Source organism: Amblyraja radiata, chromosome 45 (genome assembly GCF_010909765.2).
Source record: "Amblyraja radiata isolate CabotCenter1 chromosome 45, sAmbRad1.1.pri, whole genome shotgun sequence".
Taxonomy (NCBI): Eukaryota; Metazoa; Chordata; class Chondrichthyes; order Rajiformes; family Rajidae; genus Amblyraja; species Amblyraja radiata.
Window position 1 is genome coordinate 3,447,449 of NC_046000.1, and position 72,089 is coordinate 3,519,537.

The 72,089-nt window shown below is 46.8% G+C and overlaps 2 long non-coding RNA genes and 1 other non-coding gene across 3 annotated transcripts; all 3 read left to right on the forward strand.

Annotated features, from left to right (window-relative positions):
* Positions 1–819: 819 nt before the first annotated feature.
* LOC116968662 lies at positions 820–1,011 on the forward strand. Its single transcript, XR_004410503.1, has one exon. It is a non-coding gene; the product is annotated as a U2 spliceosomal RNA (small nuclear RNA).
* A 23,031-nt stretch (positions 1,012–24,042) lies between these two features.
* LOC116968492 lies at positions 24,043–36,618 on the forward strand. The gene is made up of 3 exons (XR_004410472.1): positions 24,043–24,082; positions 27,285–27,358; positions 36,560–36,618. It is a non-coding gene; the product is annotated as an uncharacterized LOC116968492 (long non-coding RNA).
* A 5,317-nt stretch (positions 36,619–41,935) lies between these two features.
* On the forward strand, positions 41,936–44,712 carry LOC116968495. Its single transcript, XR_004410476.1, has 3 exons — positions 41,936–41,962; positions 43,123–43,185; positions 44,700–44,712. It is a non-coding gene; the product is annotated as an uncharacterized LOC116968495 (long non-coding RNA).
* The last annotated feature ends 27,377 nt before the right edge of the window (positions 44,713–72,089 follow it).

The following is a 72,089-nucleotide window of genomic DNA, read 5'->3' on the forward strand; positions in this document are numbered from 1 at the left end:
CCGACCTCATAAGCACAGATCCTGCTACCTGGCACTTACCAAACCCGTCCTAAAAAACTGGACGAAGTGTTCAAACTATTCGGCACAAGAGGGCAGAGTCTGGAATGAGCACCACACTAAACCAGACAGCAGTACCTCAACGTGTCCACCAGGGGCGTCTACCTCATGGTACTGGTGAAAGCTCGGGGCCTGCATGCCAAACCTGTAGAATTAGGCCACGGCCCAGAGCAGGCCCCAGGGGAAAATGTGCCACCCCCCAACAAACAACGTCCCTACAAGAACAAGGAACCAGAAACCGAAGAAAACAACAATGAAGACAGATAAGTATGGTTCCTACCATCACATAAAGGTTAAGGGTTGTACTAACAAGGGGTGGATGAATCACGCCTGGTTAGGAAGCTATCACTCTTGGTAGTTATATACCAAAAAATAAATACAAGGGGAATAGAATTAATATCTTGCCACCAATTCAGCAAGCACCCCAAGTGGTCTACCCTCCCACGATGGTGAATGTCGCACCATCGTTGATAAACCACTTGAGTATTTCACCAGGTATACCCATTCATGGGATTTGTAACTACTACCATGGATCCAAGGATACTTTATGGTAGACATCGCCCTTGAAGATGCACACTATTCAGTACCTTCTCATATAAGTTTCGGATATACCGCAATTACCTGGATGGAGTAACCATGATGAGCGTTGCGGCATTTAAGTCAAAGTTATCCAGAATCAACTAGCCCTGACACTTAGAAACATTCCGTCATGGCATGTCTATATATTAACGACAAACTATCCTTGGATACAGCTTTAGCTGCATCGCTTCTCGGCCTTTTGACTAAGATCAAGTGTAGTATCTGTTCTTATCAGTTTAATAATCTGATACGTCCCTTATCTAGGGACCATATATTAAATTGAATTTTGGAACAGGGAGATGGAATAGGGGCTTGCTCCGTCCACTCCACGCATCGACCCAGTATTGCAGTGCCTCTGGGAACGGTGCACAAAATATATATCCAGATATTTACGTTGACCAACCACAACGTTGTTATCTGGTATTCATTAAGACTATCAGTCATGGTGCATTAACCACCAATCAACTACGTGGCAAAGTAATTGGGATATAGCAGCATTACCAGCAACTGAACTTTGTACCTTTCCTATGAGCTGAGATACTAGTGTTCAAAACTATCTCCATACCTGTAATATGGGGGCAAATGGATTAATCTGTAGTGTTATCATGGAATTTATCGGCAGGAAGGATTATGGTTGTACACTTCCACCTGTTTTGAGTAACATCTTATGTGTCCTGATGTGTTACTGAGCTTGTAATACTTAATGCCAATATAAATTGACTTAAACATGATATATATTAACTTACTTAATTCTAGTGAAGCATTTGCTCAGTAATCCACCAAATTTGCATGTTCGTTTATAAGATAACAACATCAGTGGTGGCATATACCAAACCACTTGGGCGGAGAACATCGATATTAGGGGACAAATTATTAACAATTGGAAACCGTATGTCGTCAAACATGTTTGACCATCAGTAACTCACCTATCAGGTGAGCTAAATACTGTAAACATACATTTAAACCAAAAATATTTGCTGAAATCACTAAGCAATATGGACGCCAGATATCGATTCCTTATATCCAATTAAATCACCACGTACTAACTTACGTCACATGAAACCAATCTCAAGGCAGCGGCAATGGAGACATTCCCGCGTATTGAGGGGTGGGGGGAACCTAATATCTATGTTTTCCTTTCCTTCTACCTCTTCAATAGGTACTACGGCTTCATCAGTCGGGTACTACGCAAATTACAGTGGACCAAGTCCACAAGCATGGTTCCCAGTGATCCTCGACATGGTCATTAAAAGAATTGCAGAATTGGGAAGACCATTGCTGTGCTTGGATCAGGAGCACTATCAACCTGATGACAGCATTCCGTCGCATATCCTAGGGAACATACCTGAGGAGCATCAAGAAATGGTACACTGTTTCCAAAACAGGAATTACACATTCAACTATAACAAAAAAACTGTACTGGAGCTCCTGGCAGGTCTTCACCACAACGAAGGACATGTTCTGTTAGCCTACTCAACTTGGGTACCGCTCACTGGTGATCAGATACAGGAGAGGTATATCAATCCATTCCCCAGAAATAGGTACACCCAAATTGGGATGTCAGTGAAATCCTGACATACCTTAGGGGATGATCACCAGCCAGGTCACTCGCCCTGGAACACCCTACCCTGAAGATGGACATGCTGGTGGCCTTACATCAACACAAAGAGCCAGCTCTCCCATCTACTGCGATGGGACAACATGGTTATAACACCAGACAGTGTCACATGCCCATTCAAGGGTTGGCCAAACAGAACAGACCAGGAACATCAGGTCCAGTCATGAAATTCCGGGCATACCCACCTGAACCACGTTTTATGTGTCATGACCCACTTAGAGATCGACACAATAAGGAATACCGAGGGAGAGGAAAAAGCCTTATGGGTCAGGCACAGGAAACCTCATGGTCGGGTGACGAGCTAAACTATCTCTAGTGGCTCAAGCAGGTACTGGGAGTTGCTGGAGTAAATACTAACGTGTATTAAATCTTATTTCACCAGAACAGCTTCCACGTCAGTAACTAAGAGGATGGACGAGCCTATGGACCACATCCTGGCTACTGCAGGGTGGTCTAGGGAGTATACGTTCCAAACATTTATAACAAACCACTGACAGAACCTGTATCGTTTGCAGAAAAAGAATCAGCAAAAAATATATAATTTAAGCCCGGGGGAGCAATTGGTCTTGTTGTTGTTAATAACACCATTATTGTTTTTACAAACAGATTCATGGTTGATTACGATTACATATGTCCTCCCTCGAATAACTTCGGCAGCGAGTGAAGTATGAACTGTTACACGGTTTGAAATCACAGAGCTTTGAAGTCTTCACGTAGTCACTCACGTGACTCCGAAGTAAAATATTAAAAGATTAAACGAGAATTTACCAGTTTAAAGTTTGATCTGTATTTTATGAGGAGTTACGATGAGGGATTACGTGCCCTCCGCTCCCACCCTCATTATATGGATCAAACTAATAAATTGATGTCTCCTTATCTTTACTATGTTTACTTCAAATAACTGTGTCTTTCTGTGATTCCACACCGCTGCTTGGAAGTATGCCGCGCCTGCGCACTGAGCGGGTTCTTCACGTAATCCCTCATCGTAACTCCTCATAAAATACAGATCAAACTTCAAACTGGTAAATTCTCGTTTAATCTTACAATTATATTTGGTTGGAGTGCAAGATTTTTTTTTTTGTTTATTTTTAATTTTTCTTAGAAGTACCGTAAGTTACAATAATACACAACACATATGTCTTAATACATTTTTTGTACCGCTTCATTTTTTGAGCTTTAAAAAAAAGATAGTGGTAAAGGAAGTAAGGGAAGTGCGCAAGAGTCGGGAAGGTGCAGGAGAGTGTTGAGAAAAGAAAGCCCCTTAGAAAAGAAGTTAGAGAAGGAAGTAAAGAAAGAAAGAAAGTAGACCCTAGGAAAGAAAGAAAAGGAAGGAGAAACAATCGCTCTATTATAACATTAAACTCCGCAGAAAGCGGACTACCAAACAAGTCCGTTTTTGTTGGGGGGTTTTTACCCCCCCGTTGCCAGATCCTGGTACCCTTTATTTATTTATTTATTTATTTATGTATTTATTTATTTATTTGTTTATTACATTACTATTGCACCTTATGCTTGTAATAGTTCCAAAAACATAGACCACGTCTTTTGGAAGTGGTCTGCTTTGCCTGCTAAGAGGAATCTCATCTCTTCCCGATGTAGTGTTTCAAACATATTTGATATCCACATTTTTATTGTTGGTGTAGGCGCATTTTTCCAGAATTTAAGTATGAGCTTTTTTCCCATTATTAGCCCGTGATTGAGTAAATTCTTCTGAAACACGTTTAGTTCAGGGTTACCTTCCGATATTCCAAAAATGATCCATTCTGGTTTTGGTACCAGTTTTATTTTAATTAATTTTGTAAAGATGTCAAATATTTCATTCCAGAATGTTTGGATTTTTGTACAAAAAACAAAAGAATGCGCTATGGTAGCTTCTTGACACAGACATTTATCACATATGGGTGAGACATTAGGGAAGAGTTTATTTATTTTAGTTTTTGAATAATATAGTCTATGTAATGTTTTGAATTGGATGAGAGTATGTCGTACGTATGTCGTAAGTGATTATCCCAGCTCTCTTTGAAATTTTTATAGCTAATTCTTGTTCCCAGTCTCGTCTAATTCCATCAGTTGTGGGTATTTCTATGTTTAAGATGATGTTATATAAGTACGATATTAGATTCGTTGATTCCGCTTTTGTCTTCATTGCTTCATCCAGTAAGTCTGTAGGCATATTATGATAGTCTTTTGTATATTTTTTCAGATAATCACGAATTTGAAGATATTTAAACTATTGATTATTTTTCAAATTATATTTCAGTTGTAGTTGTTGAAATGATAGTAATTTTCCCAATTCATACAGATCTCCGATCGTTTTGATTCCCATTCTTTCCCATTGTATAAATGATTTGTCTATAATTGATGGTTTAAACGATGGATTATTAACTATTGGTATTAAAATAGATAGGTTTCTTAATTTTAGATTCTGTTTTATTTGTTTACATGTTCTAATTGTGCTATGTATAATTGGATTTTTATTATAATTTTTATTATTCAGGTGTATTGGTGAGAGGAGAGTCGCTCCTATATTACACGGAGAGCAGTCCTCTCTTTCCATTACAATCCAGGCCACCTGCTGGGCAGAATTGTCCAGCAGATGAATCATATTTTTAATATGTACTGCCCAATTATAATACATAAAGTTAGGGAGCGCTAGACCACCCAACTCTTTTCGTTTATTAAGGTGTGCTCTTTGTATTCTATGGGATTTATAATCCCATATGAAATTTGTAATGTCTGAGTCCAATTTTTTGAAAAACTTTTTTGGGAGATATATAGGTATTGATTGAAATAGGTATAGGATTTGTGGTAAAAATATCATTTTTATAGCGTTTATTCTGCCTATTAGGGACATCGGAAGTGTTTTCCAGAATTTAATCAAATTATTTAGTTTCTTAAATAAGGGATTATAATTGGCTTTAAACATATCATGGTAGTTTCTAGTAATTTCAATTCCCAAATATTTGAATTTTTCTGTGGCTATTTTAAAGGGGAATTTCCGGAGGTGTGTTGAGTCTTTTGGTTTTATCGACATAATTTCACTTTTGTTCCAGTTTATTCTATATCCTGAGAAGGATCCAAAGTCCTCAATTACATTTAATATGTTTGGTATACTAATTTGTGGTTGTGTGATGTACAATAGTACATCATCGGCGTATAAAGATATTATGTTATTTGAGTATTTTGTATTATAACTATAAATATCCGGGTGTGTTCAGCAAGGGGTTCAATTACCAAAGTAAATAACAGAGGTGATAGTGAACATCCGTGTCTATTGCCCCTTGATAATTCAAATTTCGTGGATAGTATATTATTAGTTAGTATTCTAGCTGTGGGTTTGTTATATAATAATTTTATCCATGCGATGAAGTTCTCTCCCATTTGGAATTTTTGCAATACTTTAATCATATAATCACATTCTACTTGATCAAACGCTTTTTCTGCGTCCAGTGAAATGATAGATAACTCTTGGTCATGCGTTTATGTGAGTGCATTATGTTAAGCAAGCGTCTCAGATTATTGAATGCGTGTCTCTTAGGTATAAATCCTGTTTGATCCTCATTTATCAATCTACTGACATACTTGCTTAGTCTTCTGGCTAGTGTTTCCGCTATTATTTTTTGATCCGTATTTAACAAAGCAATAGCTCTATATGATCCTGGATCTTCTATATTTTTATCTTTTTTAAGTATTAATGTGATCGTTGATTATGCTAATGTTTCAGGTAAGCTTTGCTCTTTAAAAGCATATGTATACATTTTCTGTAAGCGTGGAGTAACTATGTCGTAAAAGGATTTATAGAATTCATTACTGAATCCGTCTGGTCCTGGTGTTTTTCCGTTCTTAAGTGTGTCTTCTATCTCCTTAGAAGTAATTTGTGCTCCCAGTTCCTCTTGTTCCCTCAATTCTAATTGAGGGAGGTTACAATTATCCAGAAATTCTGAAACTTTATTATTGTCTATTGACGTTTTAGATGTGTATAGATTCTGGTAAAATTGAGCAAATCTTTTATTGATATCCTTGGGTAGTGTTAATAATGCCCCTCTATCTGATTTAATCTTCAGTATCGCATTCTCTTTTTCCCGTTTTTTCAATTGGCGTGCTAGAAGTTTGTGGGGTTTATCCCCGAATTCGAAATGTTCTTGTTTTGTTATTTGAAATAGTGTTATAACTTTCTCTGACAATAATTTGTTTAGCTTGAATTTCAAAAGTAGAATTGTATTATGTTTATCCATAGTTGGATCTTTAGCATTATCTGTATCTAATTGTTTTATTTGTTCTTCTAAATGTCTTTGTTCATTCTTATTATTTTTATTTTGAAAAGCTTGAAATGACATAATGACTCCTCCAATAAATGCTTTGAAGGATTCCCATAATAGCGTGGGTGATATATCTGGTGTATCATTTATCTAAAAAAATAGGTCCATCTGTTTTTTTAGATATATACTCCCTTGTGGGTCTTTTAAAATTTGCGAGTTAAACCTCCAGAACGATTTATTCATAGACATTCCTTCCAATTTAAAAACAAAAGTTAACGGAGAGTGGTCTGAGATCGCATTGATGTGGTATTTAGGGTTCATAGTATGCGGAATTAGTTTTGTATCCACTAGGAAATAGTCTATACGTGAGTATGTTTTGTGTACCGTTGAATAAAACGAATAATCCCTTCCCGTCGGGTTTGCAATCTTCCAAACGTCTGCTATATTTGTGTTTTTATATATGTATGTAAGAGTTCACTGGTTTTAGATTTCATATTACCTCTTTGTTTTTGCATCGATTTATCTAGATAAGGGTCTAAAACACAGTTGAAGCCTCCTCCAATTATAACATTTTGATAATTAAATTCTGCGATTATATTCAAAATGTTATTGAAAAATTGAGGATTATCAAAATTGGGCGCATAAATGTTTACCAGCGTAATTAGCGTAGTATTGATCTCTCCTGTTACTATAATGTATCTCCCTTCCTTATCTGATATAATATTATTTGATTTAAATGGTATTCCTTTACGAAGAATGATTGCAGTGCCTCTAGATTTGGAAGTGAATGAACAGTGAAATGTTTGGCCTATCCAGTTCGCCCTCAGTCTCGTCTGATCTTGATGTTTAAGATGCGTTTATTGTAGAAACGAAATGTCCGTGTTATATGATTTCAACTGAGCTAGTATCTTTCCCCTTTTAATAGGTTCATTAATACCTCTTATATTCCAGCTACATAGTGTGATTCCCCCCATTTTCTTTTGATTGTCGTCATGCATTTTTACCAATTTTAATGACCTTATTTATTGCGGTGCATCCATACCTCAGGACTCTGGTTATTTGGGGGGCGTTTATATTGTAGACTTCTTTGGTAGTTCCCTTCTGCGATTGTCCTTGAAAAAAACCCACATAGATGTGACATATTGTGATAAAGAAAAAAAATAGAACAAGTACATTTACAGTGTCTGAGTATTCGACACTGTAGTGAGTGTCCCACTCGTCTGTGGGATTCGACATCAATACCGCTTCCGGTGTAGATGTTATGAAGTTAGCCCCGCTGCCTTTATTACCCTAAACCTAGGGGTTCGGTACCATTTCCAAATCAGTTCTATTTCACCCAGTTGCACTATATATATATATGTTTCATTCCGACTTATCAAATCTAATCATATATTCAATTACATATATTCCTCACTCTTTATCTATGAACTATTTATAATTGGTTTTAGCTTTGTTAATAGTGAGCTGTTCGCTGAGAGGGTTAACCAGAGTCAGGCTCCTGGAATTATGCCAGGTGCCTGAGTCTCCTCCCCTCCCCACTCGGGCTACTATGTAAGGTGTCCTTGAGATTTTGTATGAAAGGCGCCCATTAAATATAAAATGTATTATTATTATTATTATTATGAGATCACATTGTTGTCTGCGTTATATAGCAGGCAACGCATTTTTACAATTTTTACCAATATATACCTCAAGTCAGTTTCCATTATTATTTCTATATTAGTATTGTTAGTTATTCATTATTATTAATTCTCTATATTTTGTGAAACTATGTAAGATCGTAAAGCGCCACTTGTCCTTGTAATGTTTTCCAATTTCAGCTCAGCTCAACAGATCGTCACTCCCATGTTTATCAGTCTTTCCTCGTTTGAACACAGAGTGTCCTTGAGTTGGATTCCACAATGACCGAGGGGAGATAATAATGTCTAGACACGTCTCGTGGAAAAGCTGTTGCATTTAATAATTTTTAGAGGTTGGTGTTATTTCCCTTTTCTTCTAATATTCTCGTTGGGGGAATAAGCAAATTAGTTTGTTCATAACGTCCTGGTGCCGTGATTAATCTTCTGTTACTACGCTGTGAGTTCTGCCACGATTTCATGAGCATATTTAAGAGATGTTACCGAATTAGTGAATGTTTTTGAAACTCCCTTGACAGTAATACGCATCCTGGCCGGATAATACATTCCGCATATGACATCCTTAACACCGTAAAGAGATTCTCTTGTCTGTGAGAACTTTCTTCTCTTTTGCACAATCTCGTAAGGATAGTCCCGTAGGAGTTTGATAGAATCATTTCTGTACATCATCTTCTCTCCGTGTTTAATTTTTTTCATCAGCTCTTCCACTGTTGAGATATCCCGAAGTTTGACTATGATCTGTCGTGGAAAGGCTTGGTCTCCTGGTGATCTTGGTTTAAATCTGGGTAGTCGATGTGCTACTTCAATTACAGGTGCCTCAGGTAGCTTGAGTACGTGTTTGATTAGATTGGCAGTGAACTCACAGGCATTGTCCCCCTCAGCTCCCTCTGTTACTCCACGTATTTGTATATTTTGGCGCCTTGAGCGAGCTTCGAGGTCAACACATTTATCAGAGACTTTTGTCAGTTGACTCTTGAGGCTGTCTAATTCTAACTTCATCGCCTGCATATCTCCGGTCATCTGTTCCACAACAACTTCCATATCTTTCACCGCAGTTACATTTGCAGAAACAGTTTCCTGCACAGCCTCAAACTTCTTTGTTGACTCTTCCTCCACCTTATTAATTCTCCCCATTAGTTCTTCGTGCACACCCTCAACTATTTTTTTGCAGAGCGCCAATGCCCTCAAGAATTTTTTGATTACCGGCATTAATAGTTTGCATGTTTTCCATCATTTTTAAGTTTCCAGCTTCAATGTCATTTCTCAAATCTCTTACCGAGTTCTTTATCTCCTCCATTTCGGTTTTCTCTTTTTTGGCCATCTCAGTCTTGGATCGTGTAGACATTCCAGAGACCACTCCTGTGGTCAGTTCTACAGTTTCTTGAGGTTTCTGAGTCTTCAGCAGGTGTTTTGTAACTCTCCTCTGTGGGCTCTGACCTGGAGACGTGTTTATCATTTAAAATGCCTTTCCCTCCGTTAAATTCATGGCGCTTACTCCTGACGTCATCAGCACAGCGACTCGGGGCTCCGGTAAGTTTTTAAAAACGGTCCCGACCTCCAGACCCGATTTTAACGCGAAAAATCGCGATTTTTTCAGCGGAGCTAAAAAATTAGCGACTTCTAGCAGAGCATGACGCCCCCGGTAAAAACGCGGTTTTTTTTCTTACCTTGTCCTGGATTATATTTGGTTGGAGTGCAAGATTTTGTTGAAGAATCGTTCCGACGGGCGTTCTGTCTATTTTACTTTTTTTTTAATATCCGACTCGTTCAGCGTTGGATTAATTTTAAAATCAGCTTCTAAAGCCGTCAACGGGGACGGATTTCATGTAGGTGACAGGTAAAAGAAAGCTGTTTTTTTTTTGTTTAAAAGTGGTCCTTAAGATAACTTTAGTTCACATTTTATGTTGTGAAACGGTGATTTAGTCCCCATACCAACCGGCATGCAGATATGGGGATCTAAATCACTGCAAACCGCAACGTTCCAAATGGTCGCGATCCAGAAAACCCCACAGGCAAGTTGATTTAAATGGGCATTAATTTACAGGTATTAAACATTAAATTCCTTCCATTTGGCCTATAAATCCATGACAATGAGATTTAAAAATTACGTTATATTGTGAATTCTTGTGTGAATGTTATTTGGACACTTAGGCTATTTAAAAATGTTAATCTATCCTTAAGAAATTGATAGATGTTTAGATCTAGTAATTGAATTTTGTAATTAGCTACAATTAGGTAACTAACTAATTATATCCTTTAATTTCAAGTCATCTATGTAAGATTGTTTCATATTTGTTTCAGAATGCTTCAATCTATAATAACTGACCATTTCTTTTAGTTCTCTTATTTTTTAAGAAAGTTATGGCCATTTGACTGTCCTGGATCACAGCTTTTGTGTTAAGTCAATGGAAAAGCAATAGAGAACACGATGCTAATTTCCGAGTATGAAAATGGCCATAACCCTTTCAATACTGAAGATATGAAAGTGAATTAGGTGACAAATTAATCTTCTTTTTATGCTTTATCTGATGGGATAAATTACAGGGTTGATTTTTTAAATCTCAAAATTTTGTAACATTGCTACTTTAAAGAGGCATTGTACAAGATGCGAATAATAGTCAGTATTTAAAGGATTAAGGTGTATTATCGCTGTGAGGATTTGATGCTTCTAATCTGGCACTTTAACTTTGGATCACTAGTTAACGTTTATTATTGTCAATATGATCCACCGCTGAGTTTGTGGATCATAGACTGCGTGTCCCGTTCAAGGAGAGGCCAACGGCTGCTCTTTTGGGAAACAAACAGTATGGGACCTTCACGCTATATTGAAGGTCCTGTGCTAATCCCGGGCTTTAGCCTCTGTCTACCTTCCTTTTGTATCTGTGTGTTAAGTGGTGCCGGTATCTCGGCCCTCCGTGGCCATGATGAATTGATGAATTTGCAGTGTCGTGGCCCTGAAGCTGTAGAGGTTTTCAAACCATATAAATCCTGTGCTACGGTCGGCGTCTTGCTGCAAACTTCGTTATCTCCGTTATCGGAGCAGGGAGGGAGAGGGGTTATGGAGGGAGGGAGGGACTGAGGGAGGGAGAGGTGATTGAGGGAGGAGAAGAGGGGAAAGAAGAGGGAAGGTGAAGATGCCTGGTGTGGGGACGAGCCCCAGGACTGTAGCCGAGCCTGGGATTTGGGCGCTGGGGAGCGGACACAGACAAGGACTGGGCCCTGAGTGCAGCTCTGGGCCCTGGGCTGGGGTTCGAGTTGGTGTGGGACTGGGAGCTGCTGCTCCGGGCCCGTGGGGTGGGAGAGGAGCAGGACATGGGGCAAGGACTAGGGCGCAGCCTCAGGCTCTCCCTCCCATGGCTCCAGACCTCGACACGTGACGCCTGTATGGTCGTGACCCCCCAGATCCTGTTGTACTTCCTCTTTTCCCAACTTGACACCATTTAGATAATAATCTGCCTTCCTGTTTTTGCTACTAAAGTGGATAACCTCGCATTTATCCACATTAAACTGCATCCGCCCACTGACCCAACCTGTCCAAGTCACCCTGCATTCTCATAGGATCCTCCTCATAGTTCACACTGCCCCAAGCTTTGTGTCTTCTGCAAATTTGCTAATGTTACGTATAATCCCTTCATCGAAATCATTAATATATATTGTAAATAGTTGCGGTCCCAGCACCAAGCCTTCCGGTACCCAACTAGTCACTGCCTGCCATTCTGAAAGGGACTCGTTAATCCCGACTCTTTGTTTCCTGTCTGCCAATCAATTTACTATCTATGTCAGCACACCATCCCCAATACCAGGGAGGGTGTGTAGGATGACAGCAATGTGTACCCCTCCCTCTCTGGGCCAGCGGGCAGGGTGCCAGTGCCAAGTGCAGGGTTGCCCCTCACACTGTCTTTCTCTTTGCTCACAGTTAGTGCGGAAGACTCGCAGTGCCGTGCTCGGGCTGAGGCTCGGGGTGGTGGTGCTACGGTGAGGATGAACCGCCGCAGTCCCCGTCTGGCCACCAACGGCTATTACCAGCACGACGACGACACCTCCAGCAGCAGCAGTGGCTCCGCCAAATCCGGCGCTCCCTCTTACAAGGAGACTCCTGTCAGGTACGTCTCTCTAACTCTCTCATGTCTTGTCCCCCCCCCTCTCGTTCTTTCCATTCGAAGCTATGCTCCTTTCTATGAGTAAAGATGCAGCCTCCACCCTAGTACCTCACTCGATGAGCTGTGTAGCACAACTACAACTCCCCCCCCCCCCCAGCGCCGCCGCCTAACTCCCAACCCCCCCCCCCCCCCACTGCATTCCCCCCACACCCCAACCGAACATTTCCCTGCAGCAAAAAGTTCTAGACAAAAACTCAAGGAAAGTTCCAACAGCCTCTTCTTTCCTGCTTGGAATCTCAGGTGGAGGATGATAGGATGTGTATATCTTCCATTTGCCCAGGGCAGGGTTGCCGTGTCAATAAGTTGTTGATGAAGCCATTCGGTTGATGGGCTCATGAGGGATGTTGGAGGGAACGTGAACAGGGGCTGCCTGACCCGTTGAGTTACTCCAGCACATTGTGACTTTTTTTATAAACCAGCATCCGTAGTTCCATGAGATGGGGAAGAGGGAGAGAGAGAAAGTGATGATATTCCTTCCCCCTGTGAAACTAACTCCCCCCCTCCCTTCCCAGCTCTGACAAGCGATTCTCTCCATCCCTCCCCTACCCAAGTCGCACCAGCTTCTCATTCTCACTTAGCAGACGGCTAGCAATGGCCTGTTTCCTTTATCTTGATTACTTTTTTGGCATAACTATCATTCATTTGTTCATTATTTCACTACATCACCGTCTCTATTTCTCATTTCCCTTTCCCCTGACCCTCAGTCTGAAGTCGGGTCTCGACCCGAATCATCACCTGTTCATTCTCTCCAGAGATGCTGCCTGCCCCGCTGAGTTACTGCTGCTTTTTGTGTTTGTCCAGTAGGAACCTGTATCTGCAGTTCTTACATACACCTACCTGTGAGGTTTCTGCTGCCATCTTTTAGTTTAGTTTGTTGGTCACGTGTACCGAGGTACAGTAAAAACACCGTTGTTGCGTGCTAACCAGTCTGCGGAAAGATTATATGTGAATACAATCGAGCCATTCATAGTGTACATGATAAGGTGAATAGCGTTTACTGCCAGATAAAGCCAGTAAAATCCGATCAAAGATAGTCCAATGGTCTCCAATGAGGTAGATAGTCATTCAGTACAGCTCTGTCCATTGGAGACCTGGTGTGACAGGTGCTTGAATGTGCTGGTGGCCTTGCCAAGGCAGCATGGGGTGTAGAGTTGTCTCGGCAAGGCCACCGCCATAATCAAGGACGAGTCACAACCTCTGTTTGTTATTTGGCCCAGGCAGCTGGTGTCAGTTTTAAGATGCCTGCTCTCGGCGGTTCATGGTGCAGTATTATGCTAATGGTGGGCAAGTGCAGCTGAATGCAAAAGCTGAAGCTGTTCAGTGCTGTAATCTCGCTTGGAAGCAGGTCGGGTAATCCTAAATCATGTACCTCATGTAGTTTCCTGTGCCATGTTATGTGTAGTGCTTCACTGGGCACTAAACTGGAACAGGGCCAATCACACACAACAGCAGTGTTTTGCTTATGACAGGCGTGAGGGATAAATGGGGCAGAAAAGCCAGCAGAGTTTAGAAAGTGTAGGAGAGAAATTAATGGTGACAATTACAATAAGCAAGGGGGGTTTGAAAATATTATAACCATATAACCATATAACAATTACAGCTCGGAAACAGGCCATCTCGGCCCTACAATCCGTGCCGAACAACGTTTTTCCCTTAGTCCCACCTGTCTGCACTCATACCATAACCCTCCATTCCCTTCTCATCCATATGCCTATCCAATTTATTTTTAAATGATACCAACGAACCTGCCTCCACCACTTCCACTGGTAGCTCATTCCACACCGCTACCACTCTCTGAGTAAAGCAGTTCCCCCTCATGTTACCCCTAAACTTCTGTCCCTTAATTCTGAAGTCATTTCCTCTTGTTTGAATCTTCCCTATTCTCAAAGGGAAAGGCTTGTCCACATCAACCCTGTCTATCCCTCTCATCATTTTAAAGACCTCTGTCAAGTCCCCCCTTAACCTTCTGCGCTCCAGAGAATAAAGACCTAACGTATATAATAACCATATAACCATATAACAATTACAGCACGGAAACAGGCCATCTCGACCCTTCTAGTCCGTGCCGAACACATAATCTCCCCTAGTCCCATATACCTGCGCTCAGACCATAACCCTCCATTCCTTTCCCATCCATATAACTATCCAATTTATTTTTAAATGATAAAAACGAACCTGCCTCCACCACCTTCACTGGAAGCTCATTCCACACAGCTACCACTCTCTGAGTAAAGAAGTTCCCCCTCATGTTACCCCTAAACTTCAGTCCCTTAATTCTCAAGTCATGTCCCCTTGTTTGAATCTTCCCTACTCTCAGTGGGAAAAGCTTTTCCACGTCAACTCTGTCTATCCCTCTCATCATTTTAAAAACCTCTATCAAGTCCCCCCTTAACCTTCTGCGCTCCAAAGAATAAAGCCCTAACTTGTTCAACCTTTCTCTGTAACTTAGTTGCTGAAACCCAGGCAACATTCTAGTAAATCTCCTCTGTACTCTCTCTATTTTGTTGACATCCTTCCTATAATTAGGCGACCAAAATTGTACACCATACTCCAGAATTGGCCTCACCAATGCCTTGTACAATTTTAACATTACATACCAACTTCTATACTCAATGCTCTGATTTATAAAGGCCAGCACACCAAAAGCTTTCTTTACCACCCTATCTACATGAGATTCCACTTTCAGGGAACTGTGCACAGTTATTCCCAGATCCCTCTGTTCACCTACATTCTTCAATTCCCTACCATTTACCATGTACGTCCTATTTTGATTTGTCCTGCCAAGATGTAGCACCTCACATTTATCAGCATTAAACTCCATCTGCCATCTTTCAGCCCATTCTTCCAAATGGCTTAAATCACTCTGAAGACTTTGGAAATCCTCTTCATTATCCACAACACCCCCTATCTTGGTATTATCTGCATACTTACTAATCAAATTTACCACACCTTCATCCAGATCATTGATGTACATGACATACAACAAAGGACCCAACACAGATCTCGGAGGCACCCCACTAGTCACCTGCCTCCAACCCGACAAACAACCATCCACCATTACCCTCTGGCTTCTCCCATTCAGCCACTGTTGAATCCATCTTGCTATTCCTGCATTTATACCCAACAGTTGAACCTTCTTAACCAACCTTCCATGAGGAACATTGTCAAAGGCCTTACTAAAGTCCATATAGACAACATCCACTGCTTTACCCTCGTCAATTTCCCTAGTAACCTCTTCAAAAAATTCAAGAAGATTAGTCAAACATGACCTTCCAGGCACAAATCCATGCTGACTGTTCCTAATCTCAGACCCTGTTTATCCAGATGCTTATATATATTATCTCTAAGTATATTTTCCATTAATTTGCCCACCACTGACGTCAAACTAACAGGTCTATAATTTCAAATTTGGCAAATAAAATCAAAATATATTTTATGTACGCGAATAGCAAGAGAATGATCATGAAACGAAAAGGGCCATTGGGGGGACCTTTAGACTTCAGAGATACAGCCCTTCGGCCCACCAAGTCCGCACTAACCAGTCATCACCCCATAAGCTAGCATTATCCTACACACACTAGGGACAATTTATAATTATCAGTAGCCAATTATCCTACAAACCTGAACATCTTTGGAGTGTGTGAGGAAACTGGAGCACCCGGAGAAAACCCATGCAGTCTCAGGGAGAAGGTACAAACTCCGTCGAGACAGCACCCGTAGTCAGGATTGAACCCAGGCACTGGTGCTGTGAGGCAGCAACGCTATCGCTGCGCCACTGTGCCGACCCAAAAGGTTGTCTGTGAGTGGCTATGTGTACGATGAATAAATATTTAGTGATGTGGTCACAATGGATGCGGGATGCTGCTGTGAAAGTTCAACACGCTTGGCTGTGTATTGCGGTGCGTGATCTGCAGGATGGCAGGCAGTCGGACTGGGTTGTTTTTGCTTGACTGGCACAGATGGGCTAAATGGCCTCTTGTGTCATCGATGTTTATATCTTCTTACATCCTGGCATCTGGAAACCTGAGCACTGCTCAACCACAGTGCCGGTAACCTCTACCCTGATCCAGCTAGTCTAAAGTGTAGGGAGTAACTGCGGAAGCTGGTTTACACCGCAGGTAGACACAAAATGCTGGAGGAACTCAGCGAGACAAGCAGCATCTCTGATAGAAGCAATGGGTGATGTTTCAGGGTGAGACCTTTCTTCCAAATCTCAGTCTGAAACATAGAATATCGGTGCTTATTTTTTTGTAACTGTCCTCTAAAAAATTTATGTTTCAATATATCCTCTCATCCTTCTATATACCAGTGAATACAAGTCCAGTCGACCCATTCTTTCATCATATTGTCAGTCTCACCATCCCTGGAATTAAACTGGTGAACCTACACTGCAATCCCTGAATAGCAATAATGTCACAACTCACTAATGTGAGATGTCATTGATGTCACAAGAGTTGTGGATTTGTGGAATTCTCTACCACAGAATGCAGTTGAGGCCGATTCACTGGATGCATTCAAAAGAGAGTTAGATGGAGCTCTTAGGGCTAGGGATATGGGGTGAAAGAAGGAACGGGGGTACTGATTGTGGATGATCAGCCATGATCATATTGAGTGAGGCCGTCCAACAGTTCAGTTAGCAGTCTGAGTAGCTACATCAGCAACATCAGCAACTCCTCCAAGCGCTCTCAGCACTCTCAGCACCTCGGCAGCAGCAGCGGCTGGCAGGAGCCCGTCGGTACGTGTCCGGGGAGGGCAGCGCGGGGGTTGGAAGCAGGGCACCGGCGCATTTATTTAGGCAGAGGGTGGTGAATCAGTAGAATTCATTGCCGCTGAAAGCTGTGGAGACCAAGTCAGTGGATAATTTTAAAGCAGAGACAGATAGATTCTTGATTAGGACAGAGGTTATGGGGAGAACACAGGAGAATAGGGTTAGGAGGGAGAGATAGTTCAGTCATGATGGAATGTCGGGGTAGACTTGATGGGCCGAATGGCCTGATTCTTCTCCTATCACTCATGACCTTTTGACAGCAGTGTTCTTAAAACGTTAACCCTTCCCTCCAACAGACTGGTTAAGGGCTTCTCCTTGTTTTAAAGTACCGCGATCATTGGTGCATGTCGGAGACTCGTGCAGTGTCTCGGTTTTAGTGGGAAACGAGCCCTTTGGCCCACCGAGTCCGCGCTGACGAGCGATCATCGCACAGCTGCAGTGAGACTTTGCCCATCCTGCTGTGTGTGGTAACACACACGGTTCAGTTACTGTGAGGAGCGCTGGGTCGGGGTCTGATGCCCCCTGGTGGTGGGAGGTGACCAACACCGAGCTGCAGTTACTGAGAGGCCAGCGATTATTCGTTACTTTATAAAAAGGAACTGCAGATGCCGGTTTACACTAAAGTTGGACACAAACTGCTCGAGTAACTCAGCAGGACAGGCAGCATAAGGTCATAAGTGATAGGACCAGAATTAGGAGCATTGGGGGTTCAGTATTCATGTGGATAGAGAACTGGCTGGCAAACATGAAGCAAAGAGTAGGAGTAAACGGGTCCTTTTCACAATGGCAGGCAGTGACTAGTGGGGTACCGCAAGGCTCAGTGCTGGGACCCCAGCTATTTACAATATATATTAATGATCTGGATGAGGGAATTGAAGGCAATATCTCCAAGTTTGCGGATGACACTAAGCTGGGGGGCAGTGTTAGCTGTGAGGAGGAAGCTAGGAGACTGCAAGGTGACTTGGATAGGCTGGGTGAGTGGGCAAATGTTTGGCAGATGCAGTATAATGTGGATAAATGTGAGGTTATCCATTTTGGTGGCAAAAACAGGAAAGCAGACTATTATCTAAATGGTGGCCGACTAGGAAAAGGGGAGATGCAGCGAGACCTGGGTGTCATGGTACACCAGTCATTGAAAGTGGGCATGCAGGTGCAGCAGGCAGTGAAGAAAGCGAATGGTATGTTAGCTTTCATAGCAAAAGGATTTGAGTATAGGAGCAGGGAGGTTCTACTGCAGTTGTACAGGGTCTTGGTGAGACCACACCTGGAGTATTGCGTACAGTTTTGGTCTCCAAATCTGAGGAATGACATTATTGCCATAGAGAGAGTGCAGAGAAGGTTCACCAGACTGATTCCTGGGATGTCAGGACTGTCTTATGAAGAAAGACTGGATAGACTTGGTTTATACTCTCTAGAATTTAGGAGATTGAGAGGGGATCTTATAGAAACTTACAAAATTCTTAAGGGGTTGGACAGGCTAGATGCAGGAAGTTTGCTCCCGATGTTGGGGAAGTCCAGGACAAGGGGTCACAGCTTAAGGATAAGGGGGAAATCGTTTAAAACCGAGATGAGAAGAACTTTTTTCACACAGAGAGTGGTGAATCTCTGGAACTCCCTGCCACAGAGGGTAGTCGAGGCCAGTTCATTGGCAATATTTAAGAGGGAGTTAGATGTGGCCCTTGTGGCTAAGGGGATCAGAGGGTATGGAGAGAAGGCAGGTACGGGATACTGAGTTGGATGATCAGCCATGATCATATTGAATGGCGGTGCAGGCTCGAAGGGCCGAATGGCCTACTCCTGCACCTAATTTCTATGTTTCTATGTTTCTAGTCCATGCAGAATACGTCCCATCAAGTCTACCCCGCCATTCAAACATCGCTATTCTATGTTTCCCTCCTAACCCCATTCTGCTGCCTCCTCCCCATAACCCCTGACACCCGTACTAAACAAGAATCTATCTATCTCAGCATTAAAAATATCCACTGACCTGGCCTCCATGGCCTTCTGTGGCAAAGAATGCCACAGATTCATCACCCTCTGACTAAACACATACCTCCTTATCTCCTTCCTAAAGGAGCGTTGTTTAATTTTGAGGCTATGAACTCTAGACCTCGACTCTTTCACAAGTGGAAACATCCTCTCCACATCCACTCTATCCAAACCTTTCACTTTTCGGTAAGTTTCAATGAGATCCCCCTTCATTCTTCTAAACTCCAGCGAGTACAGGCCCAGTGACGTCAAACACATTTCTGGAGAGAAGGAATGTGTGACGTTTCGGTCGAGATCCTTCTTCAGACTTAGTCAGGGTAGAGGGAGATTTGGAAGGGTGAAGTGCGAAAACATGAGATCAAAGAGGACGAAGGTCAAAGACAATGTAGAATAGATCATTGTTAGCTAGGGGAAGTTGACAACGAAGCAGCCAAAGATAAAATGTAATCAGGAGGACAGTTAAACTGGCCGGAGAGCTAGGATGGTGGAGGGATGGAGAGAGAGAGGGAAAACAAGGGTTACTTGAAGTTAGAGAGGTCAACATCATTGTGTTGGGTTGTAAGGTGTCCAAGCAAAATATGAGGTGCTGTGATATGTTCCTGTGATGACTTGCCTTGGTAACCTGTATCTCGCATCCAGCAGTCGGAGGGTCGCCCAGCTTTGAGGACAGCTACGAAGAGAAATTCAACAGAGCATCCGGTAGGATGGGGATACTGACAGCACCTTCCACTTCTTCCAACATCTACTTGTCGTCGACATCTGGCTACTCCTCCCAGAATGAGCTGCAGGGTAAGTGGGACGTTCATCATCTCACATCCCACGTCCCTCATCCTGAACAGCTAACGCACGGCACGTTGCGCGATCGGAGAGAGGACACGCTGGCTGGGACTGGAACAGAGGCTTTAGGGATTTAATATAGAATGAAGTTGGGCAGTGGGGCAGCTGAGCGGGCACTTACTGTGGTGAGTGGATGAGTGGGTGGCTGAGAGGAAGATGTTACAAGGGTGTGGACAGGGTGGGTGGGAGATGTTACTAGGGTGGATGGGAGATGTTACTAGGGCAGATGGATGGGGGCAGTTACTAGGGCATGGACACGGTGGGTTGGTGAGCAGAGGATGTAACCAGGGTGGGACAAGGTGGGTGGGTGGTAGATGTTGGGCCTGGGCAGTGGGTGAATTGGGGATGTTGCTAAGGTGTGGACAGGGTAGGTGAGCGGATGGTGGGGGGGGGGGGGTGTGGGTGAGTAGAGTGTGTTGTGGGTGTGGGGGGGGGAGGTTTGTAAGTGAGTGGAGGATGTTGGGGTGGTGGTGAACATCCCATTGCTGGGGAAGGGTGAGGTTGAGTGGGCTATAACAAGGCGCGGGTGTCGGGACATGGGGTGGGTACATGTGCTGTTATGGGGAACGGGGTGAGGGACTTGTAAGCGGGCTGACGGTGGGGAGGGTAAATGGCGCGGGTGGGGTGTAAGGGTCCGTTACTTGGGCATATGAGGGGCCTAGGGGATTTCCAGTCATCTCCACCCCCCCCCCCCCTCGGTCACTACTTCCTCCAATGACTGATCTACTTCCCCGGAAATTGCACTACTGCTACTGTATATACATATATATATTTACTGTTCCATTATTCTGTGTTCCCACTTCTGGGAGAGATGCCAACTCCACTTCGTCTCTGTACTTGTACACTTCACAATGGCAATAAAGTTTGTGAATCTTTGAATTTGAATCTGAAACATTGGGCCACGTGGCCCTTTGAACATTGTAAACCTTGAGAGAGAAGTTTGCTTTGTTGACAACTTGCTCTTCTTTTCCACCCCCCAGGTTTGGCCTACTCAGAGTCATTCTCTCCCCTTGCCAAGCTGTGGGGCTGGATGTCGCTGCTCTCTCCAGGTACCTGCATTACTAATCTTCCCTATTCTGTGCTTCATGGCCCCAAAACTCTGCTCCAGTCAACCAGTGCCCTGCCGATACTGGACCCAGTGGTGAGGTAGAGCCCGCTGCTCCTTCCTTAAACTCCCAGGGTTTGCACAAGGCCTGGTCCCCAGTGCTCTGTTGTTCGTGCAGCCTAGGACCACAGTCAGTGCGGGAGGAAGCCACCTTCCAGCTTGGTTCTCTAGTGTGTTCCCTCAGCCTGACTGGGTCACTCACTGAGATGAGTGGTGAGTTGCTGAGAGGACCATAGAGTCAAGAGACGACTGACTGTCAATGCTCGGTTACTCGATCCCGACCGAAGTCATGTTGTAACACCTAAGGGAGGCCTGGTTTGTGCTCTAGGGTCACTGGGGCGATGGAAGAATATGATCACCTTTAGATTTCCCGAGCTGTGTGGCACCGAGGATGCTTTTGAAATGTAGTGTAACATGGTGGACCGTGGCCAAGCTCGCTCACAGCATAGTGGTGATGAGCAGACGCCCATGTTTAATAAATATACATTTCTCTAACTTCCCTCCCTCTCCGTCCCTCGCCCTCCTGAGTCGTTGTACTAGTTTCACTGTCGTCCTGGTGAGTTTCATAGTCTGTATAATTCGTTAACACCGAGCCCACAGCCAACCAACAATGGACTGTTTCCTTGATCATCGTTACTTTTTTGCATACTGTTCATTCATTTGTTCCATATCTCTCTACATCACCGTCTATATCGCTTGGTTCCCTTTCCCCTGACATTAGTCCGAAGAAGGGTCTTGACCCGAAACGTCACCTATTGCTTTTCTCCACAGATGCTGTCTGTCCCGCTGACTTACTCCAGCTTTTTGTGTCTATCTTTGCCCATGTTTGTTGTGGGATAAGATTGACTGGGACGGAGGGGGCTGCTGTCCATTCACACCCCAGGCAATCTCTCTGTGCTGAAAGGTGATACTTCCTGCTCGGTGGAAGTGTCATTGACAATATCCCGTTTATTTAGTCTGGACATTTAAGGAGGCCATTCGGCCCGTCGTGGCCTCTGGAGTACCCCCATCAGTGCTGTTGTCCCGTTGATTTCCCTGCAACCTATTTTTTCTCGGGTGCCCTATAGCTCCCCTTGGTTCTCCTGCCACCATCTTGCGATGGACTTTCTATGGTGGTCCCTGCAGGGGAGAAGGTCTCTCAGCCTGACGTGGTACCACAGTATCAGTGGGTTCCGTGTGGGGGAGTCTGAGCTCTCTTCGTCTCCACTGATGGGAAGCAACGGGGACCAACGTTGTCTAATGTTGTGTTGCTGTCTCTTTCAGAAAAAGCTTTGCCCCTGGTGTACTGGTGGTTGGGCACAGCCTGGTACCAGTTAACAACGGCCATCTCCTTGATCGACGTATTTACTGTGTCCAGGTACGTGATCAGGGAATCCACAGACTCCCTTCCTCCACCTGGTCAACTGAAGCAGTCACCCATCCCCGCTGCCTCATCCATCTGCTCCTCACCTCATTACTGAACACACCCTCCCACAGGACACCCTGTCACACTGAACCCCCGATAAACCCACCACAGAACAGCCCACTCTCACTGCCGCAGGTAAACTCACCGTAGAACAGCCCATTCTCACTGTACCCGACAATGCCTTACAACGCTTACAGCGGCAGACACCCAGATTCCATCCTGACTACGGGTGCTGTCTGTTCAGAGTTTGTACGTTCTCCCCATGACCAGAGTGGGTTTTCCCCGGTACCTCCGGTTTTCTCCCACACTACAAAGACGCACAGATTTGTAGGTTGTAGGGGAGAATCTCGTACAGGATAGAGACACGTGAGAGGCTAGAAGTTGGTATGGACGGTGATGTGGGGAAGGTTAGTGGACAGAATAGACATAAGAAAGGCAGAGAACGAGGTAGGAGGGTTGGTTTAAACTGCACAGAAAGGGGCCTGACGGGTAAGGCAGATGAGCTTAGGGCATGGATAGGAACGAGCGACTGGGACATTGTAGCCATGAATGAAACCTGGTTAAGGGAGGGGCAGGACTGGCAGCTCAATGTTTCGGGCTACGGGAGCTTCAGGTGAGGGAAAAATAGGAGGGTTTTGCGTTGTTAAATACTGGAGGGGTACTGGAAGACTGGTGGGTGGAAAATGTTGTGCCTCTTTTCAAGAAGGGCTGCAGGGAAAATGCTGGGAACTCTTGGCCGGTGTGCATAACATCTGTAGCTGGAAAGTTACTAGAGAGTATTCTGAGGGATAGGTTATACAGGCATTTGGAAGGGCAAGGGCTGATTGGGGATAGTAAGCATGGTTTTGTGCGTGGGAGGTCGTGTCTCACAAAGGTATACAAAATCATGAGAGGAATAGATTGGGTAGACGCACAGTTTCTTCCCCAGAGTAGGGGAATCGAGGACCAGAGGACAAGGTGAAGGGGAAAAGATTTAATAGGACGAAGGGCAACGTTTTCACACAAAAGGTGGTGGGTGTATGGAACAAGTTGCCAGAGGAGGTAGTTAAGGCTGAAACTACCCCGTCGTTTAAAAAAACAGTTAAATAGGTACATGAAAAGGACAGGTTTGGAAGAATATGGATTAAGCGCAGGCAAGTGGGACTAGTATAGCTGGGACATTGTTGGTCGGTGTGGGCAAGTTGGGCCGAACGGCCTGTTTCCAAACTGTATCACACTATGACTCTAGTCTGTGTAGGATAGTGTTAGTGGACAGGAATCGTTGGTCGGTGCGGATTCGGTGGGCCGAAGGGCTGTTTCTGTGCTGTGCCTTTAAACTAAACTTAAAAAATGATAACCCATTTATTGCACCCCAGGTAAACGCACCACAGGCCAACCCACTTGTACTACCCCAGATAAACCCACTAGAAACATAGAAACCTAGAAAAAACATAGAAAACAAGAAGCTAGATAAACTCAGCAGTTCGGGCGGCGTCTCTGGAGAGAAGGAATTGGTGACGTCATCAGACTCCAGAGATGCTGCCCGACCCACTGAGTTACGGCAGCTTTTTGTGTCCATCTCGCTTGAGACGGGATTGGGTTCAATAGCCGGTTGACGTGTGTGTTACCCCTCCAGGTGTGCCCCTCACGTGAATAAGTGGATGCTGCTGGTGTTGCTGGCATTACTGGGTAAGGACCTTCTCCATTTCTTCATCGATCATTGATGTCTGCAGGACAATATGCAGAGAAAATCTTCACAGAGGGTTCGAGCAGTTGAGGCAAAGCATGAGGAGAAACAGTCAAGTTGAGAGTAAAGGATTAAATGTGGAGGGAGGGATTGGGGTGGTTCCTGGGCTGTATTTAGCAGTCTGTTTGACAGAACAACGCTGGCCAATTTATAGTGTAAACTGAATATCCGGAGCCCAAGGTTCTTATTGGAATTAGTGAGTGAGGTCCAAGCAGCTGAATTGAGGTTGTGTTATATTGTACAGGCCCATTGCCTACAAATGCTCATCACACGGCAACCCACTCATTCCTGGCGTCATTCTCGTAAACCTCCTCTGGACTCTCTCCAACACCAGCATATCCTTCTTCAGATATGGAGTCCAAACCCGCTCACAATACTTCAAATGTGGTCTGGCCAGTGCCTTATAAAGCCTCAGCGTTACATTTCCATTCTATTATCAGGGTGCTTGTATTTGATAATCTCGCTGTTCTAACGTGCAAAGATGCTAATCTCCAGATTGCTCCCAGTAGCTGGTACAGTGAGTGCAGGTGTGGGAAGGAAGTGTGGGTGATGAGTAGGGGAGCGATGGTGCAGGAGGGAGGGCTGTATATTCCTCGGGCACTGGCAATGGTTCTGAGGGCAGGTGGCACCTCGACGCTGGGACCAATCTCCTCGATGGGTTTGTTAATGCCGTTTGGATGGGTTGATATGGTTTGGTAGGGAAGGAAATTTGAGCCAAGATTTGGGGGGAAGATGGGTAGAACAGGGAACGAGGGCATTAAGTTAGTGAGTGTTTGCGAGGAAGAGGAAAGAAAGGCTGGAAAATCCAATGGAGGAGTGTGGCTCCACTTGATGCAAGGATTCCATCGAGGGGAAAATGTCAAAGGCTAGAGGGCATAGCTTCCATGTGAGAGTGGCGACGTTTAAAGGAGATATGGCCCCAACGTTGTTTTTTTTAAGTGGTGGGTGTCTGGAACGTGCTTCCCGGGGTAATGGTGGAAGCAGATACGATAGTTGATGTTTAAGAATATTTTAGATTTTAGATAGGCACATGGATATGCAGGGAATGGTGGGAAATTGATCACATGCAGGTAGAGATTAGTTTAACTTGGCATCATGTTCGACACAGACATTGGGCCAAAGGTCCTGTTCTTGTGCTGTTCTATGTTGGAGGATGACTTGCTTTCACTCTGATTTTGTTCTGAGCAGCTCATTATGGAGAATGGAGACTGAGGGATGACAGCACTATTTAATGAAACGCTGTAAAATATGAAAGGGATGATTTGTGTTGGAAGGAACTGCAGCTGCTGGTTTAAATCGAAGAAGGGTCTTGACCCGAAACGTCACCCATTTCTTCCCTCTAGAGATGCTGCCTGTACCGCTGAGCTTATTCCAGCATTTGCGATTATCTTCAGAAGGGATGATATGTTAGAAAGTAAGTTGAATGTAAGATGAAAATGGGCAATTGCTGACTTGTGAGTGCACTGTTGACCCCAAATAGTGTGTGAGAGAGAACACGTTCATAAGCCAAGTTCCAACAAGTGTAAATGTGCAAGGACAATGTTATTGGATTTCAATTCCCCGGAGGTGAATCGTGATTAGTTGTAGCTATTCATACGAGGGGGATAATATTGTTACAGTAAACAAATGTGAAATATTGAATGGGATGTGCAGAGAATAAGGGGAGGCATCAAGGGTCGGTCATATTAGTCAATGGGTAACTCACCAGGCTCGGATGAAATGTATCCCAGGATGTTAAAGGGAGCAAGGGAAGCAATTATATATGCTCTGACCGTGATATTTTGATTCTTCCTCACTCCAGGAGTAATACTGGAGGATTAGATTACTAACATACGGTTGTTTAAAAAGGGAGCATGGAAGAGCCCAAATAATTACAGGCCAGTTTTCTTAACATGTGGAGGACAAATTATTGTAATAGATTCTAAATGGTATAAAATTCATTTCGAAATGAATGGTTTTTAGAACTGAGAGTAAGCATGTAGGTTCAGCAGGCAGGGAAGAAAGCTAATGCCATGTTGGCCTTCATAACGAGAGGAGTTGGGTATACGAGCAAAGAGTTTGTTCTGCAGTTGTACGGGGCCCTAGTGAGATCACACCTGGAGTATTGTGTGCAGTTTTGGTCTCCAAATTTGAGGAAGGACATTCTTGCTCGTGGATGCCAATTCTCTGGATGCTTTCAAGAGAATTAGACAGAGCTCTTAAAGATAGCGGAGCCAGTAGATATGGTGAGAAGGCAGGAATGGGGTACTAATTGTGGATGATCAGCCATGATCAGATTGAATGGCGGTACTGGCTTGAATTGCCTACTCCTGCACCTATTGTCTATTGTCTAAAAGTTGAGTTAAGGAGAGGTCATCAGGATGGTGTTCTTGCAGGAAGGCTCTGTCTGACTGATGGTTATATTGTTTGAGTTTGTGACAAAGAATTGATAAGGGCGGCATGTTTCATGAAGACTATGGTTTTCAGTGAGGTTTGTGGCAGGTTGGTTAAAAGGTAAAAGGTGAGTGGTCCATTGGGACCAAAATTTGATTTGTGGTAAAAAGCAAAGGTTGATGTGTGGGAAGGAACTGCAGATGCTGGTTTACACCGAAGATATATACAAAATGCTGGAGTAACTCAGCGGGTCAGACAGCAACTCTGGAGAAAAGAAATAGATGACGTTTTGGGTCGAGACTCTTCTTCAGACTGAGAGTCGGGGGAAAGGGAAACGAGAGATATAGACAGTGATGTAGAGAGATGTAGAACAAATGAATGAAATAACAGCGATAAAAGAAACAGGCTGTTATTAGCTGTTTGTTGGGTGAGAAAGACTACAGACAATGAGACTCATCAAGTTGACTTTGAAGCTGGTGGGGAAGGGATGGAGAGAGAGGGAATGCAAGGTTTACATTAACTTATAGAAATGAATATTCACACAATTGGGTTTTAAGCTGCCCAAGCAACATATGAGATGTTGTTCCTCCAATTTGTGATTGGCCTCACTCTGAGGACAGAAAGGTTAAGTGTGGGAATGGGAAGGGGAATTAAAGTGTTTAGCAACCGGGAGATCAGGTAGGTCCAGGCAGACTGAGTGCAGTGAGCGGACTGAGGCGACTGCATACCTTGAATGTTGCTTGCTTCAGTGCAACCTTTCTGCCTCTGCAGGTGTTGGCCTCTTGATGTCATCCAGAGGTATCTGGTCTCGTCCCGAGAAGCTGGGCTCACTGGAAAGCACTCAGGTGAACCCCTAACCGTCCCATCCTCGTGCACTCTCGCTCTTCCTCCTGGAGCCCTCCGTCTCCACAGGTCATGGCTGCCCGTGAGCAGTCCGGGTGTCTGGGGTTATGGGGAGAAGGCAGGAGGATGGGGTTAGGAGGGATAGATCAGCCATGATTGAATGGCGGAAGAGATGGGCCGAATGGAGTAATTCTGCTCCTATCACTTATGGCCTTGCCAAGCAAGTTGGCAAACTGGGCTCATTTGGCCCACAGTCCTTTAAACCTTTTGTCAATATTTCTGACCAATTATCTTTTCAGAGTGTCAGAATCCAGTGAGTGGATCTTGGCATTCACTGAAACTCTTCCACAGCAGTAGGAGCATCTAATGCATATTTAAAATTCCATGTGTGGGTTTTTGTAGATTGGAAGCTGTTCTTCGTCCTTCCACGACCAAGTCTGACTTAATCGGCCATCCTGTCGATCAGAACAGGCTGTCCTCTTTGCCATTACACTATAATAGACCATCCCTCTTGTCAATCACAAAACCGAATACATTTGGCTGACCCTCTCTCCATGTTGTGCATGGGCTTCAATCAGCCATCCCTCCCGGCTTCTCACTGTGCCTTTGTCTAGTTGCTCGTTCACTTACACTGGAGGCCTGTCGTCCTGATGCAGCTGATGTGAATTGGCCGCAGCACTAGTGCAGCTACTGGCATGCGCTTCGCAGATCTGAAAGGGAAGGGTGGGAGAGAGCATGGGAGGAAATCCCGGGGGTGGCGCAGCCCCCCTGTTTTGAGAGGTGGGGGGCAATCCCCCCCGATGTTTTGTAATTTGGATTTTGAAATTCGGTGAAAAAAATCTAATAAAATCTCTGCTTTCCGCGAGACAGTGGGGATGTCACTGTTAAGCGCTTGTTAATTGTCTCTAATACCATCGTATTAACACGATGTGTCACCAATTGTGTTTTGAACTTCAAGTATTACTGAAGGTATCCACGGATAATTTCTTAAAGCTGTCTGATGCGGGTACAGTTACAATTTGAACTAATTGGATGTATTGGTGGATGGGAAAGGTTTAAACGGTTCGAACGGGTGTCCTGGCTCGCTTGCAGGTAAGGCCTTCATTCAGGTCAGTCGCCTTATTTCTTTTTTCCCCCATCTCTCCCTCTCTCTCTTTCCCCCTCCAAGGTCGGTTCTTCTGTCAGCCTTTTTTTGCTTCAGTTTTATTTGTTTAAGTGTTATTTATCACATTGTAGCTTTTGAAAGATTCAAGCGGGTATCAGACGTTTTCTCATGGCTGAATTGGCGGATTGGCAGAACTGCTGTAGTTTTGGGAGCAACAGCAGCAGGAGATAAGCAAGAGATACGACTGTGGATCGTGGATGTAATGTGGATAAATGTGAGGTTATCCATTTTGGTGGCAAAAACAGGAAAGCAGACTATTATCTAAATGGTGGCCGACTAGGAAAAGGGGAGATGCAGCGAGACCTGGGTGTCATGGTACACCAGTCATTGAAAGTGGGCATGCAGGTGCAGCAGGCAGTGAAGAAAGCGAATGGTATGTTAGCTTTCATAGCAAAAGGATTTGAGTATAGGAGCAGGGAGGTTCTACTGCAGTTGTACATGGTCTTGGTGAGACCACACCTGGAGTATTGCGTACAGTTTTGGTCTCCAAATCTGAGGAAGGACATTATTGCCATAGAGGGAGTGCAGAGAAGGTTCGCCAGACTGATTCCTGGGATGTCAGGACTGTCTTATGAAGAAAGACTGGATAGACTTGGTTTATACTCTCTAGAATTTAGGAGATTGAGTGGGGATCTTATAGAAACTTACAAAATTCTTAAGGGGTTGGACAGGCTAGATGCAGGAAGATTGCTCCCGATGTTGGGGAAGTCCAGGACAAGGGGTCACAGCTTAAGGATAAGGGGGGAATCCTTTAAAACCGAGATGAGAAGAACTTTTTTCACACAGAGAGTGGTGAATCTCTGGAACTCCCTGCCACAGAGGGTAGTCGAGGCCAATTCATTGTCTATATTTAAGAGGGAGTTAGATGTGGCCCTTGTGGCTAAGGGGATCAGAGGGTATGGAGAGAAGGCAGGTACGGGATACTGAGTTGGATGATCAGCCATGATCATATTGAATGGCGTTGCAGGCTCGAAGGGCCGAATGGCATACTCCTGCACCTAATTTCTATGTTTCTATGTTTCTATGATTGGCTCTAGCCCGAGTGGGAGGAGAGAAGTGAGTCAGAGGGGTGAAAACAGTTGAAACGTAGATGCCAAGCACGGGCAGATTTTACACAGAACTGCTGTGGATTTGGGAGCAACAGCAGCAGGAGATTAGCAAGAGATACGACTGATTGGCTCTAGCCCGAGTGGGAGGAGAGAAGTGAGTCAGTGCCGGGAAACCAGTTGAAAACTGAGGAATTTGTAAACTGAAGTTTGTAAATTGGTAAATCAGGCAATTTATCAGTCAATTTAAGCCAGACGGCTCTTAGCGAGCGGCAGTGAGTGAGCGGCCTTGTGAGGGAAGAGTGAGTCTTTGGCTCGAGAGTCTTCGGCGAGGAGACCACGCAATACGCTTGAGAGGTAGAGACGAAAGAAGGAGATGTCAGCAAGCTGATTCAGTGCGATGCTTGCAGTATGTGGGAGGTCAAGGACACCGCTGGTGCCTCTGGCTGCTACAAATGCGAGAAGTGCATCCAGGTAGAGCTCCTGAAGGGCCGTGTTGGGAAACTGGAGAAGCAAGTGGATGACCTCCGGTTCGTCCGAGAAACGGAGTCGTTCCTTGACAAGCCCTACAGTACGATTGTTACACCTAAGGCACTGGAAGAGAGAAGGTGGGAGACAGTGAGAAAGGGAGGGAAGCATGGAATGCCAACGTACGGGTGTTGTACCTCTTGTGAACAGGTTCACCCACTTAGAAGCTGTCGGGACAGAAGACGTGTTTACACTGAGCGGCGGACTGGCTTGCGATGCGAATAGGGCTGTTGAGCCAGAACCAAAAAGGCCTAAGGCAGGCAACGCCATTGTAGTGGGAGACTCCATTGTGAGAGGTACGGACAGGGTTTTCTGCGGCAACAGACGGGGTGCGAGGATGGTGTGCTGCCTTCCTGAGGCCAGGATCCAGGATGTCACGGACAGAGTGCAGAAAATCCTCAAGGGCGAAGGTGAACATCCGGAAGTGGTAGTGCATGTCGGCACAAACGATGTGGGAAAGAAGGGGATGAATATTCTGCAGCGTGACTTTAGAGAGCTCGGAAAAATGCTGAAAAGCAGGACCTCCAGGGTTGTTATCTCCGGTTTGCTTCCAGTTCCTCGTGCTGGCGAGAGCAGGAACAGGGAGATACGGGACCTGAACGTGTGGCTGAGGAACTGGTGCACGTGGCAGGGATTTAGATTCTTAGATCACTGGGATCTGTTTTGGGGTGAGGGGGAACTGTACAATAGGGACGGATTGCATCTTAACAGGTGTGGGACCAGCATTCTGGCAGGCAGGTTTGCCACTGCTACACGGGTGGTTTTAAACTGAATAAGGGGGGTGGGGTGTCGAATGGGATAGTGGAGGATGGAGTTAAAGGGAAAGGGGTTCTTAAATGTGTGAGCGTAGAGACAGATGGCTGTAAAATGAGGGTAGAAGCAATAGGTAGCAAAGTGAAAAGTAAAAGTGGCAGGCCGGCAAATCCAGGGCAAAAATAAAAAAGGACCACTATTCAGCATAATAGTATAAGGGGTAAGAGTGTTGTAAAACAAGCCTGCAGGCTTTGTGTCTCAATGCAAGAAGCATTCGTAATAAGGTGGATGAGTTGAATGTGCAGATAGCAATTAACGACTATGATATAGTTGGGATCACGGAGACATGGCTCCAGGGTGACCAAGGCTGGGAGCTGAACATCCAGGGATATTCAATATTCAGGAGGGATAGACAGAAAGGGAAAGGAGGTGGGGTAGCGTTGCTGGTTAGAGAGCAGATTAACGCAATAGAAAGGAAGGACATTGGCTTTGAGGATGTGGAATCGATATGGGTAGAGCTGCGAAACACTAAGGGGCAGAAAACGCTAGTGGGAGTTGTGTACATGCCACCTAACAGTAGTAGTGGAGTTGGGGATGGCATCAACCAGGAAATTAGAAATGCGTGCAACAAAGGTAAAACAGTTATAATGGGTGACTTCAATCTACATATAGATTGGGTGAATCAAATTGGCAAGGGTGCTGAGGAAGAGGATTTCTTGGAATGTATGCGTGATAGTTTTCTAAACCAACATGTAGAGGAACCAACGAGAGAGCAGGCTGTTCTAGACTGGGTATTGAGTAATGAGGAAGGGTTAGTTAGCAGTCTTGTTGTGCGTCGCCCCTTGGGCAAGAGTGACCATAATATGGCTGAGTTCTTCATTAGGATGGAGAGTGACATCGTTAATTCAGAAACAAGGGTCCTGATCTTAAAGAAAGGTAACTTTGAGGGTATGAGACGTGAATTGGCCAAGATAGACTGGCGATTGATTCTTAATGGGTTGACGGTGGATATGCAATGGAAGGCATTTGAAGACTGCATGGATGAACTACAACAATTGTTCATCCCAGTTTGGCAAAAAAATAAACCAGGGAAGGTAGTGCATCCGTGGATAACAAGGGAAATCAGGGATGGTATCAAAACAAAAGATATAGCGTACAATTTAGCCAGAAAAAGCAGCCTACCAGAGGAATGGGAGAAATTCAGAGACCAGCAGAGGAGGACAAAGGGCTTAATTAGGAAAGGGAAAATAGATTATGATAGAAAACTGGCAGGGAACATAAAATCTGACTGCAAAAGCGTGTATAGATATGTGAAGAGAAAAAGATTAGTTAAAACAAATGTAGGCCCCTTGCAGTCAGAAACGGGTGAATTGATCATGGGGAACAAGGACATGGCAGACCAATTGAATAACTACTTTGGTTCTGTCTTCACTAAGGAAGACATAAATAATCTGCCGGAAATAGCAGGGGACCGGGGGTCAAATGAGATGGAGGAACTGAGTGAAATCCAGGTTAGCCGGGAAGTGGTGTAAGGTAAATTGAATGGATTAAAGGCCGATACATCCCCAGGGCCAGGTAGGCTGCAGCCTAGAGTACTTAAGGAAGTAGCCCCAGAAATAGTGGATGCATTAGTGATAATTTTTCAAAACTCTTTAGATTCGGGAGTAGTTCCTGAGGATTGGAGGGTAGCTAATGTAACACCACTTTTTAAAAGGGGAGGGAGAGAGAAAACGGGGAATTACAGACCAGTTAGTCTAACGTCGGTAGTGGGGAAACTGCTATAATCAGTTATTAAAGATGGGATAGCAGAACATTTGGAAAGTGGTGAAATCATTGGACAAAGTCAGCATGGATTTATGAAGGGTAAATCATGTCTGACGAATCTTATAGAATTTTTCGAGGATGTAACTAGTAGAGTGGATAAGGGAGAACCAGTGGATGTGTTATATCTGGACTTTCAGAAGGCTTTCGACAAGGTCCCACATAAGAGATTAGTATACAAACTTAAAGTATACGGTATTGGGGGTTCAGTATTGATGTGGATAGAGAACTGGCTGGCAGACAGGAAGCAAAGAGTAGGAGTAAACGGGTCCTTTTCACAATGGCAGGCAGTGACTAGTGGGGTACCACAAGGCTCAGTTCTGGGACCCCAGCTATTTACGATATATATTAATGATTTGGACGAGGGAATTGAATGCAACATCTCCAAGTTTGCGGATGACACGAAGCTGGGGGCAGTGTAAGCTGTGAGGAGGATGCTAGGAGGCTGCAAGGTGAATTGGATAGGCTGGGTGAGTGGGCAAATGCATGGCAGATGCAGTGTAATGTGGATCAATGTGAGGTTATCCACTTTAGTGGCAAAAACAGGAAAGTTGATTATTATCTGAATGGTGGCCGATTAGGAAATCGGGAGATGCAACGAGACCTGGGTGTCATGGTACACCAGTCATTAAAAGTAGGCATGCAGGTGCAGCAGGCAGTGAAGAAGGCGAATGGTATGTTAGCATTCATAGCAAAAGGATTTGAGTATAGCAGCAGGGAGGTTCTACTGCAGTTGTACAGGGTCTTGGTGAGACCACACCTGGAGTATTGCGTACAGTTTTGTTCTCCTAATCTGAGGAAAGACATTCTTGCCATAGAGGGAGTAGCGAGAAGGTTCACCAGACTGATTCCTGGGATGTCAGGACTTTCATATGAAGAAAGACTGGATAGACTCGGTTTGTACTCGCTAGAATATTGAAGATTGAGGGGGGTTCTTATACAAACGTACAAAATTCTTAAGGGGTTGGACAGGCTAGATGCAGGAAGATTGTTCCCGATGTTGTGGAAGTCCAGAACAAGGGGTCACAGTTTAAGGATAAAGGGGAAATCTTTTAGGACCGAGATGAGGAAAACTTTTTGAATATGTGGAATTCTCTCCCGCAGAAGGTAGTTGAGGCCAGTTCATTGGCTATATTTAAGAGGGAGTTAGATGTGGCCCTTGTGGCTAAAGGGATCAGGGGGTATGGAGAGAAGGCATGTACAGGATACTGAGTTGGATGATCAGCCATGTTCATATTGAATGGCGGTGCTGGCTCGAAGGGCCGAATGGCCTACTCCTGCACTTATTTTCTATGTTTCTATGTTTCTATTTGTGGGGCTTTTCATCGCCCGGCGCGGCTTAAAATCAATCTGATACATCAAGGCGATCAAGGCTCCCGATGTTGAAGCCCCCGCCGGCCGTTTTAAACCACGCCGGGCAATGAAAGTCCCTGCAAACGGGCCGATTCAAGACCCACGATTCGAGGTGGATGAAGCTGCTATTGCTGGACTTCAGAGTCGGTCACCAACCAGGTCAGCTCCCAATGTTACCGTCCACATGGCCCACGGCCGAAGCCTTGCATGTGTGTGTGTGTGTGTGTTTGTGTGTGTGTGTGTGTGTGTGTGTGTGTGTGTGTGTGTGTGTGTGTGTGTGTGTGTGTGTGTGTGTGTGTGTGTGTGTGTGTGTGTGTGTGTGTGTGTGTGTGTGTGTGTGTGTGTGTGTGTGTGTGTGTGTGTGTGTGTGTGCACGCGCACATGCACGTAGCTACCAAGGAATTGTGTCACACCCCCATGTTTTGATCGCGATTTTCGCCCCTGGGAGAGACAGAGTACCCAGGAATGATAGCAGGGGCTGTGCACCTCCTTGAATTCGCCCTCATAATCCCACTACAGCCTGCCCTGACTGATTTCTGAATGAGGTACAAAGCTGCAGGTTCAGTTTAGTTTAGAGATAGAGCATGGAAGCCGGCACTTTGGCCCACCGAGTCCGCACTGACCAGCGATGCTCGCACATTAACACTACTCGACACACACCAGGGACAATGTTACATTTATACCAAGCCAATTAACCAACTAACCTGTACGTCTTTGGAGTGTGGCAGGAAACGAAATATCTTGGAGTAATCCCATGCAGATCACGGGGAGAACGTGATCGTACAAACACTGTACAGACAGCACCCGTAGTCAGGATCGAACCCAGGTCTCTGGCGCTGGAAGACAGCAAGAGACACCGTGTCGCCCCTCGGATGTGGGAGGAAACCGGAGCAACCGGAGGAAACTCCCACGGTCATAGGGAGAATATACACAAGAGAGCACCCAAGGTCTGGGTCAAACCCAGATCTCTGGCACTGCGTAACTTGGTCGGCTTCGATGTTGGGCTGAAGGGCCTCTCTCCGTGTTGTATGATTCTGCAGACCTGAGCTCTGTGCTTCCAGATCAGCAGCAAGGACCCATACTGCAGTCGTCCAGGTTCACAACACCACTGATCCGACCACTGTGCACAACTGCACAGACTTGCTAGACATTAAATGCTGGAATAACTCAGCAGGTCAGGCCGATTCACTGGAGAAAAGGAATAGGTGACATTTCTGGAAAGTCTCAACCCAAAACGTTACCTATTCATCTCTCCGGAGATGATACATGACTCGCTGAGTTACTCCAGTTTTTGTGTCTATCTTCGGTTTAAACCAGCATCTGTAGTTCCCTCCTATGTATTCTGACAGCTTGTTAGCTGGTTTCTCGACACTGGCCGTGCTGTGCAGCTTTGAGCTCCACGCCCATGTGTGTGGTTTGCACACCCTGCGTTAGCTGCCCGCTTCACTGTGGTCAGCTCACCTCCCTCGTGAGAAACATCCATGGGCCTACTCATACTTATTTAGATCCAAAGTATTCTCGGGGTAATCTTTGTCATTTGACGGCTACCGCACATGGTATAGATGTCTGCTCCGGTCAGTAAATGTTGCATCAAGGTGGCATAGTTGTAGAGCCTTACAGCACTTGCAGTACCAGAGACCCGGGTTCAATGCTGATTACGGGTGCTGTCTGTACAAAGTGTGTACGTTCTCTACGAGACCGCATGGGTTTTCTTCGAGAGCTTCGGTTTCCTCCCACATTCCAAAGACATACAGGTGTGTTGGTTAATTGGCTTGGTATGAATTGTCCCTGGTGTGTCTGGGACAGTGTTAGTGCATGGGGATCGCTGGTCGGTGCGGACTCGGTGGGCCAAAGGGCCTGTTTCCTTGCTGTATCTCTAAACTAAACTAAACTGCACACAATCCCCAAGCAGAAAGAGCAGTGAGACTTGCAGCTTTGTGGCTGTGGTTGGAAGGTGTTGGCCAGAGCTGGCACGCAGGGACAAGGCATCGTTTAATTTCACACCTGAGTGATGTCGCACACAAACACACACACTCACGCCCACGGTGGGATTTGACATTCCTGACGCCCGTAAGTGTTGTTGCTGGAACGTCTTGAACCCGGGCACCGGGCTGTCACTGGAGATATGTTGATCAAAGCTTTCCCATGGCCAGTGGGGGAATGGGTGAGCAGAGATGAAAGGCAGAGGAATGCTGGAAATGTGGGTGGGAGGAAGGAGCAGCAGGGGGAATAGCCTTTCAGCCCACAATGTCAATGTGGAACATGATGCAAAGATGACTAATCTTGCTTGCCTGCACACAATCCATATCCCGCCATTCCGTGCATATCCATACGGCTATCAAAATGCCTCTATCGTATCTGCCTCCACCGCCTATCCTGGCAGAGCCTGTTCCAGGCATCCACCTGGTATAAAAAACTATCACTTTTATACTTTATCACTCTCATCGTAAAGCTATACCCTCTGGTCTTTGACATTTCGACCCTGCTACCACTGCGCCACCATATTGCCCAAGCTGACTGCCTTGCTCTGTTCCTAGGCTGGCCTGCAGGTGCGTGTGCAGAGAATGGAGAAGGAGCTGGAGCTGCTGACCGCTGATCTGCGGACTTGGCTGGACTGGGGCGACGGGCCGTCTGAAAACATACACCTCCTTCCCCCACAGACACCAGCCCACATCATCAAGCTGCTGGGTAGTCATTGAGAGAGATGGCATGGAAACAGGCCCTTTGACCCACTGAGTTCACACTGACCATCGATCACCCATTTGCACTAATCTACTCCAATTGTTATTGGCAACTGAATAAGTTTACCACAACTAGAGAAGTCCTTAACAACGATCTACCTCATTGGTGACCCTCGGACTAATTTTAATCGGATTTTACTATCTTTACCTTGCACTGAACGTTATTCCCTTATCATGTATCTATACACTGTAAATGCCCCGATTGTAATCTGGTATTGACTTTCTGCTGACTGGAGAGCATGCCACAAAAGCTTTTCACTGTACAGGTGACAATAAACTAAACTGAACTGAACTTGGTTCTTTCCATATTGTCTTCAATCCCCTCGCCCCCCAGATTCTCCACTTCCGACAGGGAAGAGGCCATTTACAACGGCCAATTAATCTACGAATCTGCACACATTTGGTTTTCTTTGTGTACAAAGGCTCTCGATCTGCATTGGACCGAGGTGGGATGGGTGCGTGCCCCTGGTGAGACTGTAACGCTGCTTGTGTTTGCTTCCAGGCTGACATCGCCGCCATCCAGCAGAAGCATGAGGAGCGGACGGAGCCGGCGCTGCGGGCAGTTGGTTGCAATACCAAGGTGGGTGCGGGGAGAGAGAGCTGGTGCTGGTGTGGGAGAAGGGGTAGAGAGGGCACAGGGTGTCATGGTTCATAAGTGGTAGGAGCTGAATTAGGCCTTTCGGCTCATCAAGTCTACTCCGCCATTCAATTATGGCTGATCTATGTCACCCTCTTAACCCCATCCCCCTGCCTTTTCTCCATAACCTCTGACACCCATACTAATCAATAATCTATCTACCTCTTCGTTAAAAAGACCCACAGCCTATTGTGGCAGTGAATTCCACAGATTTACCACATTCTGATTAAAGAAATTCCTCCTCCTAAAGGAACGTCCTTTTATTCTGAGGTTAAGGCCTCCGGTCCTAGCATGGCAAGCTTACCTTCACATTCTGCCTGAAATGGCTGCGTTTAGTCTTTTTTTTAATTTGTTTTAGGGATACAGCGTGGAAAGTCTGCGCCAACCAGCGATCCACAGACACTACCACCATCGTGTACATACTAGGGACAATTTACAATTTTACTAAGCTGTTTAGCCTACAAACCTGTACGTCTTTGGAGTGTGGGTGGAAGCCGGAGCACCTGGAGAAAATCCACAAAGGTCACGGGGAGAACGTACAAACTGTGAGGCAGCAACTCTACCGCTGCACCACCGTGCTGCCCCTCAGCTTCTCTACCTCTCAGTCAGACCATTTATCGCGGCACCATATAACGTCATACTCTCAATTCCGTAATATCAAGGCCAGTCACCTCGGTGTTGTGCTGGTCTCAAGGACTGGTCTGCGCAACCACATGGGCAGAGAATTCCCTGAATTTCCCATCCTGTGGGTGTTAAGCTGCTACAGTTCAGTGAAGTTTGCTTTATATTGAATGGTGGATTCTGCGGGCAAATTATGGGAATTTGTGAGATTTCAAGGAAAATTCGTGAAGGACTGGGATTCTCTGAGAGCTGGCATTGATTTGATGGGCTGAAATGGCCTGTCTCGTTAGGAAATATGGATTATGGAAAAGTGACTTCTGCTTTACATATTTGTAAATTTGACTTATGTTGTGAAAAAAGTAGCTGCGGGTAGAATTAAAAAGCCTCCGAACTTGAAAATAAACTTTTTTAAAATTTCTATTCCTAGATGTTGTTGCAGAAGGTGAAGGAAATGGAATGTGCTGTGGAAAGTTACAGAGTGTTTTTAGTTTAGAGGTACAGCGTGGAAACAAGCCCTTCCGCCCACCAAGTCCGTGCAGACCAACGATCACCCTTACACAGGCAGTCAGTATTGAACCCAGGTCTCTCGCACTGTAAGGCCGTAGGTCTACTGCTGCACCCCCTTGCCGCCTCTGCTCCTGCACTCTGATGGCTTGCTTTGTTCTGTATAGGACAGGTTTTGTCTGGGCCACAGCCAGACACAACAACGGTATTTTTCCACGAGCAGTAGCTCTACTCAACAGCCAAAAGTCTGCAGGCTCTTTTTGCTCTGGTATTTTATTTCCACGTGTTTAAATTATAATGTTTTATTTTTTATGTTCTACTGTATATTATGTTTTTATCCTTGCAAGCAAAGCACCAAGGCAAGTTCTTTGTATGTATACATACTTGGCTAATACAATTATATTTATTATTATTATAGGTTGACGGATGAACAGAAGCAGCTACTGACTGCACTGGCGCTGCTGGAGGAGCAGCTCGGCCAGACACGGCTGCAGGTGCAGGCTGCATGTGCGGCAAGCAAGGACATGGGCTCCAGCGTGCGAGCAATGGAAAGCAGTGTGAAAAGTATAACTGATGTAAGTTTTCCCAAATAATTTGTATTTAACTGTAAAAGGCCAACACTTAGCATTTCTCCTGAGATGATCAAAGAGATTGAGGTGAAGTGGAAAGTGTGGAAAGTAACTACCCCTCTTCCCTCCCCTTCTCTAACACTCAACTCTCACTCTCTACTGCGTTCTTCCCTTTCTCTCACCGCTTCTCCTTTTCCCCCTCTGCTCCTTTCCCTGTGTTCACGATGTGGTCTCTACATTGGAGAAACCAAACAGGCATTGGGTTTCCACTTTGCAGAGCACCTGTGTTTGATCCATGGGGCATTCCTGAGCTTCCTGTTATCTCATTCTGACTCTTGGATGTAGGAGTGACCGAACAGCCTGTGACTTCCTGCGCTGTTGCAATGATGCTCAAGTAATCTTGAGGAATGGCATCTCATCTTCCATTTGGGCTCATGGCAGTCCTCTGGGCTTGAGATAAATTCGATAATCTTGGGTGACTTGATTCCTCTGTTAGTATCAGTTGTCCATTTGTGATAATAGGGTTGGATTGTTTTTTTTAAATATCCAATAGTGGAGGGCATGTGCATGTTGACCTGCCAGACATGTCTTGTTTGAAAAGCGTCTCCACCTGAAACATCACCCATTCCTTCGCTCCAGGGATGCAGCCTGTCCCGTTGACTATCCTCGGTTTAATCCAGCGTCTGCCGTTCCTTCCTTGATGTCTTCTTGCTCTGCATTTTACAACTGCTACGATCTTTTGTCTATTTTTCTTCTCACCTAACCGGTCCTATTCACTCCTTGACCAGATAGCTTTGCTTGCAGCTTATCGCCATGGGCACCTGGTTTTACATTATCAGAGCCATCCACCCACCTGTGCAGCTTTACAAGTTTCTTTTGTCGCCTCCCCAGTTCTGATGAAGGGTCTTTGACTTGAAACATGAATTCTGTTTCTCTGGCTACAGATGCAGCCTGACCCGAGTGCTCCTAGCATTTTGTTTTTCAGATATATTCCATCAACGGTTTTCATTCATTTATACTATCCCCCCCCCCCCCCCTATATGACTGCCTCCTTTCAGTCCATGTTAGCACACGTCTTCCAATATCTTGGGCTCTTACTTTTTTTGCAGCAGCCTCATATGTAGTAAATGTCTTTTGGAGATCAAAATACACACTACATTTACAGGAGCTAGACACAAACAGCTGGAGTAACGCAGCGGGTCAGACAGCATCGCTGGAGAAAACAAATAGAACATTCCTTTTCTCCAGAGATGCTATCTGAGCCACTAAGTTACTCCAGCGTATTGTGTCTATCTTTGGTTTAATCCAGCATTTACAGTTCCTTCCTGCCACATTTACAGGTTTCCCTTATCAACTCCCTATCACATCCTGTCAGGTTTTGTCACACATGATTTTCATTAAATCATGTCGGCTGCATTTGATTAGATTCAACTCACCAAATGATTAGTTATTTCCTTTTGCGGACTATGAGTGCTGGATGAATTAGAATCATAGAGTGATACTGTGTGGAAACAGACTCCTCGGCCCAACTCGCCCACACCTGCCAACATGTCCCAGCTGCACTAGTCCCACCTGCCTGCGTTTGGTCCATATACCTCCAAACCTGTCCTATACATGTACCTGTCAATTGACCTATGGTTCCCAGCTTCTGTTTTACGTGCTGGGAGGCCATGTGAATCTCACTCACAGCCTCTTCTCCTGCTGGTCCAGGTGCACAGTAAATGTGAGATCTGCTTCCAACAGCCATTCAGGCATTGAACCATTGGCCCATTGTATTAATTGAATCATACCCTTGTGCCAAATAAATTGCATTTCCAATTTTGTGTAGGAAAGATGGTTACCTTGTTTACTCTGAATGGACCAGTCAGAATATCATAACGTTATGTGGAGGAAGGAACTGCAGGTGCTGGTTTACACCACGGATAGACATCAGCGAGACAGACAGCATCTCTAGGGGGGGGATGACATTTTGGGATGAGACGTCTGAAGAAGGGTCTCAATCCGAAACATGATCCATTCCTTCTCTCTAGAGATGCTGCCTGTCCCACTGAGTTCCTCCATCATTTTGTCTCTTTTTCTATACTATTATACCCACTCAAACAATCTACCTGCTGCAGTTCCTGGCGGCTCTCTCCTTGCAACCTTTCTTCTCCAGTCCTGCCAATGTCGTAAACCTTTCTTGTGCCTCTCTAGTGCACTCCCATCAATCCTGTAGAATGGCAACCAGAATCCACACAATGTTACAGGTACTTCTGAGCTAACGTTTTCCACAGTTCCAAGATCAATGTCCCTCTGCCTTCAAAGACCCATGAACAAGCTCTCCAAAGATAGACACAACATGCTGGAGTACCTCAGTGGGACGGACAGCATCTCTGGAACATCAGATAGCCACAAACCGCTGAATAACTCCAGCATTTTGTGTCTATTTTCAGTGTAAACCAGCATCTGCATTTCCTACCTACACGACAAGCTCTCCAAAATATGTCTGTTCCCCACCACGCTTCAGTATCCTTTCAGCTATAATGTATTCCCTTGCCTTGTTTCCCTCACCAAAGGATCAACAATTGTAAAATAGTGTTTTTTTAGGATGACAAAGATACTACTTTGCATTGATTTCAATGTTTACAAGGAGGAGCACTGACTATCCTGCTCTTGTGAGTTTAGAATGAGAAGGCGTTGCTCCCACTTGTCAACAAGCTGCTGTTTGGTTCCTCACAAGACAGCACTGGGGAACCTCTGACAGCACAGCTGGTCCATCGCCTGGAACTCGAGGCCCTCCTTGCTGGCTTGGAGAAGAAGCTGCGCTCTGATGCTTCACTATATCCTGGTCTGGCAACGGAGGCATCTGTCAGAGCAGGGATTATTAAGGTGCAAGCAACCAGTGGCTCTAACTCTGGAACAGACTATTGTATTTCACAAAAGTCATTTATTCATAATATATAGTTAATTAAATTGGGGCATGTCTTGCTTCTAATTTCCATCAATTCAGCACTTTTGCTTGCAATGTGTCAATCAACACCACATCCTTAAACAGTGCTCCCATGAAGTGTCTGAGAGTCCCTCAGTGTCTAGTGATGGCTGGTCCTTAGACCAAGGCCACTTCCCTACAGCATCGGCGGTGACTGCACTGAACTTCAGTGTGTCCCACACACCACATACTCTCGCACCCTTGAATGTGCCAGTCGGCAGCAATTCATTTACCAACATCTTGTGCAGGAAGATCAATTTTTGGGCAGACCAAAGCGAGTCTTCCGCTGAGATAATGATTTTCCAGCAGCAGTTGACATGTATCTTGTTGTGCGTCTCTGTGAACAGCTCCTAGATCACTGATTCACAACTGCTCAGGATGAACCATGACAAGAGCCCTTGCATTCTTCTGACATTCCTGTCAAACACCCAGTGCATATGGAAGTGAATGTTGTCCACACCACAACCATCTCAATGGCAGCGTGCAGTGGGGTACTTTTCTGACCGAGCAGGCAGGGTCTGACTGGGAAGGCTCCGCACACTACTGTTGGCAAGTTCCTCGGTCTGATTGGGGAGCCATCTGATGGGATCCATCGAGTCCTTCTCCCACGGTGCCTGTAGCTCGTTCTACGTTGATCACTTGTGGTCAAAGGTAGTTTTCTTCAGGAACCTTTCTGTGAAGGACAGGTAGTAAGGCAATTTCAAACTGAATGGAACATTGCATAAGTCTACATCGGCCAACAGATACACGAGTCCCACCTGCCTGCGTTTGACCCATATCCCTCCAAACCTGTCCTATCCATGTCAATGTACTTTAATAATTATTGACCTAATCACATAATCCTGCCGCCTTCTATGCAGTATACTTGGGCTCTCCATTGCTCACTTTTATTAGACCTTGCTAATTCCAGATTATGGGAATGGATAAGAGTGAACATTTTGTGGGAACTGTTGGAGGGAGCATTGCACGTCTGGTTTCTGTATGTGTGTGGGCTCTGCACTCTATTTCACTCTACTGCCTCCTTCATATCCCAGATTATTGTTATTTTTTCCTTTGGTAGGAAGTGGAAAGCATTGTGGAGCAAGCCCTGAAACTGTACAGCGCTGACAGGGTTGGATTGATGGTTTATGCACTGGAATCTGCTGGTAAGTAGTAAGTAAGTGCTGATCACCAATCTCGGTTACCAGGGCATCGACCCCTCCCTCTGCAACTGGATACTGGACTTTCTAACCAACAGACCCCAGTCTGTTAGGTTAGACAAGCACACCTCTTCAACCCTCACCCTGAACACCGGCGTTCCACATGGCTGTGTGCCGAGCCCCCTCCTCTACTCCCTCTTCATCTATGACTGCACACCTGTACATGGTACTAACACCATCATCGCGTATGCAGATGATACAACGGCGATTGGCCTCATCAGCAACAACGATGAGTCGGCCTACAGGGAGGAGGTCCAGCACTTAGCAGCATGGTGCGCTGACAACAACCTGGCCCTTAACTCCAAGAAGACCAAGGAACTCATTGTAGACTTCAGGAAGTCCAGGGGCGGCACGCACACCCCATCCACATTAACGGGACGGAGGTGGAACGTGTTTCTAGCTTCAGGTTCCTGGGAGTCAACATCTCCGATGACCGCTCTTGGACCTACAATACCTCAACTCTGATCAAGAAGGCTCACCAGCGTCTCTTCTTCCTGAGGAGACTGAAGAAGGTCCATCTGTCTCCTCAGATCCTGGTGAACTTCTACCGCTGCACCATCGAGAGCATCCTTACCAACTGCATCACAGTATGGTATGGCAACAGCTCTGTCTCCGACCGGAAGGCATTGCAGAGGGTGGTGAAAATTGCCCAACGCATCACCGGTTCCTCACTCCCCTCCATTGAGTCTGTCCAAAGCAAGCGTTGTCTGCGGAGGGCGCTCAGCGTCGCCAAGGACTGCCCTCACCCCAACCATGGACTGTTTACCCTCCTACCATCCGGGATGCGCTACAGGTCTCTCCGTTGCCGAACCAGCAGGTCCAGGAACAGCTTCTTCCCGGCGGCTGTCACTCTACTCAACAACGTACCTCGGTGACTGACAATCACCCCCCCCCCCCGGACACTTATTATTATTTATTCAAATAATTTGCTATGTCGCTCTTCCAGGGAGATGCTAAATGCATTTCGTTGTCTCTGTACTGTACACTGACAATGACAATTAAAATTGAATCTGAATCTGAATCTGAAGTAAGTATCAGACAAAAGCCCGGGCAAGTAAAACTGTGAATGTAGCAGAGTGAAAGGGTGTTGTGTGGGCTGGCACTTTAGTCATGTTTGACTTGCTCCCTAGGAATGGGGTGCTATTTCACACTGGGCGTTATGTCCTGAATAGGCAAGTACAAATCTATGTTCACAGTACACGTTTCCTCAGAGCTGCTGGGGTTCACACTGCTGAATGTTAATTTAAATTGTAACTGCTTGATGTTGCGCCAGCCACAACTCATTTAAAGGCTGAGCCATCGGTTGGATGACATTGCCCTGGGGCACCATCGGCCATGTTCATTATGTCTACTGCTCCACCATCCCTGCAAACACATCGGTTAATCTCTTGTGCGCTCTCTCCGAAGCTTCATGCCTTTCTGAGGGCAAGGCAGCCAGGACTGGACGCACTACTCCAGCTGTGGCCAAGTCTGTGTTTTACAAAGTTCCCCCATCACTTCTTTGCTCTTGTACCCTGAGCCGTTATTTATAAAGTACAGGAGTTTTTAAACAACATCCTAAACTTCCTTCTTTCAGTAAACTAGGCACATATATCACCCACGTGTGTAAGAAGGATGTGAAGGTCTGATGAAGCGTCTCAAACCGAAGCGTCACCCATTCCAGAGACACTGTTGTTTCTTCACTCCTTTTAGAATTGTGCCCTCTAGTTTACATCGCCGTATTCCTCCTCCCAAAATGAAATATTTCACATTTGACTTAAAGCTGTTACCAGCCTGTTCAAACCCTATTCTGTATTTGCCATGAATTCCATTAATATCCCCAGCTCACAGTATCATCTGCAAATCTGGAACTCAAAGTCATTTAATGCGTATGAAGAAAAGGTGGATCTTATTCTGCCCTCTGGCCAATTTTACAACTTACAATTAACCTACAAGCCTGTACATCTTTGGAGTGTGGGAGGAAACGGGGGAAAACACATGCGGTCACAGGGAGAATGTACAAACTCCGTACAGACAGCACCCGTAGTCAGGATCAAACCCAAATTTCTGGTTTTGTCAGGCAGGAGATCTACCGATCCGTCACTGTGCTGCCCTGTGCTGTGCTCGTCTGTTGGTTAGCCAGTGTTATTCCTTAAAGCAAAGTTTAAGTTGCAGAGAAAGTGAGAACAAAATAGATAGACTGGAGACCAGGAGACATTTGAGATGATCGTCGATACCAGCTGGATCGGTGGAGATGCAACTGGTGGCAGACGAATGAAATCTTAAACACCTGTAGAAGTGCAAGAAAAGAAGACAAGCTCATGGTTTTAAATGTGGATAGAAGCTTGGGTCTTCTCAAGCTAACATTGGATTTAATTGGAATTGTGTAGAAAACTGAAGTTCTGCTTTAGGTTTCAGCCATTTGCAGAATGACCAGGATACTGCCTGGATTAGACAGAATGCTGGAATAGAATATTAGCTGTAAGGGGAGATTGGACAAACGAAGACGAGAGGTTGAGACGATACCTGATGGAAGTGTATAAAATTATGAGAGATATATAGATAGAGTAGTCAGTCTTTTCCCCAGGGTGGAAATGTCAAATACGCGAGGGCATCGAGTTAAGGTGAGAGGGGGAGATGTTTAAAGGAGATGTGTGAGGCAAGTTTTTCTTGCACAGCTGTGGGTTTGCTGTCGGGGGAGGCGGTGGAAGCAGATACAATAGTAATCTTTGAAAGGCATTTAGACAGATACATGTGCAGACAGGGAGCAGAGGGATGCAGACCATGTCCAGTCAGATGGGATGAGTTAGGCTGACGTCATGGTCGGTGCAGACACAGTGGGCCAAAAGGGTCTGTTCCTGCGATGTAAATATATGTTCTACAATACAAGAAAACTATATGTTCTTCAATATAAATTGTCCTTTCTGGTTAGTCTCTAAACTAGGTCAGATGTAATGCTATATGGCTTTATATAATTGAGAAAATGACCTATGCAGACAGCAGTCATTTGTTGCACATGTTCCCAGCTAACTGCTCACAAATAACAATATTTTTATACCTTGGTCAGCTGGTAGAAGTTTTGTTTCCATTTTATGTTATAGAAATCTTTCTCACTGTACTTAATTTTTTTGCAAAAATAGCTCCTTGTTTATTATAGTTGTATTGAATGGAGAAATTATGAGAGCAAGTAAATGGTTAAGATTTGGGAGGGTACTTATCCAACCACTGCCACCTGGTGGCCATTCAGCTGTACATTGAAAGTTTCAGCTGGATTCTGTGCTCCAACCTGTTGGACATTGTATGAAAATTAGCTTTCAAGTTTAATTAAACAATTGCGATTGTAACATTAAATTATTTCTGCAGTTGTGCTGGATGTGTTGAGTTCTTCGACAAATTGGAAAGTTCTTCTTAACAGGTGAAGGACCAGCATTCTGGCAGGCAGGTTCACCACTGCCACACGGGGAAAGAGAGGCACAGGATAATTAATTACCCCAGCATTAACGGGAAAGAAAGCTCACAAAGGGATAGGAGAGTATGGCCAAGTATAAGAAGTAAAGTAACTTGAGCTTGAGGCTCAGTTAAAGGTTGGTAGATATGGCATTGTGGGGATTACTGAGGTGGATGCAGGAGGATCGGGCCTGGGAACCTTACATTTAGGGTGATACATCCGATAGAAAAGGCATGTATTTGGGTGGGGGGCGGGGTTAGCTCTGCTGATGAGGGATGGAATTCAGCCCCTTACGAGGGAAGACATAGGGACTGACGAGGTAGAATCACTGTGGATAAGAGAACTCGAGGTAAAGGAACCGCTTGGAGGTTAGTGATCATAATATGATTGGTTTTAATCTGCAATTTGAGATGGAGAAGGTTAAATCGGAACTGCCAGTGATGCAGTTGAACAAAGGGGACTATGAAGGCATGAGAGAGGAGCTGGCCAAGATAGACTGGACAGGGATCCTAGCAGGAATGACGGTGGAACAGCAATGGCCGGAATTTCTGGGCATAATCCGGAAAACGCTGGATCATTTCACTTCAAAAAGGAAGAAAGATTCTAAGGTAATAGGAGGCAACCGTGGCTGACGAGAGAAGTTAAGGACAGAATAACATAGTAAGATTAAACGAGAACTTACCAGTTTGAAGTTTGATCTGTATTTTATGAGGAGTTACGATGAGGGATTACGTGAAGAAGAACCCGCTCAGTGCGCAGGCGCGGCATACTTCCAAGCAGCGGTGTGGAATCACAGATAGACACAGTTATTTTGAAGTAAACATAGTAAAGATAAGGAGACATCAATTTATTAGTTTGATCCATATAATGAGGGTGGGAGCGGAGGGCACGTAATCCCTCATCGTAACTCCTCATAAAATACAGATCAAACTTCAAACTGGTAAGTTCTCGTTTAATCTTACTATTTAACTTCGGAGTCACGTGAGTGACTACGTGAAGATTTCAAAGCTCTGTGATTTCAAACCGTGTAACAGTTTCATTTCACTCACTGCCGAAGTTCTTGAGGGAGGAAGTGTTATCGTAATGAACCAATGAGTCTATTTGTAGAAAAACACAATGGTATTTTTTAAACAATAACAACAAAGAATTAAGTTGCTCCCCTGGGCTTAAATTAAATATTTGCAGTTCGTAAATCTTTACTGCAAATAAACCAGGTTTTGCCAACGGCTTATTATACAATTTCTGAACGGTCTTTTCCCTTCCCACCATCCTGCTGTAGCCAGGATGTGGTCTATAGGCATGTCCATTCTTTAGCCGTCGACATGGATGCTGCCCTGGTGGAATAAAATTTGTACATGTTAGTGTTTATCCCAGCAGTTTTTAGCACCTGCTTGAGCCATCTCGCAATGGTTTGGCTCGTACCCCACCATAAGGTTTTTGTGACTGACCCACAAGGCTTTTCATCTCCCTCGAATATTCTGGTTGTGTCTATGTAGGATAGTAGGTAGGTCATGGCACATAACCGTGGTTCTGGTGGGTAAGCCACGACTGGATTAGGTGTTCCTGGTCTGCTCTGTTTGACCAGTCGCTGGATAACGACAGATCTGGTCTGGAGCTGTGATCATGTTGTCCAGTCGCAATAGGTGTAGTGACTGGACCCTCTGAGCGGATACAAGTGCCATCAACCTAAGCGTCTTTAGGTTAAGAGGCCGGGGGATCTGGCTGGTGGCCATTCCCTGAGATATGTCAGGACCACACTGATATCCCAAATATGGGTATACCTGGACTTAGGGCTTCAAGTTCAAGTTCAAGTTAGTTTATTGTCATGTGTCCCTGTATAGGACAATGAAATTCTTGCTTTGCTTAAGCACACAGAAAATAGTAGGCATTTACTACAAAACAGATAAATGTGTCCATATACCATGATATAAATATATACACACATGAATAAATAAACTGATAGTGCAAATAACAGAAAGTGGTTGGTAATAATCAGAGTTTTGTCCGAGCCAGGTTTAATAGCCTGATGGCTGAGGGGAAGTAACTATTCCTGAACCTGGTTGTTGCAGTCTTCAGGCTCCTGTACCTTCTACCTGAAGGTAGCAGGGAGATGAGTGTGTGGCCAGGATGGTGTGGGTCTTTCATGATACTGCCAGCCTTTTTGAGGCAGCGACTGCGATAGATCCCCTCGATGGAAGGAAGGTCAGAGCCGATGATGGACTGGGCAGTGTTTACTACTTTTTGTAGTCTTTTCCTTTCCAGGGCGCTCAAATTGCCGAACCAAGCCACGATGCAACCGGTCAGCATGCTCTCGACTGTGCACCTGTAGAAGTTAGAGAGAGTCTTCCTTGACAATCCGACTCTCCGTAATCTTCTCAGGAAGTAGAGGCGCTGATGTGCTTTTTTGATGATTGCATTAGTGTTCTCGGACCAGGAAAGATCTTCAGAGATGTGCACGCCCAGGAATTTGAAGCTCTTGACCCTTTCAACCATCGACCCGTTGATATAAATGGGGCTGTGGGTCCCCCTCCTACTCCTTCCAAAGTCCACAATCAGTTCCTTGGTTTTGCTGGTGTTGAGGGCCAGGTTATTGCGCTGGCACCATATGGACAGTTGCTCGATCTCTCTTCTGTACTCTGACTCATCCCCATCAGTGATACGCCCCACAATAGTGGTGTCGTCAGCGAACTTGATGATGGAGTTCGCACTGTGGTTCGCTACGCAGTCATGGGTATAGAGTGAGTACAGCAGGGGGCTGAGCACGCAGCCTTGAGGTGCTCCCGTGCTGATTGTTATTGAGGCTGACACATTTCCACCAATACGAACAGACTGTGGTCTGTGGACGAGGAAGTCGAGGATCCAGTTGCAGAGGGATGCGCAGAGACCCAGTTCTGCGAGTTTGGTAACCAGTTTGGAGGGGATGATTGTGTTAAATGCCGAGCTGTAATCAATGAATAACAGCCTGACATATGAGTTTTTGTTGTCCAAGTGGTCCAGTGCGGAGTGGAGGGCCAGCGAGATCGCATCCACCGTTGATCTGTTGTGGCGGTACGCGAACTGCAGTGGGTCCAGGTTTTTGTCGATGTAGGAGTTGATTTGCTCCATGATCATCCTCTCAAAGCACTTCATCACCACCGGCGTTAGTGCCACTGGTCGATAGTCATTGAGGCATGTCACCTTACTCTTCTTGGGCACCGGTATAATTGATGCCCTTTTAAAGCAGGTGGGGACCTCAGACCTCAGAAGTGAGAGATTGAAAATGTCCGTAAAAACTCCCGCCAGTTGGTCCGCACAGGTTTTTAGAACACGGCCGGGTATACCATCAGGACCAGGTGCTTTTCGGGGGTTCACCCCTCTGAAGGATTTCCTGACATCGGCCTCTGTGACTGAGACTGAAATGCCATCGCAGCGAATGGGGGATCGGGAAGGCACATCAGTATTCTCCCTGTCAAAGCGTGCGTAAAATGCATTGAGCTCGTCAGGGAGTGATGTTACACCGGCATTCGAGCTGCCTCCTGGTTTTGCCTTGTAGGAGGTGATTGCATTCAGACCCTGCCACAGCTGCCGAACATCTGTCTCGTCCTCCAGTTTGGAGCAGAAGTCCCTTTTGGCCTTTCTGATGGCCTTACCAAGGTCGTATCTGGTCTTCATGTAGGCCACTGTATCATCGGAGGTGAATGCCCTGTGTCTGGACTTCAGGAGAGTGCGGATCTCAAAGTTCATCCAAGGTTTCTGATTGGGAAACACTCGGAAGGTTTTTGTAGGGATGCAGTCCTCCACACATTTCTTTATGAAGTCTGTAACGACTGTGGCGTATTCGTTCAAGTCCGTTGACGAGTCCTTGAACATTGCCCAGTCTACAGACTCCAAACAGTCCTGGAGTTGTTCTTCTGCCCCCCCCGACCAGCTCTGTGCTGTCCTCACTTCTGGGGGTGCGCTCTTTAATTGCTGCTTGTAGGCAGGAAGAAGCAGCACCGCGGTATGGTCGGATTTACCGAAGTGAGGGCGAGGGATAGAACGATAGGCATTCTTGATGGTGGTGTAGCAGTGGTCGAGGGTGTTTGGTCCTCTGGTGCAGCAGGAGACATGTTGGTGGAAGTTGGGGAGTGATTTCTTGAGGTTCGCCTTATTGAAGTCCCCAGCAATGGTGGTAAATGCCTCGGGGTAAGACGTCTGGTGTTTGTTGACCACGGCCTGCAGCTCCTCCAGTGCCAGACGGACGTCTGCCTGGGGTGGGATGTAGACCGCGGTCAGGATAACGGAGGTGAATTCTCTCGGGAGGTAGAAGGGACGGCACTTCACCGCCAGATGTTCGAGGTGTGGAGAGCATGAGTTGGACAGGACTGCCACGTCGGAACACCACGCAGAGTTGACCATGAGGCAGACGCCCCCTCCTCTCCCTTTCCCAGATGCCAGGGTACGGTCCATGCGGTGGATGGAGAACACTTCAGGCTGGACCGCTGAGCCTGGGGAGCTGGGGGTGAGCCATGTCTCTGTGAAACAGAACACAGAGCATTCCCTCAGCTCCCTTTGATAAAGCAGTCTTGCCCTTAAGTCCTCCACTTTGTTTTCAAGGGACTGTACGTTAGCCAGTAGGATAGTAGGGAGAGGGGGCCGGAGGCCCCTGCGCTTCATTCTGACCTGAAGTCCTGCCCGACGGCCACGTTTCCGGACACAGTGGAGGCTTCCCCTTTGTTTCCAGGTGCTGTTCTTGCTGTACCTGCTGTTTCTGCGGACCTGCGCTGGAACGGGGATTCCCTCACAGACGGCAGCTCCAGCTCCGTAACGAACAGGGGTTCCCTCAAAGTCGGCAACTGCAGCTCCGTTGTTGCTGGGAGATCCAGCCCGTCGGCTCTGGGGGTCATCCCGGGGTTTCAAGGCACAGTACCTGTGATCCGCAGTCGGGTCGGGAGTTCCACAGCCAGTGTGGGAAAGTTTAAAGTCCTGGATTCCCGCAGCTGCGGGAGCTCGCGAAATTGCGAGAGCCTTGAGGATCTCAAGCAGCTTGTCCGAAACGGCACCGATATCTGCCGTTTTTCTGATCCAGGTAAGTTGTTGGAAATTGTAGTTAAGCCTTTTATTTTCCGGAGCTCCGCAAAAGTCGCCGCAGGCAGGCGCCATCTTGATGCCCGCAGGCAGGCTTGATATTGTAAATGCCCTTCATCAGTTTTACGACCAGTGGATGGGATCCCATCGCATGTTGTCCTGCCGCTGGTTTGAGATAAGCAGAAAGAGCACTGCGCTGTGTTGATGGCACTGTAGCTGATCCCTGCATCGTGGTGTAGATGGCCAGGAACTCCAGTATGTTGGTGGCTGTAGCTGTTGCGTATGTTGACCATGTTTCCTGACAGTATTTCTCCCTTTTTTGATGCTGGTTAAGTACTGCCTCTTGGTGGATGTTCGAAGGGATGCCGACATGGTGGTGATGGTTTGTTTGGACAATCCCAGTTCCAGGTAAGGTCTGTTCAAACTTGCAACCCAGACGTTTAATTTTCTCATGGCATGGGTGTTTAGCTTACCTGGTAGGTAAGTAGCTGATAGCCAAATATGTCTTTCGACATACCATTGCCAAATCATGTTGACCAATTTGTCGCATGATAATGATTTTATGCCACCCATATGGTTAATATAAGCCATCACCGTAGTATTTATCAATTTGTAACCGAACATGCAAGTGCTGCATATTAGATACATATGCTTTTAAACCATAAAAGGCGTCCAACATCTCTAGATAGTTAATGCCCAGTGTAAGTAGTAATGATGACTCTAGTTTAGTCCATCTACCACTTGTGCTGGATATGGAGTTAGTCGCTCCCCAGCCTTGAGCACTGGCATCTGTTTGAATAACTAAAGTAGGGTTAGTGATAAAGATAGGGCTGAAACTATGCCAAACGTTTTCTGCCCACCACTGTAGCTCTGATATTGCTTCAGTGGGTAAGTTCATGACACGATCATAGTGACTTGTATGTCGTTTTATTGCCCGTACCTTTGCTCTCTGTAAATGTTTTGATAGTGCAAAGGTCCGAATTGTGTAGCCGGAAATGCTGCTACCATTTCCCCAATTACTCTTGCTACTTGTCGAATAGTTGGTCGCTCGTTGACCATTAATTTGTTGCATGATTGTGCTAATTCAACCATTTTTGCCTTTGGCAAGGTAACAGTCATATGGACTGAGTTAATTGTGAAGCCCAGGTAGTCCATGATAGTGGATGGCTTCAACTTAGATTTATCTGGATGTAGGACGAACCCCAGAGTTTCGAGGAGCTGTTTTGTAGCTGATACTGCTGCCACAGCCAATTCCATCGTTTTACCTACTATGAGAATATCCTCCAGATATGCCATGACAATATGTTTTTGTTTTCTTAGTATTGCCATGGCTGGGTTCAATATGTTGGTGAATAATCTTGGGCTGAAGTTCGCCCATAGGGCAATGCTTTGTACTATCCAGATAAATTTTAGGTATCTGCGATGATCCTTGTATATGGGTACTAGATAGTAAGCATCTTTAAGATAAATGCTTGCCATGAAGTGTCCTTTGGAATTCAGTTGTTTGGCAGTAACATATGTCTCCATTTTGAAATGTATATACTTAACAAATTTGTTTAGTGATGTTAAGTCAATGATGATGCGACAGACACCATCTTTTTTGGTTTTAGTGAATATATTCGATACAATTTCCAAAGGTTCATGTTTGGTCTTTTCGATGACCCCCTTTGTGATAAGTCTCACCAGTTCAGCTTGTCCCTCACGTTTCTCTTTGACGGAGGGAGAAATACCCTTTGGGGCCATTGTTGAACTGGCGGCGTTTTTTCTGACATGAATTGTATTTTATATCCTGTAATGTTGTTGAGTATATACTTGTCACTCGTGACCATACCCCATGCTTCTTTAAACAAGTGTAATCTCCCCCCTGTTTATAAAGCACCCTTATTCTCTATATGCTGGTAGGGACCAGACCCACCTACCTCCATGGTTATTGGCGATTCTGTTTCTTCATTTTCCTGAAGATTTTGTTCTGACGTGCTGGCGATGTTGGGGGGAGGCGCATTTTCCAGAGGGTCCGCTATGGGCCCTGATCTGAAAGATCTTTGGGGATAATGTGCGGACCCCAAGCGTTCACCAGTCCCATATTGCGGACGTCGACTGGTGGATGCCGTGGGGTGCTGCCACTTGGGTATCGGAGGTCTTGGTTTGCTCGTCCCGGGGCCTGCCCTCATTAGGCCGAAGGTTTTTGATGCTTCCTGCATCTCCTTCAGTTTTTATTGAAATCTTTCCCAAATAGCAGCGCGTCCGTCTCCGCAGCTGGGGCTTTACACAAGCCAGCAAATTTGGGATTGAGGGCAGGTCTTATGTTTCCCTCCGTAGATTGTTGATCTCAAATTGTGTGGTACACATTAATGCCAGCACATCCTGCTGGCAGGTATCCATCTCCGTGGTCTCCACGGAACGAGCAAAGGCTGTGATGGCTGACGTCAGGAGCCTTAGGATCCGCTGTAGCTTGAGTTCTTGGGTCTGGATGTGTGACCCACATGCCCCCAGATTTGGCTGTTGACACTTTTTACTTTGAGGGCCTCACCGTTTTCTGGTGCTGTGTTGTTTCAGCACCTCAGCGAGCACCTTTTCCAGTAATGGTTGATGCTGGCCGCCATTCTTGGTTCCAGCGGTGCTCCAGCCCGTGGGGTTGCTACAAGCGGTCCATCACACCCAACAGCTCTTCATGTTCCTGCACCCCTGGCATACTCCCGAATTCGTCCGCCTGCCCCTGTTCCAGACCAGCCCAGCCCTGGTCACCAATGCTAGCCTCCAGTAATGAGGGAGCAAAGGGCAGTGCATGAGGCACTGTGGAGGGGGTGCCTGACCTCCCTCCGCGAGAGCGCTCTTTCTGCGCACCTCGCTGGAGCTGCTCCAATTGCTGTTGGATGCAGCTCAGGCGGCTGTCTCTCCTCCATTTAGGTTGAGACATGTCCCCGTCCGACGAATCGGACGCCACCGGCCGGATGCCTGTTCGGATGGCGAGACATCCAGCCCGCAGTTCAGGCACTAGCGGGACTGGGCTCGGCGCGGTGATGGGGATAGCGGGGCGACCGGTATTTGTTCCTACCGCCTGTTGCTGACCCCCTTGCAATGGAACGCTCCTCCGCTGGAGTCGAGCGGGGGACAGGTTCTTCTGGAGCTTTTGTGCCTTGTGTAGCGAGAGCGCCCCTCAAGCAGCGCGTCTCGCAGGCATCTGCTCCGTGAGCCTCTCCAGCGGCTCAGGCGGCTCTCTCTCCCCCCGTGCGGGTGGAGAGACGTCCCGTCCGACATCGGGAAACACCTGCCGGATGCCTCTCGAGTGGCTATGCGTCCAGCCCGCTGCTTCAGGTACTAGCGGGCTGGCCTCGGCACGGTGTCGGGGAATTACGGAACACCGGGTCGCTCCTACCGCCGTTGCTGCCCCCTTCCCCAACGGGAAAACTGGGGACAGTTTTATCCAGAGCCTTTTTCTCTGCCTGTAAAACACAAGCAGAAAAAGGCTCACCTGTAAAGAAAACCCGACCTCAGGATACTCACCTGACGGTCCGGTTCATCCTGTAACGGGACAGCCTAGGTCCCGTGGCAGCCGCTGTTGCACTGCTGGCGTAATGCCGCGCCTGCGCACTGAGCGGTTTCTTCTTCACGTAGTCACTCACGTGACTCCGAAGTAAAATTAAAAGAAAAGATGTATAACACAGCAAAGAGTAGCCAGAAGCCAGAGGATTGGAAAACATTCATAGGACAACAGAAGGAAACAAAACGGGCAATATGGGCTGAAAAGATGAAGTACGAGGGGAGGCTGGCCAGGAATATAAAAAAGGACAGTAAATGTTTCTTTAGATATATTAAGGGAAAAAGAGTAGCAAAGTCAAATGTGGGTCCCTTGAAGGCAGACACGGGTGAAATTATTTTTTATGTTTAAGAAGGAACTGCAGATGCTGGAAAAACGAAGGTAGACAAAAATGCTGGAGAAACTCAGCGGGTGCGGCAGCATCTATGAAGGAAGGATTATTTGTTGTACATGACGGCTGAAAGGGTGGAAGGAGTGAACGGGTACTTTTCAGAATGGCAGGCAGTGGCGAGTGGAGTGCCGCAAGGCTCGGTGTTGGGGCCGCAACTGTTTACCATATATATTAATGATCTGGAAGAGGGAATTAGGAGCGATACTAGCAAGTTTGCAGATGGCCCAAAGCTGGGTGGCAGTGTGAACTGTGAAGGGGATGTTAGGAGGTTGCAGGGTGACCTGGACAGGTTGAGTGAGTGGGCAGATGCATGGCAGATGCAGTATAATATAGATAATTGTGAGGTTATTAACTTTGGCGGCAAAAACAAAGGGGCAGTATATTATCTCAATGGGGTTATGTTAGGTAAGGGTGAGATGCAGCGAGACCTGGACGTCCTTGTGCACGTCACTCAAAGCTGGCTTACAGTTACAGCCGTGAAGAAAGCTAATGGAATGTTGGCCATTATAACAAGAGGATGTCAGAATAGGAGTAGAGGTTCTTCTGCAATTGTATAGGGCTCTGGTGGGACCATATCTGGAGTATTGTGTACAGTTTTGGTTTCCTAATTTGCGGAAGGACATCCTTGTGATTGAGGCAGTACAGCGTAGGTTCACGAGGTCGATCCCTGGGATAGCGGGACTGTCATATCAAGGAAAGATTGAAAACACTAGGCTTGTATTTACTGGAGTTTAGAAGGATAAGGGGAGATCTTATGCAAACATATAAAATTATAAAAGGACTGGAGAAGCTAGAAGCACGAAAAAATGTTCTCAATGTTGGACGAGTCCAGAACCAGTTCTCTGCAAACCTGCATTTTTCTTGAAGGATTCATGATTAACTTTGTCCATTCAGTGATATGATTATAATGTTTTCTCTTGTTAGGTGGCACTGTGATCCACACGCGCTGCACAGAGACGTTAGAGACCAAGACTATTCATAGTCTGTTTGGCATTCCACTGTGGTACCAATCTCACTCACACAGAGCTGTCAATCAGGTATATAATCCTTGTACTGCTGCTCCCTTCTGTCTTGGAAGCAGTGACCTTTGAATCCTCTCCTAGAGGCAGAAACGTACAGAGACGCTATAAATCCACAACTTCAAGATTTGCTGTTGGGGGCACCACAACTAGTGTGTGTCTTCTGCTTTCCCCAGGTTTATGTGAAACATACTCTGTCTGCATAACAGTTCTTCCCAGTCAGAAGAATGCAAGGTATTGATACATATGTCAACTAAAGTCATGTATTGGCCCATCATGCGTGCTTGTTCAGTACCACAGTTCTGGGATATGGAATAGAAACATGGAAATTATGAACAAGAGTAAGCAATGTGGCCCTTGAAGCCCACTCAACCCCTCAGTGTGATCATGGCTGATCATCCAAATTGATCCCCAGTTGGGGGACTCCCCATACCTTTCTCCCCCATACCTCTTGGTCCCTCTAGCTACAAAAACAATATTTAACAAATGAGTATATTGAACGATCTGATTTCAATTGTATTCCATGATAGAGAATTGGTTCTTGGTTTCTTGGTCCTCCAAAATATTCCAAATGGAATTTAAACTGGAGATGGTAGTTCACTACTCTGGATGAAGAGATTACTCCCCCTCTGAGTTCTACATGACCTCGCCTTATCCTTGCACTGTGAAACTGGTCCTGAAACTCCCCAGCATCAGGAACATCTTACCTCTAATCTTTCCAGTCCTGTTAGAACTTCTAAATTGTCTAGGTTTTTATAAGATTATCATTCTTTCCAAACCCCAGTGAATATTGACCAGATTGCTCTTCAGACGTCAGCCCTGCCATCCCTACAGTTAATCTGCTGCACTTTTGATGTGGTCCCTCCATAGCAAAAATATCCTTCCTGAAGGAAAAGTGGGCTCCTTCCATCTGCTTTAACCAAACTACAATGCTTTATGCTCCCCATTCCTCTCACCTGCATGTAGATTGCCAGTGTGTTTTTCAAATCTTCAATTGAGTTTAGATTTTTAAATTCCACTTATGGAGTCATTTTGCAGAGAAACAGATCCTTTGTGGCCAACACGTCCACGTCAGCCATCAAGTACCTGTACAACTAATCCCAGCATTTGCCTGTAGTTTACAGAGGAGCCTAAATCCAGAGGGTATAAGATTTTAAGCAAAGAAAGCTTTAGAGGAAATCGGAGAAAGCATATTTTGGGTTGCATTTGATCACACTGCCCCCGCCGCTGCTTCCATCCATCCCTCCGCTCCGGCTCTCCGCCCGCGGCCCATGCAGTTGAAATTCTTGTTGATCACCGACTTTTTCACGACAGAGCATGCAACATTTGTGATCAGCGTGAGAGCGTGAGAATTTGTCGAAATGCGTGTGTCTCACGCTCAAAGCGTGAGAGTTGGCAGCCCTGGAAGTATCCAATGACTTGAACTCCACAGCCCTCTGTGGCAATGAAGTTCCTCCTCACCTCCGTTCTAAAGGCGCACTCTTTAATTCTGAGGCTATGACCTCTGGTCCGAGTCTCTCCCACCAGTGTAAACGTCCTTTCCACATCCACTCTATGTCTTTCATTATTCTGTACGTAACCTCATATCCTCACGTTGATTGTGTCCAAACATCTAAATCTTTGCTGTCCCTTTAGGAAGAATTAGTGTTCTGTTGAAAGAAAGGGGGATAATTGTGGGTAGATAATTGTGGGAGGCACAGTGGTAGAGTTGTTGCCTTACAGCACTTGCAGAGCCAGAGAACCCGGTTCGATCCCAACTATGGGTGCTGTCTGTACGGAGTTTGTACCTTCTCCCCGTGACCTGCGTGGATTTGCTCCTAGATCTTCGGTTTCCTCCCATTCTCCAAAGACGTACAGGTTTGTAGGTTAATTGGCTTGGTAAATGTTAAAAATTTACCCCGAGTGTGCAGCGTCACACACTAACTACCCCCCCCCCCCCCTGCACTCACGGTAATGGAGGGGAGGAGGGGAGAGAGAGGGAGTGCTGAGGGGGATGAGATGAGGGGCGGGGGAGAGGTGGGGAGCAGGGAGGGGGAGGGAGGGTGGAGTGAAGGGGGTAGGGATGTGAGGAGGGTATGGGGGTTTAGGGGAGGAACGGTGGGGGAGGGGATGTAGGGGAAGAGGGGGAGAAAAAGAGGGGAGAGAGAGAGTGAGAGAGAAAGGGGGCAGAGGAGAGCGGGGGAAGGGGAGGGGGGAGTGGGGGGGAGAGAAGAGGGGGGAGGAGAGGGGGGGAGAGGAGAGGCGGAGAGAGGAAAGGGGTGAGAGGAGAGGGGATGAGAGGGGAGAGGGGAGGGGGGAGAGGGGAGGGGGGAGAGGGGAGGGGGAGAGGGGAGGGGGTGAGAGGGGAGAGGGGAGGGGGGGAGAGGGGAGGGGGGAGGGGGAGAGGAGGAGTGGGGGGAGAGGAAGAGAGGGGGAGAGGAGGAGAGGGGGGGAGGTGAGGGGGGGAGAGGAGAGGGGGGAGAGGAGAGGGAGTGCTGAGGGGGGTGAGATAAGGGGCGGGGGAGAAGTGGGGAGCAGGGAGGGGAGGGAGGGTGGAGTGAAGGGGGTAGGGATGTGTGGAGGGGAGGGGGGTTTAGGGGAGGAACTGTGGGGGAAGGGATGTAGGAGACGAGGGGGAGAAAAAGAGGTGAGAGAGAGAGAGTGAGAGAGAGAGGGGGCAGAGGAGAGCGGGGGAAGGGGAGGGGGGAGTGGGGGGGGAGAGAAGAGGGGGGAGGAGAGGGGGGGAGAGAGGAGAGGAGGAGAGAGGAAAGGGGTGAGAGGGGAGGGGGGAGAGGGGAGAGGGGAGGGGGGAGAGGGGAGGGGGGAGAGGGGAGGGGGGAGAGGGGAGGGGGGTGAGAGGGGAGAGGGGAGGGGGAGAGGGGGGAGGAGAGGGGGAGAGGAGAGGGGGGGAGTAGAGGATGGAGAGGAGAGGGGGAGAGGAGAGGAGGTGGTAGGAGAGGAGAGGGGGGTAGAGGAGAGGAGAGGGAGGAGAGGAGAAGAGGTTGAGAGGAGAGGAGAGGGGAGGAGAGGAGAGGGGGAGAGGAGGAGAGGGGGAGAGGAGGAGAGGGGGGGGAGAGGAGGAGAGGGGGGGTAGAGGAGGTGAGGGGGAGAGTGGGGAGAGGAGGGGGAGAGTGGGGAGAGGAGTGGGAGGGGGGAGAAGAGAGGGAGGAGGGAGAGGAGAGGGAGGGGGGGGGGGAGTGGAGAGGGAGGGGGTGGAGAGAGAGTGCATTTTTACTTCAACCCAAACCCACACAACCATTTGCAGCCAATGCTTTTTTTTACCTCTAACCAGATTTTCATTGTCAAACCAAATTTAGGGTACTCGCAGTGCTGTAGACATGTGTCAGTGTCACTCAGAGCTCTTACTGAGGCACACCACTTGCAGAGACTGGTTGAGGCACACCACTTGCAGAGACTGATTGAGGCACACCACTTCCTGGTTTTATAGTCCCTCCCCTACCTCCAGCAGGGGCAGCAGAGAGAATGGGGAATTTTGTAAAAACATTAATATCTCTGTCAATTTTCATCGACGGTAAAAATCCTCGGCACACATGCGGCGGAGGGGGGCTCTGAGCGAGGTGGCCAAAAATGACAGCCGTAGCTGGCGGCGTACTCTCGGAGATCGCAGCACAGAAAGCCAAAACCAGTCAAGAACAGACTTTAAGTAATATAGATGAGTGAAAGTTGTGAACCAAGGTGTTTGTTTGGAGCATGCTGCTGAACATGGCAAGGCTTTCTTGGACATTGGATTCCATGTTCAGGGTCCCGAGTGGTCTCATAATCCACGTCAATAGCATTAACAAGTTCTGTTAAAAAATAGCAAATTCCATTTCACAGTCCAGAACAATAATCCCTCAAACAGAAGGCCCTCTAATATAATCTTCAATCTTCCATGCTACACGAATTGCTCATAATGGTGTTTGAGCTATGATTCTGAGTGTTCACTTGCTTCACTGAGTTTTGTCACTTTATTGCACAATCCTCAACACTGCTAACCACAAAAGCATTATTTAGTGATTAAGCAACTTTACAACCAATAGATGAGATTAAAGTTAACACAACCCTACACATACTAGGGACACTTTTTATGCCAATGCTTTCCTGAGTGCCGGGTGAACAATTCTTCATTGGTATTCTCCCAGGATTGAGGATGACCTGCTTCCACTCTAGTTCTGTGGGTATAAAGGTGCCTGATGAGGCCCCTGTGGTGGGACACACTGATTCCATCACAGATTGGTTGATGCAACGTATGCAGGACATCGTTTCATTCTGTTTGATTGTGTACAGATTCACTTCATGTGCTAAATGAGGTGAGGGCATTTTTCCAAATGACTTTTAGGGAACTACTAGTTCTGTTTGAAATGAAATGACTTTATATATTCAACCAAGCTTTCTTCCAGGCAAGGATGAAAGTCTTGCTTTCATCAGGTTGGTATAATTGTTGGGGTGACTGGAGAGTAATTCTCTGTGTACAAAGCTTACTAATTTCTTTTTGTTCACAATGCTTGAATGATGAAAATCAAGCCGAAGGGGTCCTGTTGGGACAGTATACGTATAATGAGGAAGGGTATTCAATCCAGACGTTTGAGGTGCAGGTATGGAATGCAGAAGGGATCATTGATTCTTTGCTGGAACAATCCTATAACCTTGGCCTTTTCCTGCAAGCTTTTATTTTCCTGTGCCTCAAATATCTATTTATCTTTTACAAAAATAGGCTTTGCGATGTAGTAACTGTTAAGCAAAATCTGGCATGTGCCAATATTTGACAGTTAGCTCACTGGTGTTTGAACTGTGATTCTGAGTTTTGGTGCTGACTTCACCCATGTTTCAGTTTAGCTTAAAGATACAGTGCTGAAACAGGCCCTTAGTCCGCACCGACCAGCGATCCCCGCACACTAACAGTATCACTAGACAATTGGTGCAGAAGTAGGGCATTCGGCTCTTCAAGCCAGCACCGCCATTCAATGTGATCATGGCTTATCATCCACAATCAGTATCCCGTTCCTTCCTTGTCCCCATATCCCCTGATTTCACTTTCTTCAAGAGCCCTATCTAGCTCTCTCATGGACGTTTCCAGAGAACCCTCCTCTGATGCAGGGAATTCCACAGACTCACAAGACACACACGAGGGACAATTTACTTATTTACCAAGCCGATTAACCTACATTATTTATACCTTCAATCAACTCACCTGGATTAGAAAAACGGCATAAATCGGCGCCGTAACGGACATGCTGCTAGTGCACTTGCTTTACACCGAATATGAACACAAAATGCAGGAGTAACTCAGTGGGTCAGGCAGAATGTTTCGAGAGAAGGAATGGGCGGCGTTTCAGGTCCTGACCCTTCTTCAGACTCGTATTATTGCAAGTATCATATTGACTGGAACAAATGACGTTAAAAATACAAAATTGCAAATCTGCAGGTGATGGAGGACTGAAACACAATGCTAGAAATACTTGTGTCAGGCAGCAGGTGTGCAGAGATACTTTTTTAAATTGGCCATTCATGCAATTTGGTCACGGATAAACATGTTTTCAGATGCAGAGATAGGGAAACCGAGGAGAGCTGGATCGGTGACTGAACTACTTGAAGCATCTACAAGTTTCAAACTTGCTGAACCAAACCAGATTACGGATTGTTGAATCAAGAACAAGCTGGTTTACCAAGGAAAGACACAAAATGTTGGAGTAACTCAGCAGGACAGGCAGGTCCAGGAATGCTGCATGACCCGCTGAGTTACTCCAGCCATTTTATCTTTCCACAGTAGAAGTTTATTTTTCATGGCCACTTTATTCACTATTTGTCAGTTGCCACAAAGCAAGCCGGTGTAAATACGCATGTTCTCTCCCCATCCACGATGCGACATGGAGTAAAGCAGTTGCTCCCAGTATTTCCTGCTGTAATTTGAGATCCATGTTCTTCTTATACCTCTGTAAAACATCTACCTTTTCCATGATAAAATGCTTGTTATCAATGCTGTATGTAATTAAATAGACTGTCCTGAAATCCATGATCAGCAGGATGTTTTATGTCTAATTTTGTAGCTGTAGATGACATGTGCATGTACCTTTAACATAGTGACCTCACCACTACTAACCACTCCCCACATCACAAGTATAATTATAACCTTTCCACCCATTGATCTCTCTCTCTCTGGTTCCGGTGACAGACCACGAACAGCTAGGGCAGCAACGTATGTGTATCATGAATAAACAGTAGTAAAGACACAGTGTGTTATGACAATCTTTACATGGTGTCAGGAGCGTACCTTTGCGCCTCCCGTTTGTCGGGTTTTCTTTACTTTTGACCCAGTTCCCTATCCTGAGTGTTGTTTTTGTATCTCCCGTGCCATGGCCACTTCTTGCCGCAAGCCCGATATGCTTGTCTTCGACTCAGACATTGCCCATCGGTGGGTTGTCTTTAGACGTGACTTCCAACACTACGTCACGTTCGCCCATCCTGCTGCCACCCCTGCGATACAGGCTTCTCTGCTTCTCAACCTGGCTGGTCCTGATACCCTGGAACGGTCTGAGTCGTTTGTCTATGGTGCAGATGAAGATGCTCGGGACCCGGTATGTCTTATGGCTAAGTTTCCCGCCATTGCGACATCCCCACTAATTGCATTCTAGAGCGTTTTAAAATGTTCACCCGGCGTCAGATCCCTGGAGAGTCAATCGATAACTATATCGCCGCGTTGCGGCACCTGGCCAGGCGTTGCCGCCTGGACGCGCTGACCCCCGATCAACTGACCCGGGACATTCTAGTGTATGGCCTTCAGGATGAAAATCTAAGGGCTGAACTTCTGCGGAAGCACGACCTGTCTTTGGACGAGGCTCTGCACGCCTCCCGCATGGCTGAGGCTGTCGCCTCGGCCGTGTCGTCTGCTGATCATGACATTAACTTTACCAGTGTTGCTGGCCGCCGGCGGTACGCTGGCCCGCAACGGCAACGGGGTTCCCTTGCACCCGGCGGTAGCAGCCCACAGCGTTGCCCCAACTGCAACTTTGCCTCCCATCAGTTTAATGTGTGCCCTGCACTGGACAAAACGTGTAACTTTTGCAGGAAATTAAACCATTTCTCTGCCGCTTGCCTCTCCCGTGGGAAGCCAGTTCCCGCTCCACGGCGAATGTTAAACAACCTTGCTCAAGCTGATAGCGCGCTTGGTTCCCAGTACCAGCCTGACGAACTCCCTTTGTCTGATACAAGTTCCTCCCAGGGGGAGACCAGCATATTTTCACTGTTGGATGCACCTGCCCTGATAAGGGACCCTTCGGTTCGCGTTACTGTCAACGGCTCGACCTTCACCGCGAAAATCGACACGGGGGCCGTGGCAAATGTAATGTCAACAAGCTTCTTCAGGAAGATAAGGACTGATGAGAAAGTTACTCCCGATAACTCCCTGTTGCATGCCTACGGGGGAGGCGTGCTCGTTCCGGTGGGGAGGGCTACCCTGCACTGCAAGGTACTGAAGGCCTCTCGGCCCCTCACTTTTTATCTACTGGATACGAACAACATCACCCTGTTGGGCGCCCGGGCGTGCCAGGACCTCGGCTTGGTCTCTTTCCACCGTGATATCCACCAGGTGTGGACCCTTATGGACCCCCTGCACGAATACCCTGACCGCTTTGACGACAAGCTGGGCAAGCTGCCCTGCAGCTACAAGATCGTTGTCGACCTCGGTGTTGAACCAGTGATCCGTCCACCACACCGCGGCTCTTTCGCCATGAAGGACAAGGTGGAGTCAACGCTGCTCAACATGGTTACCATGGGCATCCTGAAGGAGGCGAGCGATCCCACCCGGTGGGTCTCCACCATGGTTGTTGCGAAAAAGGTCAAAAGTCAAATTCGCATCTGCATCAACCCCAAAGACCTGAACCTTGCCATCAAACGCCCGCACTACCCCATGCGAACAGTGGAGGACGTCGCTGCACAGGTTTGCCCGGCCACTGTCTTCTCGGTTCTCGATGCCAAGAGCTCCTTCTGGCAGATACCGCTGGACGAGCGGTCCTCTTACCTGACTACCTTCAGCACGCCTTCGGCAGGTTCCGATTCCTCCGCATGCCATTCGGGTTCAACTCTGCCAGCGAGGCCTTCCAGCGGACGATGGAGCAGCTGTTTGCCGGTCTGCCGTGTGCCATCATCGTTGACGACATCCTGGCCTACGGTAAGGACGTTGCTGAGCACGACCTCCACCTCCGTCAAGTCCTGGACCGGGCCCGTGAAATCAACCTCAAGCTCAACCCAAAGAAGTGCCGTTTCCGCGTCCCGGAGGTCACCTATGTGGGCCACGTCTTTACTGCCTCGGGGCTGAAGCCTGACCCGCAAAAGACGGCTGCAGTCTCCGGGATGTCTGCGCCCACCGACGTGCCCAGCCTGCAGCGTTTCCTGGGCATGGTTAATGACCTGGGGAAGTTCATCCCCGACCTCAGCGAGCTGAGCGCGCCCCTGAGGGAGTTGATCAAGAAGGACACTGCCTGGGCCTGGTTCCCGCATCATTAGAAAGCTTTTGACGTCCTGAAGTCCAGGCTGGTCAGTACCCCCCACTCTCCAATTCTTCGATCTGCAGCGTCCCATTGTTCTCACCTGCGACGCCTCCAAGTTCGGTCTTGGTGCTGCTTGCCTGCAGCTCCACGATGGCCTGCAGCTGCCTGTTTCCTACGCGTCCCGCACCATGACCCCTGCCGAGCAGCGCTATGCTCAGATAGAGAAGGAGCTGCTTGCTGTGGTGTTTGCCTGCTCCAAGCTCAAGGACTATATTCTGGGCAACAGCTTCACGATCGAGACCGACCACCAGCCCCTGGTCTCTATCCTCAACAAGCCGATCCACGTTGCCTCGTCGCGGTTGCAGCGCATGATGCTGCAGCTCGAGCGTTTTACGTTCAGAATTGTATATCGCAAGGGGAAGGACATGTTCGTGGCCGACACGCTGTCCCGCGCACCGCTAACGTCCACCGATCGCCATCCATATGAATCCACCTGATGGTGCTTAACGTTAACATTGTGCCTTCACAGCATATGCAGTCCCTGGTCAGCAACACTGCCAAGGATCCTGCCCTGCAGCAGCTTGCCGACGTCATCCGGCAGGGCTGGCCAGACCGTCGATCATCCTTGCCGGCTGGTGCCGTGCCCTACTTCCTGGTCCGTGACGAGCTTGTGCTGCACGACGGCGTGGTCGTGAAGGGACACAAGGTCGTTGTGCCAGCTGCGCTGCGAGACCACTACTTTCAGACCGCCCACCGCGGCCATCCTGGGGCCGAGGCCACTCTGTCTCAGGCCCAGAGTCTGTTCTACTTGCCCGGCATGGTCTAAGACATCCGGGAGAGGGTCTTCGCCTGCTCTACCTGCAATAGCCTCGCTCCCCATCAGCAACGGCAGCCGCTTCTGCAACAGCCTGCCCCCGAGCTGCCCTGGATGGCCGTCGCCACTGACATTTTCCAGTGGTGTGGCAAGCACTTCCTGGTCCTTGTTGACTCGTACTCCAGCTGTTTCGAGGTTGACCAGCTGCACTCCCTCACCTCTTCGGCCGTCATCGGGAAGCTGCGCCGCCACTTCGCAACCTTTGGCTCCCCGGCAAGTCTTCAATCGGACAACGGCAGCCAGTTCTCAAGTGCCGAATTTCGGCGTTTCGCTGCCAGCTGGAACTTCCGACACTATACCAGCAGCCCAGAGTACCCGCAAAGCAAAGGCCTGGCAGAGCGCGCTGTCCGCAGTGCTAAGGACTTGCTGGAACATTGTAGACTGTCCCACTCTTACTTTTACCTGGCCCTCCTCAACATTCGAAACATCTCCCGCGACCCTGCCTTGGGCTCGCCAGCACAGCGGCTGATGTCTCGCACTACGAGACCTCCGATCCCGGTGACCCAGCGGTCCCTCGTGCCCTCTGTTCTCCAGCCCGCTGCCTTACAGGAGCGCATTGCCCTCAAGCAAGAAATCCAAAAGCGCTCCCACGACAAGTCCTGCCACCCCCTCCCGCGTCTGTTCCCTGGCCAAGTCGTCCGGATGCAGTCCCCCTCCGGTCACTCCAGGCTTGCCATCATCGTCGGTACTGCTGGTTCGCCGCGGTCCTATCTAGTCGACCATGACGGTACCATTTACCGCCGGTCCCGCCAACATCTGCGGCTTGTCAACGAGCCCCCACCACCGCCTGCCGCCCCCTTTGCCCCCCCCCCCCCCCCCCCGCTGTCTGCCACGTTGCCTTCGCCTCCACGCCTGCCTCGGTCCCTGCCTTCTCAGCACTATCAGCCCGCTCTTCAACAGCCAGTCCTCCCTCGCCCGCCCGTCTTCCCGCTGCTGCGCCTGCATCCCCTCCTCCGTCTCCGTCTTCTCCTTCTCCTCCCGGGTCCCCGCTTCGCTCACCCGCACCTGCTCCTGCTCCTGTTCTTCCTGCAGAGGGGGGAGATGGCGAGCTGCGTACCCGGTCCGGGCGGGTGGTCAGGCCGCCTGTCCGTTATGGTGATTTTGCTTAACTGATTCCTAACTTGCTCGTAGCGTATGAGACGTGGTCGCCCTGTCACTACTGTATTGCTTTTCATTACCAGGGGGAAGGATGTAGATGACATGTGCATGTACCTTTAACATAGTGACCTCACCACTACTAACCACTCCCCATATCACAAGTATAATTACAACCTTCCCACCCATTGATCTCTCTCTCTAGTTCCGGTGACAGACCACGAACAGCTAGGGCAGCAACGTATGTGTATCATGAATAAACAGTAGTAAATATACAGTGTGTTATGACTCCTCCTTACAGTAGCTAATCCACCTTCTCTCCTGCCTGCAGTACTTTCATACTGAAGCACAGGTTCCCTGATCTGTCGTCATGTTTTTTTTGCTTTGTAGAATAAAGATGCTGCAGCATTTAAACTAATTGAACTGAGGGTGAATAACAACTGGGGTCATCCAGAATACACCTACCTCTACCGGTTCCGCGTCCACGTAGGTCCAGTGATGTGATGCTGGAAATTGGCTACCCCGCGCTCGACAACCCTCCTACCTCTACCCCGCCCACGCTCCATGTTGATTTCCCACAACCATGTCAATTTCTGACATAAATGTTAATGTTTTTTTTTAAATTATTTATAATTATTTTATATTAAATATAGTTAGAATGAAACATCCTTAATTTGAAAGTTTTTTCATTTCGTTGGGGGGTTGTGGGAGGAGGTATGTGTGGGTGGAGGGGAGGGTGGTGTGTTGGTGGGGTTGTGAGGGCAGGGGGAGTGGGTGTGTGGGCGGGGGTAGGGGGGCAGGTGGGCAAGGGAGGAGGTGAGTGGGCAGGGAGGTTGTGGGGAGAGGGGTGTGTGGGTTAGGGGGCGGTTGTGGGTGGAGGGGGCTTGTGTGAGCGGGGGGATGAGGGAGGGGCGGGTGTGGTCAGCAGGTTGTGGGGGGAGGAGACGGGTGGTGTGAGCAGGGGAGATGGGGTGTGGTAGGGGGAGTGGTTGTGGGCAGGGAGTGTGGGGGGACGGGGGTGTATGGGCGGATGTGTAGGGCGAGTTGTGGGGGAGGGGGGATTATGGAGGGAGGGGGGTTGGGGCAGGGAGAGAGCTCGGTGAAAAGACGGGGTTGTGAGGGAGAGGGGTATCGTGGGTGACAGGAGCCAACGAGGGCGACCAGAGCGGAAGGGGATGGAACTGACAGTGCGATGGGAACTCACAGAGGGCGCTGGTTACTGGAGACCCCAAAGCTTGCCTGCCTGCCCGCCCACCCTCTCATCTTGACCTCTTACAGTTTGCGCAGTTTTAAAATTTGCGCAAAAACAATTGAAAAAGAGCGGAAAAACGCAGACAGACTTAACACAGAGCTTACGTTGATTTTGAAGAAGCAGCACCAAGGAGAATGAGGAAGAAGCATTGATTGGCTCAAGCCCGTGGGGGAAGTTGAATAAGTCACAGGGGACAAACAGTTTAAAACTAAGGAATTTGGTTTGTAAATTGGTAAATTAGGCAATTTATCAGCCAATGTATGTAAGGCTGCTTTAGGAGAGCGGCCTTGTGAGTAAAGTGTGAGTCTATGGCGCGAGAGTCTTCGGCGAGGAGGAGACTACGCAATACGCTGGAGAGGGAGAGACGAAAGAAGATGTCAGGCAAGCTGATTCAGTGCGATGCTTGCAGTATGTGGGACGTCAAGGACACCGCTGGTGCCTCTGGCTGCTACAAGTGTGAGAAGTGCACCCAGGTACAGCTCCTGAAGGACAGTGTTGGGGAACTGGAGAAGCAAGTGGATGACCTCAGGTTAGTCCGAGAGGCTGAATCGTTCCTCGACGAGCCCTGCAGCAAAATTGTTACAACTAAGGTACTGGAAGAGAGAAGGTGGGTGACAGCGAGAAAGGGAAGTAAACATGGAATGCACAGGTCCCCGGGTGTTGTACCTCTTGTGAACAGGTTCACCCACTTAGAAGCTGGGTCGGGACAGAAGACGTTGACGCTCCGAGTGGCGCACTGGCTTGAGAAGCAAAAAGCGCTGTTTGGCCAAAACCAAAGAGGCCGACGTCAAGCAACGCAGTGGTGGCTGGAGACTCAATTGTGAGAGGTACGGACAGGGGTTTCTGCGGCAACAGACCGGGTTCGAGGATGGTGTGCTGCCTCCCGGGTGCCAGGATCCAGGATGTCATGAACAGAGTGCAGAAAATCCTCAAGGGTGAAGGTGAACAGCCAGAAATTGTCGTGCATGTTGGCACAAACAATGTCGGAAAAAAAGGGATGAATATTCTGAAGTGTGACTTTTGAGAGCTCGTAAAAGTGCTGAAATGCAGGACCTCCAGGGTGGTTATCACCGTTTTGCTTCCAGTCCCTCGTGCTGGCGAGAGCAGGCACAGGGAGATACAGGGCCTGAATGGGTGGTTGGGGAACTGATGCAGGGGGCAGGGATTTAGATTCTTAAACCACTGGTATCTGTTTTGGAGTAAGGGGAACTGTACAAAAGGGACGGATTGCACCTTAACAGGTGGGGGACCGGCATTCTGGCAGGCAGGTTTGCCACTGCGACACAGGTGGTTTTAAACTAAATAAGGGGGGGGGCTGTCAAATGGGATAGTCAAGGACTGAGTTAAAGGGAGTAAAGGGATAGTTAATGACCCCAGAATTAACGGGAAAGAACGCTCACAAAGGGACAGGAGAGTATGGCCAAGTGTAATATGGATTGATGTGAATGGTGAGATGCGTTAGGAATTAAAAGCACTGTATTTGAATTCGCGAAGTATAAGAAGTAAAGTAGATGAGCTTAAGGCTCATAGAAGTTGGTAGATATGAAATTGTGGGCATTACAGAGACGTGGCTGCAGGATCAACTGGCCTGGGAACTTAATATTCAGGGTTATACATCCTATAGAAAGGACCGGCAGGTGCGCAGAGGGGGGGGGGGGGTAGCTCTGCTGGTGAGTGATGGAATTATGTCCCTTGCGTGGGAAGACATCGGGACTGACGAGGTAGGTTCACTGTGGATTGAGTTGAGGAATTGTAAAGGCAAGAAGACACTAATTGGTGTTATCTACAGACCCCCAAATAGTAGCCCGGATGTCGGGTGTAGTTGCAGCAGGAGTTAAAACTGGCATGTAACAAAAGTAATGCCACTGTGGTGATGGGTGATTTTAATATGCAGGTAGACTGGGAAAATCAGGTTGGTTCAGGACCTCAAGAAATAGAGTTTGTAGAGTGCCTCCAAGATGGATTCTTAGAGCAGCTTGTAATGGAGCCGACCAGAGAAAAGGCAATTCTGTATTTAGTGTTGTCCAATGAACCAAATTTGATAAGAGAACTCGATGTAAAGGAACCGCTTGGAGGTAGTGATCATAATATAACCATATAACCATATAACAATTACAGCACGGAAACAGGCCATCTCGACCCCTCTAGTCCGTGCCGAACACATAATCTACCCTAGTCCCATATACCTGCGCTCAGACCATAACCCTCCATTCCTTTCCCATCCATATAACTATCCAATTTATTTTTAAATGATAAAAACGAACCTGCCTCCACCACCTTCACTGGAAGCTCATTCCACACAGCTACCACTCTCTGAGTAAAGAAGTTCCCCCTCATGTTACCCCTAAACTTCAGTCCCTTAATTCTCAAGTCATGTCCCCTTGTTTGAATCTTCCCTACTCTCAGTGGGAAAAGCTTTTCCACGTCAACTCTGTCTATCCCTCTCATCATTTAAATCTATCAAGTCCCCCCTTAACCTTCTGCGCTCCAAAGAATAAAGCCCTAACTTGTTCAACCTTTCTCTGTAACTTAGTTGCTGAAACCCAGGCAACATTCTAGTAAATCTCCTCTGTACTCTCTCTATTTTGTTGACATCCTTCCTATAATTAGGCGACCAAAATTGTACACCATACTCCAGAATTGGCCTCACCAATGCCTTGTACAATTTTAACATTACATCCCAACTTCTATACTCAATGCTCTGATTTATAAAGGCCAGCACACCAAAAGCTTTCTTTACCACCCTATCTACATGAGATTCCACTTTCATGGAACTGTGCACAGTTATTCCCAGATCCCTCTGTTCACCTACATTCTTCAATTCCCTACCATTTATCATGTACGTCCTATTTTGATTTGTCCTGCCAAGATGTAGCACCTCACACTTATCAGCATTAAACTCCATCTGCCATCTTTCAGCCCACTCTTCCAACTGGCATAAATCTCTCTGTAGACTTTGAAACTCTACTTCATTACCCGCAACCCCACCTATCTTAGTATCATCTGCATACTTACTAATCCAATTTACCACACCATCGTCCAGATCATTGATGTACATGACAAACAACAGTGGACCCAACACAGATCCCTGTGGCACCGCACTCGTCACTGGCCTCCAACCTGACAAACAACCATCCACCATTACTCTCTGGCATCTCCCATTCAGCCACTGTTGAATCCATCTTGCTATTCCACCATTAATACCCAACGATTGAACCTTCTTAACCAACCTTCCATGAGGAACCTTGTCAAAGGCCTTACTGAAGTCCATATACACAACATCCACTGCTTTACCCTCATCAATTTCCCGAGTAACATCTTCAAAAAATTCAAGAAGATTAGTTAAACATGACCTTCCAGGCACAAATCCATGTTGACTGTTCCTAATCAGACCCTGTTTATCCAGATGCTTATATATATTATCTCTAAGTATTCTTTCCATTAATTTGCCCACCACTGACGTCAAACTAACAGGTCTATAATTGCTAGGTTTACTCTTAGACCCCTTTTTAAACAATGGAACAACATGCGCAGTACGCCAATCCTCCGGCACTATTCCCGTTTCTAATGACATTTGAAATATTTCTGCCATAGCCCCTGCTATTTCTACACTAACTTCCCTCAATGTCCTAGGGAATATCCTGTCCGGACCTGGAGACTTATCCACTTTTATATTTCTCAAAAGTGTCAGTACTTCCTCTTCTTTGATCCTCATAGTTTC